At 47.6% G+C, this 72,089-nt stretch overlaps 1 protein-coding gene across 1 annotated transcript; it reads right to left on the bottom strand.

Moving 5' to 3' along the window:
* Positions 1-871: 871 nt before the first annotated feature.
* On the bottom strand, positions 872-58,773 carry LOC147727799 (uncharacterized). The gene is made up of 5 exons (XM_086963688.1): positions 58,525-58,773; positions 58,042-58,264; positions 4,034-4,135; positions 3,155-3,292; positions 872-1,356 (listed from the first exon to the last, which is right to left on the bottom strand). The coding sequence occupies exons 1-5, from the start codon at positions 58,771-58,773 to the stop codon at positions 956-958; spliced, it is 1,113 nt and encodes a 370-aa protein (XP_086819814.1). The 3' UTR covers positions 872-955.
* Positions 58,774-72,089: the final 13,316 nt, after the last annotated feature.

A 72,089-nucleotide genomic window follows, 5' to 3' on the forward strand; every position in this document is an offset into this window, starting at 1 on the left:
TCTGGGTGTTGGTGACATTTGGAGGTGGAACCATATTTGCATCGACTGGATCACGGGGAGTAAACCGGACACCTTCCAGACCAACCCCATTGAGTGTTGTTGTGAATGGATTTATAGTGACCAGCAAGGCTCTCGGGTATCTGGCTACAGAGACCTTATGTTGAATATCGTTATCAATAATTCCACACAGGCCCTGTACTGTCGCATTCTTTCTTTCCACAGTTGTCGATGATATATTCTTACTCAGCTTGACAAAGAACCATTGCTAATGTGAAAGAACTTCAACCGAATTAGTAGTTATACTTTACCATTTGTTAGGCTACAATGTGGCACTGCTCTACTGTACTTCTGTCACATGCTATATTCTCAGTTGTACCGTTGAATTGCTCAGGAGGACAAACCAGATTTCATTTTCTTTTTTTTCATAGGCATGCAACTGCCACTGTGTCACAACAATAGTACCACCGCTATGAGGAAATTTTATCCGACAAAGATTGCCAACGTTATTCGGTGTTTCCCATGGAGCCAGCCCTGGGTCTTGCCCTACTTTCAAACACAAATTACAGGTAAGATAAGCGTTTGGTGGTTTGGGGGTATAATGGAGTATTAGTACGAGAGACTGAAGGTAGTACTACTAAAGTCCTAGGACTCTTGGATTCACTTCACTGAGTCTGTGAGAGGCACTTAGTGTTGAAAACATTTGGGCATTTACACTTAAAGGAAGAAAATGGAACTAAACTTTCAGGAAAACAGTCAACGTTAAACCCCCACCCACCAGGCAAGCAGTAAAAAACAGGTATGCTCAGATAAAGTTTGAAAAAGTATATTTATATCCCTAACAAAATAATCTCCCGCAAGACCCTCCCTAACCCCAACGATTGTCCTTCAAAAGTCCCCAAAAACCCAACTCCCAATTCCCACCCCCCAAAAGTCTCTAAAAAAGGGGCAAGGGACACTATGGGTGGATGCTGTTCACTTTTTGGGCCAGGGCATCATGCTCCTCGCGGAGCAAGGCGAGCTCCTGCTGAAGGCGGGACACCATCAGGGTGGTGCGGCGCAGGCGTGCCTTCACTGCCTTGCAGGTGCAATGCCTGTGAGAGGCAGCTGTTGGCCTTGCTGCTCGGTGGTGGCGTTTGCCTTTGGCAGCCCGGCTCTGTCTGGGTGGACCACTGTGCTGGGTGGCAGCCCGTGGGGCCACGGAGGCCGATGCAGACGACGTTGTTGTAGTTGTCGACTGCACACTTTCCACGTCCTCCAGGGCCACCAGCCGCCGATATTCCGCAACAGTGGCCTCGATCCTCCGTTGCCGGGCCGCTCTAGCCAGCTCCTTCCTCCTTGTCCGTTTGGAAGGAGAACCTATATGAAGAAAGAAAGACATAGTCTGTAACCAATGCTCTTTTAGATTAACTCAATCATTCAGCAGAAATTTGTGTTGCAGTACAACTAGCAACTTGCAAGCGCATTACATAACTATTGAGGCCAGTATCTATCTAACCTCACACTTCTTCATCCTTGCTCTAACATTAGTGGGAGTTTAAGGAACAAATTCTACGAGCACTGTGGACTTCCATTGGAGTCGACTATGAAAGTACACCAGTCTTATTCTTCTTCTTATCTCTTGTTTTGGAAAATTGGTACGTTATTTTCTGCAAGCCAGCATAATGCCAGCGCGGTAAACTTGCACCCGAGAAAAAGAGACGCACGCCATGAGGAGTGACCTAGACTTGCGTTGCCGTTGCGTTACTGTACCCGTCCAGTACATGCAGGTGGTGAATCTCTTACTTTTCTAGTACGGGTGGCACTGAGAATACTCTGTTACAACTCAAGGGCTACTGCTTAATTAATTTAACTTTCACCCTACAGTGGAAATGAGTACTAGAAATGGAAAATTGAAGAAGATAAATAATCTGATTATCTATCACTTCACATGGGATGTTTTTGCTTATATATGGGATGACTTTAGGTGCTTTGCTTTTTATTCAGTGACCAGTGATACATCCACACATGAATGACTGAGTACTACTAAACTTATTAAGAGAGGTAGGGAGTGGCCACCATAATAACCGGATCTATGCAGTGCTTGCAATACAAACTACTGCTACTATTTATGGTAGTATTTGGACAAAATTAAAAGTTCTTTTCCTTGCCTTTCCTACACTGGAACGGACGTGCGGGTGCAGTGTTAGTGTTACATGCTCTTCAAAGTTACACTTAGTTCATCCACTGACCGTCTACTCTCTCTAGATCATGGGTACTCACAAACTTTCTCTCAGGGGCTACATTTACAGTGTAGTTTGGGGCCGAGGGCCGCACTGGTGGGGGCGGAGTCAGAGGGGGCGGGGCTAAAGCAAAACGATAACTTGTGACCATGAGGTTGCACACAGGTCCCTGCAGCAGATGCCCTCATCCACTGAGCCACCAGACCCAGCATTTACATACATCTCTCTCCCTCCTGCTCTCCCTCCTGCCCTCCCTCCATCTCTCTCTCCCTCCTGCCCTCCCTCTCCCTCCCCCTCTGTCATCTCACTGTGTGTGTGTCTATCTGTGTCAGCCTTCAGCCCGGGTTGAGACCGCTTCCTCAACGCGCACACACAGACAACAACACCAAAGTACTTAACAGGTCTTTAAAAGACCATTAACATATTATTGAGGCTTTGTTTGTTTTAGCGCCCCTGCTTCTCCACCCTGACAATCACTGCTTGCCCGGCCCCACAGAGCAGAGGCTTAGTTCTATTTCACCTCTTTGTGGCCTTGCATCTCCACTCTGCTCTGTGGGGGCCGGGGGAGCAGTGATTGTCAGAGTGGAGATGCAGGGGCGCTAACAGGTGAAATACAAAAAAGCCTCTGCTCTGTGGGGGCCGGGGGAGCAGTGATTGTCTGAAAGGTCAGCGCACCGCCAACGAAGGCTTGCCGGGCCACCACCGGCCCGCGGGCCGTACTAGGAGTACCCCTGCTCTAGATACACATATGCTATCTAAGAGTCAGATAGTAGCATGATCCAGGTATATGGACACATACAGTTTCTGTGTCACCCACCCAGGCTGTTGTCCTTCCACCCATCATTGCTTCATCATTCACCCAGCCATGCATCTCATATTCTTGCCTTCCCAGCTAGTCTTCAATCTCAATAAGTAAGGAATATATAAGAGCTTACCTCTGGCCGCCACCACCACCGTCTCAACTCTCACAGCTGCCGCCGCCGCCTCCTCCCCTGAAGCATCGCCCGATTCGCCCTCCGCCTCGGTGTCGAGCACCACCACCTCCACACTGGCCCCGCCACCAGATGTTCCACCTACAAAGTACATTTAAGAATGTTAGAATAAAGCAGTCACTAGTATTTGGTCTAGGAATGAAGACATGTGAAAACAATGTAATTTGTGACTGTCGTTAAAGTTAAAAAAAATGTCCCTTTTTCCAGGGAAGGTTGTCTTGCTGCACTTTTTGGCACAACTGATGAAGGCTGTTTTTTTAACACGCACCATTTTTCTCCACACAGACAGAAGATGGACTTCTAACAACAAGATCAAGTTGAAACCAGGTGAGAGCTCGGCTCGACCACAAGAAATGTCTTCAATTAATCGTCAGCACTAACCACTTTTCCATTATCAGTTAAACGTTTAGTTTTATTATGACTTCATTTTAATAAATGTGTTTACTTTTAATAAAGCTTTTAAACTTAAATACAATCTGTGTTTTTTGGTCCAGACTAGAGTGACTGAGCGAAAGGTTTTGCAATTTTTGCAAGCATGAGTCCAGATAGAACACTTCAAAAGACATTATGGACAATCCCAGAGGACTGCACTAAGTTGATAGAGCTATTGCTGACTAGAATCATGGGAGTTTCGCCAACCGTGCAATCTTAGTTAGCTACACAGACAGACTAATAAGAATAATCTAGTAATACCACAGGGAGTCATAGTAGAGGCAGGATAAGAATTTAGATACAGTCTACAAGAAGAGCAAAGACAATTTTGAAAAAAGTCAAATGAGGAACGCTAGGAAAAATAGGTACTAGTCTAAAATGAAAACTTACTGGGGCCAGCAGAGGAGCCCTCGCCTGCCCGATCCTGGCCCTGTTGATGAACAGCATCCGCCGCCTGCTGCTCCTGTGTCCTCCTCTCGCCCCTGGGGGGAGCTGACGTACAACATGAAAGAAAGAACAGAAAACATGGATGATTGTTGCTTGTCAATGTCAACCAAATCAAACATTTCAAAAGAACAATAACAAAATATTTCTGCGAAATTATATTGATTATGGTTACTTTTCATTTATATGCGGACCTGTGACTTCGAAAGTCACGTAACTCACTAAACAAAGTACTGAAACGTTCACCTAGGACTGGCAGGCAGCAGTCCGCAGGCAAGACGCAAAGTGACAGACAAACTCCATTGTGATTTCAGTCAGATCAGTGACAACACTAACAGTTGCCTGCTACATTACCAGTCATTTAAATAGTCAAACTATCAATCCACCGCCACTATTTTTCTTATTGTCAGGGTTACAAAGGAAGGGGCAGATTTAAGCCCTTGCGGCTCTTTTGCGCCGTTCTTGCGTGACTTTTGTGACGCAGCAGCTAAACAAAAAAGGGCGCCATGGTGCGGCGTATAATATTATAACAACGTGACGCATTTGGGAGATGCATCCCGTTATAAAGCCCTGCGCCATCAGGGGGCGTTCCGGCGCAAGGGAGGGCATTCCTGCGCTGGAACACATCCTAATAGTGGCTGAGGGAAATCTACAAAATATCAATCAGTCACCTTTAGGACAATGATGCGTCACACAAACCCTGCACCTGCTTGAAGCAGACGTACGGCTTGACCCAGCATTGGGGAGATAGGGTACCCCAGAGCATTGATGGAGCTGCGCCATCGTTGCGACGCAACTCCAGCAGTAAAGCTTCGGTGACGTTTTGGGCCCATTGCAAATACGGCGCACCATGTTTGGTGGTGGTAGCGGGCCGCACAATTAATGGCGCATCCCTGCTACTTTGCAGGGATGCGACGGTAATTGCAATTCTGCCCCTTAGGGGCATACTTACTTACGCGTTCTGGCGCATCTCCAGAGATGCGCCAGATCAAATGCGTCACGCAAAACTACCCTTGCGACACGGCAGATGTGCCTCATTTACAATGCGGCGCGCCCTGGCGCAAGGGTAGGCACTTGCGTGAGGCATCTCGTCACGTAAGAGCGGCGCATCGCTGGAGTCACGTCGCCAACGCAATGCAACTCCAGTAATGCTCAGGGCCACCCAATACTTAACATGCTGTGTCAGTCCTTTCGCCTGCTTCGAGCAGACATAAGGAATTGAATTGACGTAGCAGCGTCGCAGAAGTGCCTGCGTTAAATCTTGTACATTTCACGCAGGCAATTTTGCGAGGCGCACAGCCGCTGGACCGCGGCGCCCACCCTGCGTACTAGGAACGCACCCATTGTGGTGCAGGCCCATGGCTTTATAACATGACGCATCTCCTAGATGCGTCATGCTGTAAATGACTCGCAGGGATGCAGCACGTTTACGCCGCTGTTGCGTCACGCAAGGCAACGTAAACGTGGCGCAAGGGGCTTGTAAATGTAATCTGCCCCCTAGTGTCTAGCATTACGCAGTTCTGTAAAGTACACTCATACATAATAGTTACTCAGGCCAATGAGACCACGAAATAGAAAACAAATAAGCATAGTAGCAACGCCACTGAGAAGGAGAGCAGTGCACCTGAAATGCACAGAAGATTTTGAAATATAATTTAACTACAATGTAATCGTCATCAGCGGCATTATTGGCTTGCTCCATGTAAAAAACAAATATTTCCAATACAACAACACAGAGCAGGAGAAAACATCATAGTAGTGAGTGATTAAATGGCTACTACTACTCACCAAGCCCGGGGATCTCCAAGCCGAGCTGGTCCAGCAGGTCGCGCTCGCGGTCCAGGAGGTCCGTCCAGCGATGGGTGACCTGGCTGTAGGTGCGCTGGACCCCGTAGAGGTGGGATATGGCCCAGCACACCTTCTCCCACCGCTTCCGGCGCTCCCGCATGTTGTACCCGCCGGCCGCGATCCTGCCGCCTCCCGCGATGGTCCTGGGCAGGCGGCGCTGGACGAAGTAGACCAGCGCGCCCACTTCCTCCGGGCTGAAGATCTCCCGTCGCGTCACCTGCTCCCCCCTCAATCTCCCGCATGCTGTCCTGCCACTGGGTCCAGCACTACTCCCCGCCGCCGCTGCGGCCCTCAAGTGCCTGGGCAGCTTCACGGCGCCTGGCTTGACCATGGTCTGGGCAGGTAAGGTAGGAAGAAGTAGAAAATTAAGAAAGAATAGGATAGGGAAGAAGAAAAGAAAAGAGTTTAAAAATGTAGTTTAAAAGTAAAGAAAAATAGCAGAAAAGACAAAAATATACAGCTAGGAAAAGAGAGGGATAGATAAGAAGCAAAATCGTAAAAAAAAACTGAAAACAAGCAAAGGATGGCAAAGATACCAAGAGGATTAAACACCATGCCCAGACACAGGAAATGAATGAAAAACAAGATGGCCGGCGCCCGTTCACGAGCGCAAAAGTAAGTTCGCGCGAGATTTTCCTCGCGATCTCGTGCGAACCTCTAGATTTCCCGCGCGATCTCGTGCGACCCTCTACTCGCAATGCGCTTACTGCGCGAGATTATACATAGCGGGCGGAAACGGAAATACGTCACGCAAACAAAATGGCCGCGCCCGTACTCGACCTTGGGGTAAATTCGCGTGTTGCGCTGCAAGCGGCTCGCGAATACTGCAAAAAAACTCGCGAAACAACAAGCCGCAAAAAAATAAAATGCTCATTCGCACGAATTGGCGGCTTCCGCGGTCGGTTTCGCACGACGCCGCGCCCCGCGAATAGCGCGAAAAAAAACGAAAAACGATTTCAGCAAAAGCAAAAGCAATGAGCAGGTGCAAAAGGTCAACCTCATGATTTGTAACGATTCTTTGTAGTGCTTCCTGAGGGGGCCCTCCAGAATTCGGTTGCCTGCTTGCAACTATTGTGTGACCCTGCTCTGACCTTAACTGTATGCCACAAAGGTCCTGATTTACAGCTAAAGGAGCAGACAAGCAGGTGCCAGGCTGGAACTTTAAATTCTTTCAGTGACACATTAATTAGCCCCTAATTCATTATTGTCAGTTGGGGCAGGGCAGGTGTTGTAACTAATTTTGCAACAATGAAAGCACTTAGCAAGTGCAAAAGATCACTAATCAGGGCGCACTAAGGAAGCAGGTGCCAGCTAAAAAAATATTCTGTGACACATTAATCAGCCCCAAATTAATTCAAGTCACTTGAGGCAGGGAAGGTGTGCTTTGCTTTGCCGAAAATAATGTACACTGGACAACCAGAGGGTGTGGTGATGAAACAGAGGGTGGCATGGGTGGGCCAGAGGGTGGCATGAGTAGTCAGAGAGTGGCAGTGGTGACAGAGAGTGGCAGTGGTGAAGAAGAGTGTCCCAAACAGGCTGGACATGTAGAAACAACAAGTTCGCAAAACTTGCGACCCGACAGGTAAGTTCGCAAATTGCGAAATTGTAAAAACCCTCGCGAACTGGCAGAAACACGGGCGAACACAAAAAAAAAAAAAATCCGCAAATTCGCGGGAATTCGCGGATTTTGCGGATTGCGAATCCGCAAATCCGCAAAATTCGCGAACGCGAGATCCGCAAAATTCGCCCATGCTTAGTTCCGTAGCTCCAAGTTCTGAGGTGTTTTTTGGAATCAAAGTTTGCAGCGAATCAGTTAAACCTTCGTGTGGTTTAGTGGGAAAAAAAAGAAGTAGAAGCTTTCAGGAGGTATCTTACGTCGGGATCGGAGTCGCTTGAGTATCTTCATTTTCGGGAGCGGTCCTGTCAAGTTTAGCTTCTCTCGTCATCTTCGCCATTGTTTCCTGGAATCTAGAAGCAATAAGCAAGAAGAAAAGAACGCATAGAGCTAAGTTACTATTGTTATTTACTAAAAAAAAAGTCTGTGAAATTAAACAGCTGTTCAATGATAAATGTTCAAATAGACTTACCTTAAAAGGAGCATTCCTCAGTGATATTGTTGATGCATAAACTGTACCTGTGGGAAGAAAAGAAATCTAATTTAAATCCAAAAGCGACAGTAATATGGAAAAGCAGGATAGTCTGAAGAAAGACAGAAGTCAGTTCAAAAACTAAAATCAGAAAGGAAAAAACTCTTAATGGAATAAAAAGAAGGCAACATTAAAACTTAAGACTGGTATGTTAACTGTGAATTAGTAAACAAAGTAAATAGGTAAAAGAATATAGAGAATTAAAACCTGTTCAATGTCTTACAGATGTAGCATTTCCAGAATAAGGGAAATATCGAGAGATACATCAGAAGACAGAAGAGGGGCAGGTTAACAAGAGGACTAGGGGTAGGTTATCAATAAAAAGAAAAACAATATTTAGATTAGAGTGGAGTCGGAAGGGTACTAAAAATAATTGTTCTGTGCTAGTTTCCTTAGGTCTCTTCAGCAAGTTGGTCATTGAATGATTGACGGAAGAGCCAGATAGAAAATCCGAAGGTCCAGAACCAGTCTCTTCTATTGTTCTTTATTATTTTATCCATTCCCCTTTTCCCCTTTGGGGTTAATTAGAGCCATGATTAAATTCTGACTCTGAGAAATCCTGGAGAGGGAGTTGGGAGCTAGCATCTTCTGTTCCTGTGCAAGTAATCGAAGACAGCTACTGGTAGGTTAACTTGGGTTCTGACACTCACCCACCTGACTATAGGTGAGGGTCAGCCTCAGGGAACTGACCCTACCCCTTGTGAAGGAACTGCCTCAGAGGTAGTCAGGCCTGGCCTGGCAGAACCGCTGATTGCAGTGAACCCTTCCAAGGTGGTACCCAGTCTGGAGCAAGTGCCCTGCCCCTCTCTATCCTGCCTCAGTCAGCCCAAGGCTATAAAGGTCAGGGAGGTCAGTGGACCCCACAGGGCTCCCTGTCCAGAGGGCCCCCCATCAGCAGATATGGGGCACCCAGTCTAGCAGCCCTAGCCAGGTCATAATTCCTTAACCCTCTGAGGGAACCCTTTTGACTTGAATAGAGACCACCCTAAGATGGGCTCTGTTGGGCAAAGGCAAACCTGGCACCCAGTGGTCCCAAACCTACCATGTCCCTCCAGGGTCCCAAACCTACCATGTCCCTCCAGGGTCCCAACCAAAGGGACCCAACCCCAAGCTGATGGCAGGCAAAGGTTGACCCTTAGAGCCATGCATAACTCAGTCATGGAAAGCAAGGCATCCATGGTGATCAGTGATCTGAGGAAGCTGAGACCAACCCTATTAGGGCCTCACTCCCACACTCAGACGCCTCACCAGCCTTTTACTTTACCAAAACACACCTCAGGTAGTAATGCCCCATGGTGGAGACCTTCTCATACCCTTAGGGTGAGTGATTGTTTAGTGGACCATAAGACAGGGGGTAATCATGCTACTGCAGGTACTTCCTTATATGGCCACTTGGTCAATAAAGGCACACCTGGACAAGGTTATCCTCATCTCCTTGTGTCGGGGGTGGGGTTATGTAGTAAGGTGGAATCTGACTGCCTGGTTTCCCCCACTATTTTCCAGGTGTTTTGATGGTTTTGACTTAGTTTGGCTGGGATCCCTGCTAATCAGGGCCCCAGCCTACCTGCTTCCTCTCTAAATTGATTGCATGTACTTTAGGTACACTCCAGATTGGTTACTTGGATACCCTTGTTAGTCCCTAGTATATGGTACCTTAGGTACCAAGGGCATAGGTACCCCAGAGGCCTACCAGGGGCTGAAGCATATATTATGCCACCCCTGGGAAGCCTTTCAAAATGGCACCACAGGTGTGCTACTGCAGCCTGCGTAAGGTGGTACATGCACCCCTTACTACGAATTAGGCTACCTATATCGACCTTTAATAACAGATACATATAAACCTATAAGTCATTCCGATGGCAGGCCTTAACAATCCTGAAGGCAGAGTGTTTGGTTTTGTGTGAGAGGGTGCCCATGCATGAGCAGGACCCCTTTGAGTCTGCAGCTTTCGGAATCTATTCTCTGAGGCTGTTCTGTGATACAGCCATACCATATATTCTTAAGTGCATTATAACTTTGCGTTTAATGCTAACTTTGCAATAGCTGCATCGAAACATGTCGTGTTTGGTTTAAAAAACTTTTGAATCCTACCCCTCCCCCTCCCGGCCAGTCCTTGCAGCGGGGGTAGAATTCCACCCTTCGAGTTGGAAAAGACATGTACACACTCACCTGACAGGTAATAGTTTAAAAGACCCCAGCATCACAAAATGGATGCTGCAGGAACAGACACAAGTCTGACCTTCTGCTACTGGACGAAACTCCGGCAGGGGAGGCCTGAACAATAGGTTTCCTGTCACAGGGAGGTGTGACCACCTCCCCAGACAGGCTTTAGTGAATTGGGGCTGGGTGGGTGCATTCAGTGAATGCTTTTCATACAGTGCTGGGGACACACCTGGTGTCCCTGTGCATATCCCAGTTCAAACTAGTTGCAGGGGCACTCAGCCCCTGCTCTGGTGCGAAACTGGACAAAGTGGAAGGGGTGTAACCACCCCCTCCCCAGGTCCTCCCATAGGTGGGACCTTAGAGTAAGTCTAACCCCTAAACTTAGTGTAAGTATAGAAAACCAGTCCTTAGGACTTTAGATTACCCTTAACGAAACTCTGCAACATATATCCTTGAACATCGATATTCTATTTCGACTATAAGGCAGAAGGATCTCCCTTGGGGTCAAGGAGTGACTCCCCTGTTCACACAGGCACCAACAAAGCATCTTGCTGGTCTGCACTTCCAAGGCTCCTGCCGGAACCTGAAGGTTTTGTGACACAGGACACAGACTCCCAGAAATCTCAGAGGCAGACACGAGATCCCAGCAAAGCTGAGACCTGTAGCCATCATGAGAGACGTGGGACCTGAACTCCTGGACACCATGCACATTTGCAAAGTGCATCCAATTCCTGAGATTTCCTGAAGTTGTGCATTGGTCTACTCGTAGCCCAAGCCCTGAGCACCATCTGCACCAAAGATTGTGGGCCTACACTCTATGAGTGTTCCATGGGCCGGCTTCTAGCATTCCTGCTTGAGGACCCTTTACAATCCCTGGTCTGTCAACTGGTGGGTCCCCCAAAGGTAAATTTTTTGTTTTTTGAGCTTTTCTGGTTGCTCCAGACGTGCCCTGACTGCCCTCCAAAGGGTGAGTCCCTCAGACCTTGCTGGTCTGCTGCGAAGCCAATTTTTGCATTCAGTGTGGGTTGCTGTTGCCAAGGCTTGTTGGGTCCAATCCGGATACCAACACTGCAGCACTCGACATCTGATGTGGGATAGCTGGAATCCAGCTCCTGGTTGTCGTCGATGCCTCCTGTTCCTCGTGGCTGAAGAGTCAGGCTTCACCTTCTGCACCTGAAATCACCCGACATCGGTGGGCATCTTCTTATCGCCTCCCTGGTCACTGGCAAGTGACCCAGACTCTGTCCCCTCTGCTTTCAGGTTCTTCAGATCTCTGATCTACCCTAGGATCCATCCTGACACTTTTTACCTGGTCGCCTGCAGCACTTCTTTTCAGCTCGCCATAGGAAACGACGATGAAACCCGACACGAAAAGACACCTATGCACCCGACTTCCCTGGGTGAGGTAACACGATTGCTTTGGTGCTCCCGTGGGTCTTGACTCTTGAATTGTTCTGAAGGGGTTTGCTCCTAGTCCACTCCTAAGTGTCCCTAATCTTTAAAATTCTAATCGCAACTTTCTCCATAGAAGTCAATGGTGATTCGCGGCTGTGTTTAGACACTGCACGCGTCCCCCGTGGGTCTCCTGCATCCCTATCTTGGGTGGTTCCTGGTTGTCCCAGTGGTTCTACAGTATACTGTGCTAATTTACTGTATGCTAAATAAGTTTACTGTATGTACTTGTGCCTCTAGCCTCATAAAGAGGGATGTGTTTAGATTAAATACATATATTTTAGACATTTACCTGGTGTGGTTCTCCTTTCATTTGGTCATTACATGAGATTACAGACTGGTAAAACTAGCTGCTTTACATTCCTTCAAGATTAACCTGAAGACTGCTCTCCACAGCTACCACTAGGATAGTTTTCTATATAGGTTGTCTTTAAACCTACCATCAATAAGGATTATTTGGACTGGTGCAAGGTGCCCACTAGAATAGTGGACAGCATACGCCAGGCCAACTTCTCACAACTGTCATCCCGGAAAAGGAACTGCTCCTCTTCACAAGGTCCCCTTACGAGATCACCTTAATATCCATGGCTATGCAAAAAACCTTCATGGCCCTGATGAGTTTCCTCTGAGCTTTATCAATCGCAGCATGCTTCAAAGCCCCCTCCTGACTCTGCGTGGCACAAATTCCGTTCAGACTATACTTGTCCCAGTAAAATTTACCTTGATCACCTTCAAGTCTTTCTGCATATGCTGAATCAAGGTCAAACCAGATAATTGAACCAGGTCAATCTCACCCAGATGAATCAGGAGCAGAATCAGCTTCGTCAACCAGGGCAAAAGGTTACCCCAATGCATCCCACCTTTTTCCCACCATAGCACCTCATGTTGGCTGCTGTGCAAATTTCATCTGTATATCTGCTGGACCACGTTGTTTGCTCCCCAATGCACAACGGAAGAGCCCATAATCCAGGCCACCATCTTGGACACTAGACTTCTCACTCAGCCGGCAGTGGAAAAAAGGTAATTGGTACAGGGAACACACCTCCACCCCAGAGAAAAAGCCCCATTACTTTCTCAGATAGCGCTCACAGCACCTCAATCTCCACCTGCTAATCTGATGGGTCTTCTCCCAATCTCACCCCAATCGCGCAGCAGCAGTTGCCACCCCAATCCAAAAGGAATACGTTCCAAACCCTGCTGGGTCCCTCCCAAGCCTGCACAAAGCCATGAGCAAAACTGCCAGCAATTGGAAAGCAGCCACCCGACTGCCATATTCATGATAAATAAAACACATCCTGCAGCCGACCAGGCCATGTGAAAAAAAAAGTTATTCCCTCTTCTGGCAGTCCTCCACACCCCCCATTTCTTGTAACCACACCAACCTGTCTCTACCTTGCTGATCCTTCATTGATCGCCACTGCGAAATACCCAAGTGCCCGCATCCAAATGCACCTCCTCATTCAGCATTCCCCTTCCTTGCAGACCCCAATAGCTCAGACATACGAAAAGCACCAAAAACATCCAAATGATGCATAAACGAAACATAGACACCTCAAAATGATCATAACAACAAAGAGTCAACACTTCCAACAACTCTTGCAACAACTCAAATGTAATTGCCACACACAGACTAGATGGCCAGTGCCTGATTCCTTGCCCAACTCTTTCAGAACCTGACCCAGGATCTCATACCTGGCGGGCTCGAACCCCCAGTACAGCTTGCTAATGAATGAAACCCCCACCAGTATGCCTGCAATGGTTGTGGGCAATAAACCTTTCTCAATACAAAACAAAACAATAAACAATACTCTCCCTTCAGCTTCATGTTAATCCAGTGTAAAAAAAAATCATTTTTCAGCTCTCAAATGTCCAAACTTGTACCAAACCAGCCAATAGCTCCTCTTAGTGGACTAACCCAAAGTTCCCTCAACCCGACCAGCTACTCTCACTCCCTCAGCATCCAAATGTCTGTGGACAACAGTGTCTTGTCCCTCTCTGCTCCTGGTGCTAATCTGTGAAAACACTGCTACTGCGAACGAGATAAGGACTCTGCCATATTGTTGTTAAATCCAGGAACATGCTTGGCTCTGAAAACAATGTTCAAACATAAACAACTGAGCATGAATCTCTGTAGTCCTGTGTCTTTTGACTGTTCACCAAGTCAATCACCATCCTTTTGTCCACATTAAACATCACCGTTCTGTTCACCAATTCACCTCACCACACTGACAACGCCACAAACAATGGGAAAAAACTCCAGAAAGGCAATGCTTCATCCCTGTCTCAACCAGTGCACTGGCCACTGCTCCGTGCTCCAAATCCCATCCCTAAACAGACCAAAACCTTGAGCACCTGCAGCACTAGTGAAGTTGTTTAAAAATGTCTTCCAGACACAAAGGTCAGACCTGACGGAAAACAAAATCTGTACCCTATGATGAGGCAACACCCCCAGCCATAGCTATGCCTAGTCATCTACAAAAAATATGGTCCGCCTTCACTACTCTACAGGAAAATTCATGAAACTGAGCAACCTTTGCACCACCCTCAACTCAATTTTCCTTTCCCCAATCACTGCAGCTAGAAACTCCTGAATTTTAAGGACCTTTGCCTGTGGCAACTGTGGGACGTTTGCCTGTGCCCAACTCAATGCCCAGGAACATCAGACCTGCCAAGTATCAGGCATCAGGTGTGACTCTAACGCATTTCAGTGTGGTGATCCGCATCACCGCACTGAAATGCGTTATCACACATTTTTAATGTCGCCTCTGTGCACCTGTTCGCCGGCTCTGCTGCTCCCCCGCAGACTTGTGCTCTGTGGAGAAGTGTGGCTCAGGGGTTAGAGGCGGCAGACCCGGAAGCTGAGATCGGCCCTGGACCAGGGTTCAATTCCCCGCCTCGGCGGGTCTTGGGCTCAAATATTCCACGGACTCGATAATTCTCGCTCCGGTGCCTTCTCAACTCACGGGTTCACACTCTGCGACTCTGGGCAATAGCTTGCTTAATCTCCACAATGGCCCCTCGCGGCGGGATGCCTGGCTTTCACCTTGTGGATACCCTCCCGGGGTTATCTCACAGGGGAATACCAGGACGGGTTCCCTAAGCAAGCGCCGGGAAACCCTTTGTGGGTAGCTGTGCGCTATATAAGCTCAAATACATTTACATTTACATTTTACATTTGACAGCAGCTCTGGCTCAGTTTAGTTAATAACAGTTAAGTAGATCTTCGTCTGCTCAGCTCTGGCTGAGAGACTGTCTGTGCTACAATGTTACAAATCTGCCGTCCTGCTGCTGCTGCATATTGAATCCTGCTCTCAGCGCGGCTATCAGTCACTGACTGACACTGTTGAATCAGACCCAATGGTGGGGCCTGCCCTCAGCAGCAGTTGCCACTACTGGGGCTGTGTGTCACTGTGCAATAGAATATTGTGAGTTTTAACATCATTGCAGGGGCGTAACACAGGCCCCCACAGCCCCCGTGGTGCAGGGGGGCCTCCAAGCTCCAGGGGGCTCCCTCAGCACAGTACTCCGGCCCAGAGAGCTCCCTATTGAGGCCGGAGGGGGCCCCTCTACATACCTGGCACAGGGGCCCTCTCAAGTTTTGTTGCACGACTGCATCATTGGGCTTCTTCTCCCTGGGTGCAGCACCATGACCAATCTTAGATGGTTGTTTCACCTGATGGCATCTGAAATAGAAGCAGATCAACCACCGGCAGTTTCATCTTTAGAAATAGAAAAAGCACCTAACTCTCTGAGATAAGATTTGGTTTTTGCTGCTCTGAGAATATGTACAAAAGTTGAAAAACTACTGTTTGCCAGAGCAACGGACTAAAAATTGAACAAACTAGTATGAAAAGTGGTAAATAAAGAGAACTTGTTCTATGTGTAGATGAGGCTCTTTGAGTTGTCGTGGCTATACAGCTCTGTGGGTTAAGTACCCACTGCACTGCAGAGATTTGCAGAGTATTTCATCTGTCTGATATTGACAAAATGAATAACATTCACTCGACTACTAACACACCAGAAGTTAAAATGCCGAAACCCGATTCATTCTGTTTGTATGTGTGACAGAAAGGCACATTTCCCATATTTTATTGCAATTGCGGACACAAGGCGATTCCAATGAATATTCTGATGAATTTCTGAATATATAGATTAAAATAAGATGTACCGGTATATTTTGTAACAAAGTGTAGTATCTGTCTGGATACATTCTGGTGGTCTACCCGTGATGTAACACATTTTACACCCACCCACCACAGGCGTCACCAGTCAGGTGACCCTGTTAATAAAAGGGGCCGGGCGCACGTGCCCTGGGCCGGTGATCCACCTTCAATCTGGTGTCCATGTACTCCTTCACAAAGTATGTGGGCCTAGTGCCCAGTTACTTTACAATGGCAGCAAGTGTGTCTTATCCCACATGTGCGGAGGCTTCGCTTCCCCTGGTCCTGGTGGGGGAAGTGTGAGCCGATGGAGGTGTTGATCGGGAGCCTGCCCCGCACCTGGTGTGCCTGTCAGCACGCGGCGACACATGAAGAGCCCTAGCATGAGATGAGGTGACCGGGGGCCTCCCCCAAACCTCAAGGCCCCACTGTGAGCCCCCCCTCTGCGTGGATGCTGGTGGAGTGCAGTGCAAGCCGAGCGGAGCCCACCCACATTGGCCGTGAGAGAGTGCCCCCACAAAGTGGAGAACCGCATGGAGCGCACCCGCGTGGAAGAAAAGGCCCGCCGGGCGGAGGTGAGAAACAAGTGAAGAGCTACATGACCCAAGTGCGATGGGGCCCACAACGGCCAAAAGTGAACACTGACCGGTGAGGGGCCCGGAAGGTACCGCAGCAGCCCTCACCCCCACGGCACAGCGTAGAGACTGGGCAAGGCTGCAGCAGGTAGGAGGGTGAGAGGCCAGAAGAGTGCGTCCTGCCCGCTGCTCGTGAAATGAAGATGGCACTGGACAGAGCACTCAGGCTCTGATAACAGCACTGACCGTCCCCCACCCCGCGCAGCATGTAAGAAAGGTGAGGCTGCTGCGGGCGGGGAAAGTAGGAGAACTAAGCAAGCGGCCGCTCAAAGGGCAAGTAAAGTGAAAGCGACTAACCGGAGAAAGCGAAGCCCTCCGGCGGTGACTAACTGCCTGCCCATGCCCCAGCACTGTGGGTGAAATAAGCGGCTGCTACTTGTGTCTGCGGCCGAAGGCAGCGAGCAGCCCGGGGAACAGCACCGACACCCCTCCCCCGCCGCTTCGGCGGCGGGGTGCAAGAGCGCGAAAACAGCATCCGGTCTGTAGACAGAGAGTGAGCCCCCCTGCCAAACTCGAGCGCGAGGTAGACGCTCAGCACACAAGATCCACCGCATGTAGGATGGACAATAGAAGGCTTACCGGGAGACGGAAAGCCGCTTCGCAGTCCAGTGAGAGGGCTTCCAGTGTGTGCAGCCAGAGCGGTGTCCCGTGTCCATCGAGGGAGGCCCTAAACCCAGCTCCAAAGCTGCACCGAATCCCAGCACCAGCAGTAATGAGGGAAGGCCCACAGTGACGTGAAGAGTGCCAGTACCTGAAAAGGTGCTCCACCTGCCACCTAGTGGACACCTCTTGGTACTGCAGTCAAAAGAGAAAAACAAGCCTGAGACAAGCCAAAGAAGCGTAGCAGCAACATAGGGCTGGATGGGAGCTGCATGTACTGAAGGGCCAAGAGCATCCGCAAGTAGGATGAAACCTACTGTGGTCCCAGTGCCTGATAGCAGGAGAACGTCAGCAGCAGAGGCGGGCAGCTAATGGACACCAAGGAAAGAGGCAGCAAGGTAGCCCAGGAGAATACCTGCACTGCGGACGAAGGCAATGTCGTCCCTCAAGCACGAGGTCACACTGTACGAAAGTGCAGCAGAGACTGAAAGGCACAGCTCAAGCAACACTTCCACCCAGTGGCCACATGCAGAACTAAACCCGCTGATCGCATAAATTGCGACTGAACAATGACAGTGACTGGAGAGCTCTTAGAGTCCTCAGGGACAGTTCCAGGCTGCCACAACTCTTTGTGAAAAGTCAGAATAGGAAAAGCTGACGTGAGGCATAGGGGGGTGCACTGAACAACATACACAAGTGCCACAGGAGAGCCACAAGCGGTGACAAAGAAGAACGCACTAAAGGCACGATGGGAAAACAGCACAAACTATGGAAAGAGACAGATAGCCACACCACGCGGTTGGGCTATCGCAAGAGTGCAGCAAGCAAGTGCCCCGAGGAGAAGGTGACACCGCGAGCAGAACCCCAAGGAGCCGTCCCTACCAACAGGCCCACAGAGACAAAGGACTGCTCTGTCTCTGCAGGGGGTGAGCAACCACACAAGAGCCACCTATCCTAAGGATGGGAAAAGGGACTACTCACTGTTAAACCCCAAAGGAAGGTCACAGCCGCCTAACTGCAGAAGCTGCCAGGGATTCAAATATATCAACACAGCACAGGAAGGGATGGCCAGTCCCACTGCGCAGCCAGTACACCACCAGCACCCCAGAACACGACACACACCAAAGCCCCAGGGACTGTCCACAGACTGAGACGGCGAGAAGTGTGCCCCGCCCAGACCAGTAGTGAATGGCCACCACCACAAGCGAGGAGAGAATGCCCAAGAACAGGGCGAGAGGCACGCAGACAGACATGCTCTGACTGTCCAATCAGGCACCCGGGAGATGGCAGACATCTCCAGGAAGAAGCCCTGCTGAAAGGAGATCTACATCTCCACTGCCTCAGCAAAGCCCCGCAGTGGGCCGAAGGAAACACAGAGTGTCCACCCTTACACTGCCTCAAGACTGAGTCGGCAAAAACCCAAGACAGCAAGAGAGGAGTTGCACACCACACGTGCACGCAAGTCCTACAAACAGGACAGGCCTGCAGTGGGCCGCAACAGAAAAGGAAGACCGTCACAAGAGAGACGTGACCAGTGAAATGTCCATGTGGAACAACATGAGACAGGTGGCAAGACGCCACATCCAAAGAAGAGCCTGGTCAGAAGAAGGAGAAGAGCATGGCACAATGCCATTCCGAAAAGGAGGAAAGAACAGAGGAATGACGCTACAGGACAGACAACCAACACAGGTGCATAAGATGGAACAGAGAAGAGCAACAGGACCAAGGACTCGCATCAGCACTGAGGAAGTTGTTCATCCACACAAGCCAGCCACCAGGGTGGAGAGACGTCATTGGAGACAGCTCCGCGGGAGGACCTACTGTAAGGCTCTAGCAGCGCAGTCTGCGTCCCAGCACACGCTTCGCAGTTCAACCGTCCTCTCACCTGTCAAAGGCTGCATGGTATCGATAGCATCACACTTCGCAGTGTACCTGCCTGCAGACAATGGAGCAGTGCCACGAAGGCCCTCAAGTCCTTCTCACTCCCTCAAGCCACCCCGACAGAAGATCGCCGCCTGTCTGCCCACTTAAGAAGACTACCCTCTTGTTACCACCGTCCAGGTGCATCACCACCAAGGAGCATCACACCAATCGAGTAAATCCACACACCTAGAACAACCAGAGCTCAGAGAGGCGAATCACCCAGGAACAGTCTGTCCACCCCAGTTCACCCAAAGCCTGCCCAAGTCGAGCACATCCGGCCATTGGGAGATCCGCCCATGGGGATAACACAAGACTTGACTGTGGCCCTGTCGGGAGTTCCGCAGAAACCCAAAGCGTGGCCTGCGCAACATCCCGCACAGCCCATGAAGTCATGTGGTAGTCCATGTACAATTGGCTCGACGGAGTTCCGGTGCAAAAGGGGTCCGAGTGGGAGAGATGAGTCGGTCGCCGCTCCACGTCAGATGCAGGAAGCACGAAGGTTACGGCTGAAGACTGGCCACCCACAAGATCGGCAGAGGAAGACGCAGCACCCGAGTCCAGACGGCGAGGACGTCCAGACCATGACACCACCCTCGGAGGCTACATGATTGACTTGGCTGTGAGTTTGTTGGCAGTTCCCCAGTGGCACCTTCGCACAGTTCACATGAAGCCCCACACGGTCCACACAGTCCCATGGCAGTCAGTCGGAAAAGCCCTCCAAGAGACTCCTGTGGCAGAGGAGTCCAGGCGAGAGATGCAGTCGAACATCCCTCAGCCGTCAGGAGCAGGAGAGTCACCAAGCGCGACACCCCACAGGAAGGCCTCACTCACAGAGTTCGTCTCCGACACCGAAGTGGATTTCACCACAGCTCCAGATGCATCAACACCAAGTTTGTACATATGAACTTCACCACTGCGAGACCAAACCGGTCTACAAAACATCGCCTAGTTGAAGAAGGCTTCCTGACCATTCTGTCGACAACTCTAACTCTGCCCAGCAGACAGCCTGAAGAGACTCAGTCAGTGGTGATTTTTGCTTAGTTGTTTTCTTACAGGTTGGACTTTTGTTTGTTTTGTTTCATTAAAATTCGGGAGGGATATAGTATCCGGCTGGATACATTCTAGTGGTCTGCCTGTAACACATTTTACACCCACCCACCACAGGTGTCACCAGTCAGGGCCTAGTGCCCAGCTACTTTGCAATGGTGACAAGCGGGTCTTATCCCACGTGTGCGGAGGCTTCGCTTGTACATTGTACTCTCTCTGCGAGTACTAGGCATGATTTAAAAAAAAAAATTATTCCGTGAGCGAGAGTGGAACTGCAGGAGTAAGTGACGCCTCAGATGCAAGACTCAACTAATCGCTCGTGCGCACATGCCGGATCAGCAGATTCAGTTTCTGGCAATGAGCAGGAGTGGGGAGTGGCGGCGTGTCATCAGTGCAGAAAAATAATATTTTTCTAGAGAAAGTGGAATAACCAGGATTCACTCTAACCATTAAGTAGCCCAGAGGGTTAATATGCCTACTGCAAAGAAAGTCTACTAGCATATTGAATTGTATTAAACTGTATTATATGTGGATAGCTCAGTGGGTTGTAGCTTTTGTCTGAGAGATCTCTTTGTTACATGTGGTTCAACCTCACCTGAAGCTGAGTTTGTGGTGGAGGTAGCTGATTTTTTAAAAAAAAATTAAAAAAGCTTTAAAAGCACCTGCTGCAGAGTTCGAATTTCTTGTTGCTCAAATGAATGTTATTTCTGATATTTGTCTATTTCCACTTCATTGCATGATTTTGGTAGCAAGAAAGTGCCACACATTTAGTCATTGAATACCTCTCATAAATCCACTGAATGTATGAAAATGTCAAACATGCTATCTACATGATTCCCTCATCTTCATTGCTTGATTTTGCTCACGAGAAAGTGTCACTCATAGTCCTTGAAAAGTCACTCATAATTACACTGAAGTTATGAAAATGTCACACAGCACTCTGAAATCTTGGCAGCTATGGAACATCAGGACCTCAATAGGACCCTTTGTCTTCTCAGAAGTCATAGACACCCTGAAAACCTGCGCCATGGGCTGAATTTGCTGAAATAGTCCCCCAAATCCTTCCTGCCAACAAACAGAAAATCATACAAGTAATGGGACACCTCCCATTGACCACTACACCTGTTGAACACCCATTTCAAAAATGTACTAAAGGCTTCAAACAATGCACTTGAAATGGCACAACCCATCGGCAAAACTTTGTCCACGTAGATAGCAGCCCCAAACTGCATACCCAAGAAGGAGAAATCAGAGCAGTGAATCTGCAGCAGCCGAAAGGCATATTTGATATCACATTTTGCCAGTTCAGCTCCTTGAGCACATTGCTATATCAGGCATCTGGCATCATCCGCGGATGCATACAGCACCCTTGTGTTGCATTCAACAATGAAAATGTTTGCTGAAGCACCTTCTGGCCAGTACAATTGTTGAATAAACCTAAATGCCCCCACCGCTTTCTTGGGAACCAATCCCAGCATGGAAATGATCAAGTCTGGGAGAAGCCAATCAAAGTATGGGCCCACAATCCTCCCCTCCAACACCTCCTTCTCCAAATTTGCTGTTACCACCACCAGAAAGTACCTGATAGCCAATCGAAAAACGTTTGTGAAACCCCATTCCCTCAGCAAAGCTGCCTCCCTGTCTGAGTAAGCAGTATGCCATGGTACCATGGCCTCCACCCTAACAGGCGTGGATGTCCTTTGGCCCAGACTGTCCCTGCTGACCACGACACCTAGATCCTTTCCACTGCTCTGTAGGCTGGCCAGAGGGATTGCTTCCCCAAACACTTGGAATCCTCATGCTTACATTTGCGGGGGTGTTGAGAGCAAAATCACCTGTTAAAGTTCCAACATACCCCCACATTGAGTGCCATTGGCTTCGGTGCATACCCGTCTCCTTGCGGAGTGGGGCAGGGCTAAAGGGGCTGAAAAGTGATGGGTAGGCCACTCGCAGTGCGTGTAGAGGTTGTGAATTGAGTAAAAGACATCCACTGCTTCAACAGTTCCAAGTCCACCTCCCACAAGGCTTGTTGGGATTCAGACTCGCCATCACGCGGAACTCCTTGTCATAGCTAAACTAGGCATAACCCTGAAAATGCATCTGGGCCTTCCTTATAATGTCCATATATTTAAAAAAAAGCGATCCCTCTGTCTGCATGAGTTTCACCATAAATACTGCCATATATCAAGAATGTCGAAATCCAGTTCTCCATGTCAATCAGGACCCTGGGCCGCCTAGTCAAATCTCATCTTCCTTCTTGGACCCTTCCTTAGCCTGTATGTCCCTATGTAACAATTTCAACACATCTACATATACATGTTTCCAGAAACTGTTCTTTGTCTTATCTGGAAATACATTAAAGGGCCCCTTGAGGCTTGTTGTGTACCTGAAACCCAAACAGGTGCTAAGCCATCTGACCCTCTGAGCCCACTTGGGAGAGCAGGTTCAATCTTCAGGACTTCTCAGGTACTAACCAGCAAGTCCATCCTCTTCTGTTCTTCCACAAGTACAGAACTGATTTGAGTGGTCTGAGAATGATATGGTGGGTGCTACATTTCTGCCCAGTGTCAATCTGTGGGTGGGGTAAAATCCTGGCTACCCCCAACCAATGGGGTTAAAGTTTCCTACGGTGACCCTACCAACTTTAAAAAACTTCCTGCATGTTTTTTTATAATCAATCCCACAGTGCCCCTCTATGTCTAAACCTAACATGGTAGAAACTTTCTAACTTTCTTCCCCTTTGCAAAGCTCCTGTGCCCACCCTAAAGTCAGCAAAATGAGCAAACCCTACTCTGTGGTCACTCAAAACTAGTTCCGGAGGCAACTCCCCTCCCACTGGGTCTCGTGCCTGTAACAGTGTAGGCTTCTTTGAAGTTAATTAAGTTCATTAAGAGGTCAGCCTGCTAGTATACAGAATACCTCCCCACAGTCAGGGCCTTTGTTTTCAGCTTTAGGAGCAAGTTCATACTTCAGTATGGGAGTATTCCAGCTCCTGTGTGATTGTTGGTATTTCATTAAACTGGGCTTCTAATGGCATCAGGCAGGCAGCAGGTAACTTTTGTAAAAGTACTTATTTTAAAATATGTGTTACAAATCCAAGTTTACTATTGAATTGGATCTGTCCTAAACATGTTTTTAAAGTACAAATAAGAACTGTGTAGTTTTTAAAGTTGCATTAGCAAATATTACATTTAGGATTGCATCTCAAAGCGTTTTAATGCAGCAACTACCCCTGCCACTGTGAAATAGCGCTAAGGGCTTTGTTACCATATGCTAGGGACTTATAGGTAAGTTGAATATGCCAAGCAAGGGGATGCCAATTCCATTATGTTGAAAGGGGGGCACAGGCACTTTATTTCTGGTTCTCATGGGTAAAGTGCACAGAGTTCTAGAACCAGCAAAAACATTCAAGGCAAATATTCAGAGTGGTGCCACTCAAAAGATGGTTATTTTTAGCAGGCTCTCTACATTACATCGGAATGTGGTGGGATAAATGTGGTAACCCGGACTGTTGCAGGTATATCAACAATCATAAAACAGGCCTGTTTCAGAAAAACTGGCATTTATTTATTTATTTATTTATTTTATCGATTTTTAGAGCGCGCAAATACCCGAAGGTGTCTCGGCGCTATTGTTGCAGAACTCTCTGGCGGAAATGGGAAGAGTTAGGCTGGGAACAACCAGGTTTTCAGTTTCTTTCTGAAGTTAAGCAGGGTTGGTGCACATTTGATGTGGAGAGGGAGTGTGTTCCACAGTTTGGCCGTGGCAACAGTAAAACGTTTGTCTCCCCAGTTGGCCCTTCTTGTGCGTGGGACTCTTAGCAGGTGAGCCGAGGATGAACGTAGTGTCCTTGGGTGTTCAAGCGGGCGGAAGGCTTGTCTTTTGAATAGTGGGCCGTGGTTGTGGATAGCTTTGTAAGCTATGCATAGAGCTTTAAATTTGATGCGGCTCCTCACCGGCAGCCAATGAAGCTGTCGGATGTAGGGGGAGACAGAAGCAAATTTTGGAATGGATAGCAGGGTCCTGGCTGCTGCGTTCTGTACTGTCTGTAATTTGTGAAGGACCTTTTGTTGTGCGTTTAGAAGCAAGGCATTGCAATAGTCAGTTTTGGAGAAAACTAGTGTACTGACTAAAGTTTTGCCTGCAGAAGATGGTAAATAAGGGATGAGTTTTTTGATCCTTTTCAGAATGTGGAAGGAGGATGAAACCACCGAATTTGCATGCTGCTGGAAGGACATTTTGTTATCAAAGATAACCCCTAGGTTTCGTACCTTAGTTACTGGTTCTGGAGGTTGTCCCATCTGTTGGGGCAACCTTTGTGGAGACCAGGTTGGTTGCAGTCTCCCGAATGTCATCACTTCTGTTTTATCAGAATTGAGCTTAAGACAGTTTGATGACATCCAGGAGCTTATTGCCTTCATTCTGGTTTGGAAATTCGCGGCAACAGCTGTGCCGTCGTCGTATACGGACAACACCAGTTGTGTGTCATCTGCGTATATGGTGAGGGAGATTCCGTGGGATTTGATGACCCTCGCTAAGTCGGACACGTATATATTAAACAGTGTCGGGCTTAGCGAGGATCCCTGTGGTACACCGCAAGGCAAGGAGAAGGTCTGGGAGGTGTATTGGCCTAGTTTCACCGTTTGTGGGCGCTTGGACAGAAATGAAGCGATAAGCTCCTTAGCTTTGTCTTTTATTCCTATGGCCGCGGCACGGTCGATCAGGGTGGCATGATCGACCGTGTCGAAGGCCGCGGACAGATCTAAAAGTATTAGGATTGCGGCTCCTCCATTATCCATTGTGGATCGTATCTCGTCCGCAGCTTTTATGAGCGCAGTCTCCGTGCCGTGTCCCTGACGGAATCCGAACTGGGTGTCGTCCAGAAGGTTGTTGTTGTGAATATAGGTTGACAACTGCTGGTTCATGATTTTTTCAAAAATCTTGGCCGGGAATGGGAGGCATGCAATGGGCCTGTAACTGGCCGGCAAGGAAGGGTCTAGACTGGGCTTTTTTAGTAAAGGTTTGATGATGGCTTCCTTCCATACCGAAGGGTAAGTGCCGGATGTAAACATTGCGTTACAGATGGTGGTTAGCGACGGAGCAATAGCCTCTGGGATGAGATTGAGAACGCCTGGAGGGCACGGGTCTAAAGGTGAACCAGATCTGGTTCGGGCGATCAAGGGCTGGATGATTTCTTCCCTGGTGTTTTCGAAGGCTGCAAATTTTGGGGCGTTATCGGCAGCGGATTGTCCGATAGCGGTTGAAGAAGGGTCAGGCGAGAAAGTGGTAAAAATGGCTCTGACCTTGTCTTCGAAAAATTTGGCCAGTGCATCTGAAAGGGCCTGGGATCCTTCTGAACGGGGTGGCAGAGGATTGGACAGATATTTTACCACCTGGAATAGTTTCCCTGATGAGTTTTTGGCCTTATTGATTTGGTTGGTATAATAGGTGTTTTTTTCTGATATTATGAGTTTTTTGTAGTTAGGAAGGGCATTTTTGTATGTGCTCTTGTCTGCGTTATTGAAGTGGCGACGCCACTGCCTTTCTAGGTTTCTGCAGTATTGACGCTGTAATCTGAGTGATTCAGAGAACCAAGGGGCTGATGGAAGTTTTCTGTTCCGGTAAGAGGTTTTTATGGGTGCTAGCTTGTTACATGCTTCATTCAGGTTTTCCAGGTAAGTGGCCGAAGCTGCTGTGGGGTCCTGTTTATATAGCAACGGGCAGTCCTGTATTATCTGGGTGAGCTGGTCGAGGTTAATGTTCTTCCAGTCTCTGAAGTTCGTAGACCTAGAATTTGTCTGGGAGGGGGAACCGGAATTAATGGGAACGGAGAAGCATATTGCAGAGTGATCTGTCCAGATTAAAGGAATAACCTTAGTGATAGAGATCTCACTATTGTTAGTGAAGAGACCGTCTAAAGTATGTCCTGCTGAATGGGTGGGTAATTTAACGATTTGTAGAAGGCCAACTGCCTCTAGGTCACCGAGTATAGTTGCAGTGTCAGGGTCATCAAGAGTTTCTAGATGAAAATTTAGATCACCCAAGATGGTAAAGTGTGGGGATCCAATTGACATCTCAATGATTTTATCTAGAAGTGAAAGAAATTTCGATCTGGAACCTGGGGGGCGGTAGATTAATATGCCTTTAAAAGTTGTTTTACTAGAGAGGGATATAGCAAAAAGGAGGGCTTCGCACTCGGAGAAATTTGTCTCTTTTGTGGTTAGTTTAAGGTGGTCTTTATGGATAATCGCTATTCCTCCACCTTTTCTTAATGGTCTGTCTAACTTATTTACACAATAGTTATTAGGCATAGCGTCTCTAAAGTCTGGGCCTGAGGATTCGTCTCCCCATGTCTCGGTAATGAATAGTATGTCTAATTTATGTGAATCAATGAAATCAGCAATTTCAAATTTGTGTTTTGGGAGGGAACGTACGTTTATGAGTGCTGCTGACACTGAACAAGAGGGGATAATGGGATGTGCAGGCAGTGTCTCTGTGCAAGTGGGACATTTGAGAGGTCCTATGCAAGGGTTGTTATATTTAAAGAGGGGTATAGCGTGGGCTTTCACAGCATTAGCTTTAATACAAAGGAGTTCAGCGCTAGAATAGGATAGAGGCAATGAGTTGGTGATGGGCCGGGAGCGAGGTGGAGCATAGGGGGTGGCCCTAGGCCCGGCCTCGGCGCGGACGAGCACAGACGAGCTTGCCTTATGCGCGCCGAAGGCGCGCATTCGTCGCGCCCGCTGCGCTCGTCCGCTGCGCTTCCTGTAGGGGCACATCTTACATAGGGATGAGATGGGGAGTGGAGTGGGGCGTGGCTACGGGTGGAGGCGTGCCGTTCTGTTCTGGCCAATTGTGCCTTAGCAACAAACAAACCCCCGCCCTCGTCAGCGTTTTCTTCGCTGTGCGAGGAGATGGGTACAATAATAGCTTTTAAAATCAGCAAGTTACACACTAAACTTAAAATGTGGAAAGTGGTCCCTTCTCCCGGCTGTGCCTCAGTAGATCTGCAACAAAGACGCGGCGCTCGTGTTCAGCGCGCGCTAAATAGAAAAAGGGGCGTGGCTACGGGTGGAGGCGTGCCGTTCTGTTCCGGCCAATTGTGCCTTAGCAAAACAAACAAACCCCCGCCCTCGTTAGCGTTTTCTTCGCTGTGTGAGGAGATGGGTACAATAATAGCTTTTAAAATCAGCAAGTTACACACTGAACTTAAAATGTGGAAAGTGGTCCCTTCTCCCGGCTGTGCCTCAGGAGATCTGCAACAAAGACGCGGCGCTCGTGTTCAGCGCGCGCTAAATAGAAAAAGGGGCGTGGCTACGGGTGGAGGCGTGCCGTTCTGTTCCGGCCAATTGTGCCTTAGCAAAACAAACAAACCCCCGCCCTCGTCAGCGTTTTCTTCGCTGTGCGAGGAGATTGGTACAATAATAGCTTTTAAAATCAGCAAGTTACACACTAAACTTAAAATGTGGAAAGTGGTCCCTTCTCCCGGCTGTGCCTCAGGAGATCTGCAACAAAGACGCGGCGCTCGTGTTCAGCGCGCGCTAAATAGGAAAAGGGGCGTGGCTACGGGTGGAGGCGTGCCGTTCTGTTCCGGCCAATTGTGCCTTAGCAAAACAAACAAACCCCCGCCCTCGTCAGCATTTTCTTCGCTGTGTGAGGAGATGGGTACAATAATAGCTTTTAAAATCAGCAAGTTACACACTAAACTTAAAATGTGGAAAGTGGTCCCTTCTCCCGGCTGTGCCTCAGGAGATCTGCAACAAAGACGCGGCGCTCGTGTTCAGCGCGCTAAATAGAAAAAGGGGCGTGGCTACGGGTGGAGGCGTGCCGTTCTGTTCCGGCCAATTGTGCCTTAGCAACAAACAAACCCCCGCCCTCGTCAGCGTTTTCTTCGCTGTGCGAGGAGATGGGTACAATAATCGCTTTTAAAATCAGCAAGTTACACACTAAACTTAAAATGTGGAAAGTGGTCCCTTCTCCCGGCTGTGTCTCAGGAGATCTGCACTAAAGACCCGGCGCTCGTGTTCAGCGCGCGCTAAATAGAAAAAGGGGCGTGGCTACGGGTGGAGGCGTGCCGTTCTGTTCCGGCCAATTGTGCCTTAGCAAAACATCAGAAGCCTCTACAAATGCAGCAATATTTGTACATAAACATTCCAGAAGTCCCCTCACCAATGACCCCAGCACCGCCAAAACTAACCTACATGAAGGAATGAAAGAAGTTGCCGAATGGATGAAACACAGCCGTCTGAAACTGAACTCAGATAAAACAGAAGTCCTCATCTTAGGTACATCCCCCTCTGCATGGGACGACTCTTGGTGGCCGGAAGCCCTTGGAAAAGCACCCATCCCAACAGACCACGCACGGAACCTAGGCGTCATCCTGGATTCTTCACTCTCAATGAACAGACAAGTCAGCGCCGTATCCTCATCCTGCTTCAACATTCTTCGCATGCTCAAAAAAACATTTCGCTGGATCCCCACCGAAACCAGGAAAACAGTCACCCATGCTCTGGTCACGAGCCGACTGGACTACGGAAACACCCTCTACGCAGGTACTACCGCTAAACTTCAGAAGAAACTCCAACGAATCCAAAACGCCTCAGCCAGGATCATATTAGACATCCCGCGCAACGAACACATCTCTGGTCACCTGAAAGACCTCCACTGGCTACCCGTCAATAAGAGAATCACTTTCCGACTGCTAACCCACGCACACAAATCACTCTACGACATCGGACCAGAATGCCTCAACTCACGACTGTCCTTCTACACCCCCTCCCGCCAACTACGTTCTTCCAGCCAAGCCCTCGCCACTGTACCTCGCATCAACAAGACCACCATGGGAGGCAGATCCTTCTCATACCTGGCTGCTAAAACATGGAACTCACTCCCCACTTACCTTCGCCTTACCCAGAACCACCTAGCATTCAGAAAGCAACTTAAAACGTGGATATTTGACAAGTAATCCTCCTCCCCTTCCTAAGCGCCTTGAGACCCTCTCGGTATGTAGTGCGCTATATAAATTCTCTGACTTGACTTGACTTGACAATGTTAGGATAATTCAATTGACTCAAGGGATGTACAATATATTGAATTGACTCTGCCCTGGAGAGATTTAATAGTTATTTTAAATATTTACAGTCAACCTTGCACCCATGTTGGTACAGTGGACAGGTCACAACTTTGAGATATTATGGACTCTGCACTCCTGCTCAGGCTCTGCTGCCTTTTGCCTAGGTTTGTGTCATAGAACTACAAACACGCACTGATAATATGCTCATGATGTGTGAGGCCAGTAACGGCTCTCACCATATACTCATATTGTCAGGTGACTTTAATGTACATTTTGAGCCCATACTTTGATCTTAAAAGTCAGAACCTGCGATTGTAGCTCCTTGCCTTATCTTGGCAAATAAACACCTTATCCTGGCAAATAATCTTGCTCAAAGAAACCTAGCCCCTGTAACATAAGTAGGACGTGAAATAGTCCCAGTTTTAAAGATGAGGTCTTGGATCAAACCCTTGAATTATAGGCCAGCAAGTCTAATAGGTAAATGACAGGAGATCTTTGGCCACATGGCATTACAAAAAATAGCGTGTAATGTCATTTCCAAGCAGGATTCTACAAAGACATTAGCATAGTAGACAATGGGCTTGATTCATAAAGGCAATTCTAACATTCAAGTAACTTTATACTTTTGAGTAAGTTTACTATTTTTTGGATTCACAAGCTCTGAGTGTAACTTACTGCTAAAAAAAAAAACGGTAGTAAGTTCAACACTTCACATAGCGAACATCTGGTACTGTTACACACTCGCACAGAAAATAATGGAGGTAGAGACTTAAAAGAAAATCCCAGAGGAAGTAATGTTAAATTATTTTGAATTACTTAAAATGCTAAACATGTAAATCGATATCAATTAGTGTTAGAAATATATAAAATGAGTACAAATGTGTTATATAATTATGAAATATTTAAAGAACTTATTTTGAATGTAAACGATAATGTAAAATGGACTTTATTAAAATGTTAATAATATTTATTTAAAAAATAATGTTTCTTAAATTTATACATCACTTTTAAGAATTAGTAATGCATATTAAAAATATTTCTTTCTTGAGGCGAGAGTTTGTTTTTTAATTTAAAGATTAGAAAAATAATGTTATGTTAATATATTTACATTAATTAAGGTTTAATTCAAACTACGTTTAAATTAGATATATAAAACCAATTTACATTAGTATTTAACATACAAATATTTTTAATTTGAGTAACCTCTGGGACAGCAAAGCTAGTGTAGCATGTGTATGACATGCAGGAAATTTAGTATTCTGCATTCCTCAAGCATGGACAGGGTTAACTGAGCAGTATCGCTAATTCAAGGAGGATCCAGGTTGTGACGATGTCTGGCTTATGTGCAACTTCGGTATACAAAAAGTTATTCCTTCAGTTTCCTATGACCACTGTTCCATTTCCCGCACTAACCAAGTCATGAAGAGTACAATTGAATGCATCTGGCATTTTTCTTTTTTTTCTTTGAGCATCTGAATTGGTAGGCCATTTTTCTTCTGTCTATCCTCTCTATAAAAGATTTACAAAAAGTATATTCAATCCCTGTGATACATAGAGGGGTTAGAAGGTATTAGATTGCACTACAGTTTTCTTAAACAGCTGTCACCCAAAGTTATGTTTTTGCATTTTTTTAAGTACTTGTATTTTGGCTGGAATTTATGTAAGAAATTAATAACTGCCTACCAACAAAGCAGGGAAGAATTATGCCACACAATTTTCTTTTCATGAAGGTGAATATTTTAAGTCATGGTTATATTTTGATAGACAGTGATTCAAAAAAACAAAAATGTTGATATCAGTAAATATATTTTCCAGTAAAGCTATATTGTGAAAATATTAAAACTATGGGGCTGATTATGATGATGGTTGGATGAGCATTTTACAGCCATCGTTGCAGGAATGGGACTGACCAACAGGTAGGCGGTAGTCCTGCCTGCCAAATTAGGATGTGACTGCCATGTATGCAATCGTAAACAGGCCTATTTGTATTTAGGTTTGTGCCGCTGCCTATGAAAAAGGCTGCAGCACAAGCCCCAATGCAAAGAGGTATGTTTTCAAACATCCCTACACCCCGTGAAAGGCGCCATGTCTTAAATGCATTGAACAATGGATTTAACCTAGATCTTTTGACTGGGGGAGAATGTTTGCATTGTCAGCATTCCGTCGATCATTTGTTTGCTGTAACACATCTTATGAAAGCAACATACATTAAAATAGATATCAGGGCTGTTTACCAGTTAAAGATAAGTTAGTGCTGCCCCACATTGCTGAAAAGCTAACTCAATCAATAAAGGTTTAAGACCTAGGGCCTGATTATGAGTTTGGTGGTGCAGTGCCAGGACCACCCCACCGCCAAACCACTGCTATACCCCTACAAGTGTGGTGTCCGTGGGCAGCTAGACTCATAATCAAGCCTTCAGTATTGAGAAAGACAGCCAAAGTGGCCCTATGTATGCAGATCATGACTACTGGCACTGGACTGCATGGCACCTCTTTCTAAAATACAGCTCCTGCAAAGCAGTGGGACGAACAGAGAAGGAATTTATTTTGGAGGAATGCCGAGGGGAAATCTAGTGTTGAGAATGGGTGCGGTATTACATGCTGTGATAATGCTGTTATTGAAATAGGAGTCTGATAATAACACCCAATATTTTCACTAAGCATCCTGTTGTCCCATCTCCTGTGTTCAGTTTTATAAGTATAGTAAGGTGTATTAAGTAGTGCTATTGCTCCAAGTTGAAGAAAATGTATTTTGAAGTTGCCTTCTGGGATTACCACAAGGCAAATCCCATCATGTTTGCCATGAGGACTTGGGTCTATGTTACTTGGAGGATTTAATTCATGTGGCTTACTTTCTTTTGTGGATCTAACAACACAGCTAACTAAATTTAAGCAAGAGATTAGTTGCCCCATTTACATTTCGGCACTATTGATGAACGTCCATGGCTTAGGTATGTAAGCAAATAGCAACTATGAAATAGGATGCCCAGAACTTTGACTATCCTCCTAATTTCTGTAAAGTGAAGAAGCACATATTGGAAAAATACTGTTCTTACTTAGATCCTTGAGAAGAGAAGAAAATAAACTTAGCAAATGATCTGTGAGACCAAATGTTCAGTTAGTAGCATAGGATTATAGCTTTAGCTTAATCTTGTTTTAACCATAAATGAGGGTAACCTTTTATCGAGGAACAGAGTGGAATTATGTATAATTACAATCCAATCCTAATGCAATTTGCTTGTTTCTCTGTGACAACCATTCTTCACAAATGTGATTCTCTGTATATTCTGTTATGATTTATTCAAGCTTTCAAGAATCAGATATCTTAAACCAGTGTTACAAGCATGACATTTCTCCAATTGCTGTTTTGACTTTTTACATCTTCCTATGTTATTGTCAATTGTTACCTACAATTCAGTGGTCATGTTTAGGATCTAATTCATAAATTGTAACTTAGTAGTTTCTTAACATGCTCATTAGATGAACCAGTATTATTAATCAGTGCTTTGATCACTAATCAACATTCCAGCCAGTGTAATAGGAGGTAAGACTTTGGTTAGGCTGATTTCAATATCTATTTTCTTCAACAGAACTTCTCAACCCCAAGTCCTGGGAGAAATATGCGGTCCCCAGACTCTCCGGTAAAACCTTAACTTCCATACTGTTTCAAATAATAATGCAGTTTGTATATATGTATGTATGTATATATGGATATGACTATAGTATGCTTATAGTGCGGAAGCTGTCAAAAGGTAGTGGAATGCGGTAGAGGGTCAAAGTCAAGCATACAGTCAACAGCTGATAGCAGAGTTTGCAGGGTTTTTGGAGCAAAAGTGTATTGTTACTGCATTGTGATGTAGTTTCTGTAAAGAGGTGCATCTCCATCACTTTCCTAAACTGGAGCTGCATGGGGCTGTCTTGGTGGATATGGGGATGTTATTTCTGATTCTGGGTTCTTAGATGGAAAAGGCCTGCTGCCTAGTTATGACTTTCTTACACTTCTTGGTCTCTATTGTGGTGGTGTACTGACTTCTCATGTGCCAAGAGCCACCAGAGTTGCTATTAGGCTGATAAGTGGAGGTGCTTTCTATGATGGCTTTGTAAAGAAGGCAATTGATGTTGAAGATAGTACGTGCTAAGAACAGGAGCCAACGGAGTTCAATTAAGATGTTGTGATGTTATCATATTTCTTCATGGCCTTCATAAGCCATGCAGTGGTGTGCAGGATTCCTTTAAGGGGGGCAAAGTGGAGTGTGGGAGGCAATAGAGCACAGTGTTTCCACCATCCACATGTAAGAGTATAAGGGCGTCAACAACAGTTCTGAAATCACTTTCTGGAAGAACCAGTTCCACTTTCAATTGAATTTGGATTCTGTGAAAATTAAGACTCAAAGCTGTCAAGGGTTGTGACACTGAGCCAGGTTTCTACTATGTCTAGCTTATTGTTCTTGGCAAACATCAAGAATTTGGTCTTGGTTGGGGATTGGGCTTCTGGTAGATGCTGGACACCAGATCTGTATAAGGTGCAAGCAGTGTCTAAGACATTGACTATCTAGAGTGGAGGAGATTTTCAAGTAAAGTTGTTTATCATTCACACATTGGTGATTTTTCAAGCAATCTGTATATTGGAGATTTCAATGCAATAATAACATACTCCTAAGAACATACCAGTGACATTTATCGTTAATTCATGTTTGGTGATATGTATTCCATCCCATAAATAAGCTTATTTAAAATACCCAATATTATCCTAAATACAATTCTTGTCTGGGGAAAATCAGAGATATATGTCTCAGACTGTGCTTTGTCAATATGATACCTCTTCTGTCTCCCTGTTCTCTTGCTATATTGCAACCATATTTCTCCAATCTTTCTTTCTTCCTGGGGAAACTGCCTAACTTCATAAATAGACATGTTGTATGTTATAAAATGTGTCAAGATTTAACTTTCATTTTGATACATTAGGGGCAGCACATTTCCTCCAATGTTGGTTTGTGTGTCTCATTTTCCAAGGATCAGACCTTGCTACTGTAGTGTTTTTTTGTTGAGTGTAAAGTCCTCATACTTCACAATATTTAGTAGGGACTCTAGGAAAGTAGGATCTGCTTCTTATGGTTACCCCCACTTTTTGCTTGATGTCTCACTGTTTTTGACTAGTCTGAATGGGATCCTGCTAATCAGGATCCTCCTATCTGCTTTCTCCCTTAAAATGACAAATCTGTACTTTGGCACACTCCAGATCAATCAATCAATCAAACATTTATAGAGCACGCTACTCACCCGTGAGGGTCTCAAGGCGCTGAAAAGGGTGGGGGGGGGCTGCTACTGCTCAAAAAGCCAGGTCTTGAGGTGTTTCCTGAAGGTGAGATGGTCCTGGGAGGGAGTTCCATGTTTTGGCTGCCAGGTAGGAGAACGATCTTCCTCTGGCGGTGGTTCTGCAAATCCGTGGGACGGTGGCGAGGGCGAGGCTGGCCGAGCGGAGCTGGCGGGTGGGAGTGTGGAATGAGAGCGGTTGTTGAGGTATTCGGGGCCCATGTGTGGAGCGCTTTGTGTGTGTGGGTGAAGAGCCTGAATGTGATTCTCTTGTTGACGGGGAGCCAGTGCAGGTTTCTCAGGTGGGCGAATATTTGGCTGTGGCGAGGACTGTCGAGGATGAGTTGTGCGGAGGTGTTCTGTATGCGTTGTAGTCTTTTCTGAAGCTGGGCGATGGTTCCAGCATATAGGGCATTTCTGTAGTCCAGTCGGCTGGTGACAAGGGCCTGGGTGACCGTCTTTCTGGTTTCGGTGGGGATCCACCGGAAGAGCGCAGGGTGTTGAAACATGATGACGAGACAGCGTTGACTTGCTTGGTCATCTAGGCGAGGAGTCCAGGATGAATCCCAGGTTGCGTATATGGTCCGAGGGTGTCAGTGCGGAGCCCATTGCTGATGGCCACAAGGAGTCGTCCCAGGCGGATGGGGATTGTCCGAGGATGAGGACCTCCGTCTTGTCTGAGTTCAGCTTCAGGCGGCTGAGCTTCATCCATTCTGTGACGTCTTTCATTCCTTCCTGTAGGTTGGTTTTGGCGGTGGCTGGGTCTTTGGTGAGGAAGAGCAGCAGCTGGGTGTCGTCGGCGTAGGAGATGATGTTGATGTTGTGTTTGCGTGCGATGGCGGCGAGGGGGCTCATGTAGATATTGAAGAGGGTTGGGCTTAGCGAGGAGACTTGGGGTTCGCCGCAGATGATTTCGGTGGTTTCTGAGCGGAAGGGAGGGAGGCGGACTCTCTGGGTTCTGTCAGAGAGGAACAAGGTGATCCAGTCTAGGGCCATTCCTTGGATCCAGTGTTGAAGAGGCGGGTTATTAGGGTGTGATGGCATACGGTATCGAAGGCTGCCGAGAGGTCCAGGAGGATGAGGGCGGTTGTTTCTTCGTTGTCCATCAGGGTCCTGATGTCGTCGGTGGCTGCGATGAGGGCGATCTCGGTGCTGTGGTTGGCTCGAAATCCAGGCTGGGATGGGTCGAGCGAGTTGTTTGCCTTGAGGAAAGCAATCAGCTGTTTATTGACGGTCTTCTTGATGACTTTGGCCGGGAAGGGAAGAAGAGAGATGGGGGCGGAAGTTCTTGAGGTCTTTGGGGTTCAGCTGTGGGTTTCTTCCGAAGGGTGTTGATCTCTGCGTGCTTCCAGCTCTCGGCAAAGGCGGCTGACGTGAACGAGATGTTTATGACGTTCCGGAGGTGGGTTGCGATGATGGTGTCGGCTTTGTTGAAGATATGATGGGGCATGGGTCAGAGTGGGAGCCGGAGTGGATGGAGTTCATGACGTTGGTGGTGTCTTCCGTGCTGATGGGGGTTCAGATGCTGAGGGTGGTGGTGGGGGTCGCTGGTTCAGTGGCTGGAGGTGGAGTCTGGGGTCCGAAGCTGTTGTGTATATCTGCGATCTTTCGGTGGAAGAACGTGGTGAGGGAGTTGCAGAGTTCTTGTGATGGTGTGATGTCATTGTTGCTGGCGCTGGGGTTGGAGAGCTCTTTGACGATGTTGAAGAGTTCCTTGCTGTTGCGGGTGTTGTTGTCTAGTCGCTCTTTGAAAGATGTCCTTTTGGTGGTGAGGATCAGTTGGTGGTGTTCACGGGTGGCGATCTTGAGGGCAGTCATGTTTTCTGTTGTTCGTTCGTGGCGCCAGGTTTTTTCAAGGGTTCGGCAAGAATTCTTTGATTCTTTGAGGGCGTCTGTGAACCATGGAGTTTTCCTGTTGCCGGTCATAACTGGGGGGTTCTTCAGTGGTGCGAGGTCGTCGGCGCAGTTGGTGATCCACTGTGCGAGGTTGTTGGCTGCGTTGTTGGTGTCAGTGGTGTTGGCTGGCAAGTTCTGGCTCAGCGATGAGAGGAGCTGGTCGGTGGTGATTTTGTTCCAGCATCTACAGGGGATTTGTTGCGTGAGGTGGTGGGATGTATTCTTTTTGAAGGTGAAGTGGATGCATCTGTGGTCGGTCCAGTGTAGTCCGGTGGAGTGGCTGAAGGAGATGTGGTTGCTGGCGGAGAAGACGGGATTGAGCATGTGGCCAGCGATGTGGGTGGGGGTGTTCACCAGTCGCTTGAGTCCGAGGTTGTCAAGGTTGTCGAGCAGGGTAGTGGTGTTGTTGTCGCTGTTTTCCTCCAGGTGGAAGTTCAGGTCCCCAAGGAGGATGTATTCTGGTGAGGCTAGAGCGTGCGGGCTGATGAGGTCGGCGATGGTTTCGCTGAATAGTGTGCGTGGGCCCGGGGGTCTGTAGATGAGTGTTCCTCTAAGGGTGGTCTTGGGATCAGTGTGAATCTGGAAGTGTAGGTGTTCGGTGGTGGAGAGTGTGTCTTTGGTGATGGTCGTGATGTTGATGGTGTTTCTGTAGACAATGGTGATTCCTCCTCCGGTTTGGTTGACGCGGTACTTCCGGGTGATCTTGTAGCCGTCCAGGATGGCTATGGCGATGTAAGGGGCCGAGGAAGCGTTCATCCAGGTTTCCGTGAGAAAGGCGACGTCTGGTGCTGATGTGTCGAGGAGGTCCCACAGTTCGACGGCGTGCTTGTGGATGGAGCGTGTGTTGAGGAGAATGCACTTGAGGTGGTTGTTGTTGTTGCGTGGTCTGGCTGGGGGTGGGCAGGTTCGGAGGCAGGTGAATTTGCAAGCTTGGCAGGTGAAAGGTCCGTGGGTGCGCTTCGGGGTGGCTCGGTAGCAGGCGGGTAGTCAGGTGTTGAGTGCGTGGAGGGCATCGGAGACATATCTCAGTCGAGTTCCCTGGTTTCCGCGGGGCGCGGACCAGGCACGGACGGGCGCAGACGGGCTTGCCTTAGGCGCGCCTTCGGTGCGCCAGCGGCCCGGCCGCTTCGTAGCCTCCATATGAGGGGCTGTGGGAGGGAGGAGCAGCTGGGAGGCAGGAGCGGGGTGGCGAATGGGAGCAGCAGGGGTGGGCCACAGGGCGCAGCGGCGGGAGAGACTGGCACGGAGGGAGAGCGGGAAGGGGGAGGGCACAGGCGGCAAAAACGGTGACAATAGCAGAGACATTGAAAAGCAAAAAGACAAAAAAGAAGCAGGCAGCAAACGGGCACAGTGATCAAAACGGGGGAGAGGGGGCACAGGGGCACAACAGGGGGGAGGAAATGGCACAGATGGGCACAAAAGTCAAAACGGGGGAGAGGGGGCCCAGGGGGACAGCAGGGAGGAAAACAGCACAAGTGGTCACAGAGAAGGAAAAACAGGGAAGAGGGGCACAGGGCAACAGGTCAATCAATCAATCAATCAATCACAGCATTTATATAGCGCACTACTCACCTGGAGGGTCTCAAGGCGCTAGGGGAGGGGGGGTCTGCTAATGCTCGAACAGCCAGGTCTTGAGCTGCTTCCTGAAGGCGAGGTGGTCCTGGGTCAGGCGGAGGTGGGTCGGGAGAGAGTTCCAAGTCTTGGCGGCCAGGTAGGAGAAGGACCTTCCTCCTGTGGTGGCTCTTCGGATCCGGGGGACGGCGGCGAGGGCGTGGCCGGTCGATCGAAGATGGCGCGTGGGAGCGTAGAAGTTGAGGCGGCTGTTGAGGTATCCTGGGCCTTGGTTGTGTGGGGCCTTGTGTGCGTGGGTGAGGAGACGGAAAGTGATTCTCTTGTTGACCGGGAGCCAGTGCAGATCTCTCAGGTGTTCGGAGATGTGGCTGCGACGGGGGATGTTGCAGGGCTCGGATGTCATCGGTAGCTGGGATCAGGGTGGTCTTGGTGCTGTGGTTGGCCCGGAAGCCAGACTGCGAGAGGTCGAGGGATCCGTTCATCTCGAGGAAGGCGGCCAGCTGCTTGTTGACGGTCTTCTCGATGACTTTTGCAGGAAACGGGAGCAGCGAGATGGGGTGGTAGTTCTTGAGGTCGGTGGGGTCGGCTGATGGCTTCTTTAGTAGAGCACTGAGTTCGGCGTGCTTCCAGCTCTCCGGGAAGGTAGCGGTGTCGAAGGAGGTGTTGATGATGTCCCGCAGGTGGGGTGCGATGACAGCGTCGGCCTTGTTGAAGACGTGGTGAGGGCAGGGGTCGGTCGGAGATCCGGAGTGGAGGAAGTTCATCGTGCGGATGGTGTCTTCGGTGCTGATCGGGGTCCAGGCGCGGAGGGCGGTGGTGGGGGGCAGTGGTTCAGTCATGGCGTTTGTCGGTTGAGAGCTGAAGCTGTTGTGTATGTCCGCGATCTTGTTGTGGAAGTAGGAGGCGAGGGAGTTGCAGAGGTCTTGCGAAGGGGTGATGTCGTTGTTTCCGGCGTTGGGGTTGGAGAGCTCTTTAACAATGTTGAAGAGTTCCTTGCTGTTTTGGGCGTTGTTGTCCAGTCGTTCCTTGAATGCAGTTTTCTTGGTGGCGTGGATCACTTGGTGGTGTTTTCGGGTGGCGAGCTTGAGGGCAATCATGTTGTTCGTGTTGGGTCTCTGCGCCAGGCTTTCTCGAGGGCTCGGCAGTTCTTCTTGGAGCTCTTGAGTTCTTCGGTGAACCATGGGGCTTTCTTGCTGCCGGGTCTGCTAGGCGGGGTCTCCAGAGGGGCGAGGTCGTCTGCGCAGTTGTTGATCCACTTCCCTGGCTTGGGTTTGTTGCGCTGGTGGGAGGTTTCATGCTCAGGGAAGTCGCGAGCTGGTCGGCTGTGATCTTGTTCCAGCTTCTGCGTGCAACCTGTTGCTGGTGGTGGCGGATCGTGGTCCTTCTGAAGCTGAAGTGGACGCAGCTGTGGTCCGTCCAGTGGAGTCCGGTGGCGTGGCTGAAGGCGATGTTCTTGCTGGATGAGAAGACGGGGTCGAGTGTGTGTCCGGCGTAGTGGGTGGGGGTGGTCACCAGTTGCTTGAGACCGAGGTTGGCGAGGTTGTCCAGCAGGGTGGTGGTGTTGCTGTCGTTGTTGTTCTCCAGGTGAGACCTAGGAGGAGGGCTCACGGAGCAGTAGGCAGGTGGCAGGAGCCCGGCGACCGGGGTACAGCGTCACAGGAGGACCGTGTGGCGACTGGGGGGGTGACCTACCTGCAGGCAGGGTCAGATTGGATACTGGGGTACCCTTATCAGTCCCTATTATATTGTACACATGTACCCAGGGCATAAGTACCCCAGAGGCTTCCCCTTGGCTGAAACATGTATTATGCCACCCATGAGAGGCCATGCAAAATGGAACTCTAGGTCTGCTACTGCTGCCTGTGTAAGATGGTACTTGCACCACTTACTTTAGATATAGGTTCACTATATCTATTGGTCATTACACTTAAAACATATGTGTGACCCCTACAGCAGGCCTTAACAATCCTGAAGGCAGGATGCTGGGGGGTTTTATGTGAGAGGGTGCCCCTGCATGAGCAGAGCCTCTCTGCAGCCTTCGGGGTCCATTCTCCCTGGTTGTCTGTGACTCAGCTGGACATATAGGTAGAGGTGCATTATAACCTCACAGTAAATGCTATCTCAAAAACGGCTGCATATCAAATAACCTGGAATCATACCTCCTCACCCTTAACTGGTGTGGGATGTATGATTCCACCCTTCAGAAGCGAACTTCATGGGCCACTGGTCTCACCGGTGCCAGCCTTCTCGACCCAGACAGCACAAAATGGATGCTGCCAACCAGAGACACATTTCTGCCCTCCTGCTGCTGAGCCAAGCTCGAGCAGAGGAAGGCAGCATGATAGGCATCCTATCACAGGGAGTTGTGATCACCTCCCAGACAGGATTTAGTGTATTGGGGCTGGGTGGGTGCACTCTGAGAGTGCCTGAAAGTTGGCAATGGCGCCATATTTGGTGTCCCTGTGCATAGTTGAGCTCTGGCACCAAACTGGACAAAGGACATGGGTGTCCTGCCCCTACCCTTGGAGGGTCCCCTGAATCTGTCCAACCCTCTCCGGTGGGTACAAAGGGGTCTACCTGGCTGTTAGACTTTAGATTTTACATGGACAAGATTCTACAAGAAGAAACCACTGACCTTCGACCGTCTGGACACGCTGGACGTTGCTGAACCTCGCATGTGCTCGACTTCATCCCCTTTCTGTCTGAAGCTTAGTTTGTGCTTCTGCTCCATACAGGCTCTGTGCAGAACCTGTGTTGCACTTAAGACAACTGAAGAATCTCCCTTGGAGTGAAGGAGTCACCCCTCTGCATTCGCAGGCACTGAATCACAACTAACCAGTCTGCTGCTCCTGAGCTTCTCTGGATTCCAGCAACACAGGAGGTGGGTTTCCGAAGGTCCCTGAGGTCAATCTGCCTTCCCACTGAGTTCGAAGCCAGTATTTCTCATGGGGACTGCATAATCCGAATCCCTGTGCACCCTGCCCATTTGCAGTTGCATATGCTTGTTGGCATTTCCCGATCTTGTGCATTAGACTCCGTATAGCCTGGACCTTGAGCAGTATTTTCAACAAAGAACTCCAGCCTCCTTGCACCGAGTGCTCCGTGGGCTGGTGCTTTGCAATATCGCTCGAGGTCCCCTCAAGACTCCTGGTCATTCAGCCTGTGGGTCCTCCTGAGTGTCATCTTGATTTCCTGCAGGCTTTCCCAGTTGCTCCAGACATGCCCTGACTCCCCATTGCTTGGTGAGTCCCCTGGACCTTGCTGGTCTACACCGTAACCTGTCTGACCTTCCTGCATGGGTTGCTTTTGCCAAGGCTTGTTGGTGCTCCAGCCAGACACCGCCCCTCAGCACTCGACATTTTTTGGGGGCATCTCGCATCTGGCACCTGGTCATCCTCAACATCTCCTGGTCCTCGTGGCAGCAGAGTCCAGCATTCCTTCTTCACACCTGAAGCCCCCAACATTGGTGGCCATTCGTCTCCCGAGCGAACCCCATGTCACTCTGAAGTGACCCAGACTCTGTCCCCTCTGATTTCAGGTACTTTCCTTCCAGAATCCAAGCTTTGCTTCCACCGGACCCATTTAACCTTCACGGCAGCAGTACTTCTTCACAGCTCTCCAGTGAGAACGATGGAAGTTTCCGACGCCAATTGGACCTATGCACCCAGCTCACCTGGGATAGGTAACTCGGGTACTACTCTATCAATGGGTGGGGTGGCTCTTCAAACTCTTAAATTCCAAAGGGTTTGCTCAAAGTCCTCCTGGAAGGGTCCTTAAACTTTAACTTTCCGACCGCGACTTTCCCATAGAGTTGTACGGAGCACGCAGTCGTGTTTCCTGACTTCACCCGCCCTCCGTGGGCTCCCTGTGTCATCACCTTGGGGGGCTGCTTGGGCCGTAGCTATTCTACGTGTACTAGAGACTGTGTCTAGTCAAGTCATGGTTGTTATACCACCATTTTAGTATATGGTTTGGTCTCCCCCGGGAGCCCACTTTGTATTGTGTTACTTACAACTGTTCTATTGATCTCAGATTGTGTGCTTTGTGTTTTATTCTTGTGTAAAGGATAGTAGAGAGAGTTATATTAATAAAAACATATTTTTTATATATCTACTATGTGGTTGTCCTTCATTTAGTATTTCAGGAGGTGATATTCTAGTAAAACAAGCTGCTTTACATTCCATCAAAATTTATCCGGGAGGCAGCTCTCCAGACGTACCACCAGGATAGTTTTCTAAAGGTTATCTCTGACCTCATACATCATAAGGGTTGTTTGGACTGGTGCAAGGTGCCCACTTTAATTAGTGGACAGCATATACCAGGCCAATCCCTCAGATGAATGTTTTCTGTTTTAGGTCAGTTTAGAGTCCCAGGACTATTTCTAATGTGTTGGCCATTCTTCATTTTCTTGTCGGTTTTAGCAACTCTATTTAACCATTTTGCATAGCCAGAACATGTAATTGTTACAGTTCATAAGGTACAATTGCAGGCATTTGAAAGAGAGTCAAATCAATACAATATACAGCATTGTACTTCAGAATCCAGCTGTATATTATATTCTCTTGCATATGATAAAATGATGAGATGGGGCCTGGTGGAATCGTACTGTTATTCTCATGTGTAAAATACTGGACTTTTTCAAATACCAGAATGTTGATTTGGGTCTTCTAAATCATCGGAGCCTGGTCTCTGATTCGCCCCTCCTATCCTTTTGATAGAGGTATGGAAGGGGACCGTATCTTAACATTTTGGGACAATGTATCTCTATGTATTGCTATAAGATGCTCCATTGCAGGGTTATTCCCATTGGTGAATTTTGATGCTGTTATCTGTGAGTAGAGCCCTAAAACCCACAATATAGAAGTTGACAATGAGAAGAGACTACATGGAACCAGATTGATAGGTATCTTTTGGGGCCTGTGAGTGGCCAAGTGAGAACAAAGGTATAAGTTAGATATATCATAAGGAAGGGGGCCAGCTTCATATATTGTTGGGAGAGCATTGTCTATCATGTGTTAGGTAGCTGTCTGCATGCTGCAGCATGATTTGAAAGTAGTTTGATAGCTAAGCAGGTGACAGTTAGCACTGATGTGATCTTGGAGTTGAATGTAGATTGCTTCTTCAAGGATCTTGTGAATGAAGAGTAAGTGAGTGATGGGCAGCTAGTTGGTGATGTTGTGAGTGTCTAGAGCAGGTTTCTTAACACGTAGGAGGATCTGCCCTGTCTCATGAGCTTTCGAGAAGATGCCTGGTGAGTATAGGTAAGAGAGCTTTCCCAGAGTGAGTTTTGATGAAGGTTGAGGGTAATACTTCATCTTCATAGGACATGGCTTTGAGAGATGTGATCATGTTTGTCAAATCCGCAAAACATAGAGCTGTAGAGAACATGTGCAATTTCATCTATTAGTTCTATGGGCATCTTCAAGGTACTGGTAGAAATTTCATTCGGGAAACCTCCTGTTCACATATTACCCCCAACCTAGGAGTTTTTGTTTCCTTTAAAATCGTTAAGAATGTATATGAGTTTTGAGTGGGACTAGAATGCTACCTAGAATAATTTTCAGATTGTTTGCAAGAGATAACACAGATGTATTAGGAAAGCTAGAGAACAAATAATCAACACAGATTACTTTAAATCAAACATTCTAATGCACTGCTCATATCAAGTAATGTAGTTTTTCTTGACTTTTTGTCCATGAAAAAATCCAGAATGATGTGGCTAGGACCTCCATATTCATACTCACACAAACACATACTACATTGCTCTTGATCACGTTGTTAGAATATTGAGTGATGACATTTTCCTGAATGTGGCTATGCTCAACAAACCTGTGAGCGCATTTAAGCTGTGGTACCTAACTTCTAAATTTCATGCTTTTATTATCTTCTTTCCTTGACTTTCTCACCTTTTCCTTTCCTCTCAAATACCTCCTTTCTTCCAAGGGATCCTTCCGTCTTTCCTAACTTATCCTTTCTTATTGATCCATCATTTCTTTTAGAACCCGCTTTCATGATCAGTCTTTTCTGATGCATCCTTCCTTTCTTCCAGACTATCTATCCACTTATCCATCTAGAAGTACACCCAACCCATCCTTCCACCAATAAACACATACAAACATGCGTTTGTCCATCCATCCATACAGCCTTGACCTCGGTCACAGGCCTGCACTCTCCCTGACAGCTCCTGGGATAAGCTGCTGCCTCTGTGCCCCAGACTCATGTTTTTGAGTCTCTTGCTGCCTAAGTACTGCTCTCTGTTTTATTTTTTAATTTAATTGTGCTGTTATTCCTGTGTCAACATTGTTACAATGTTGAGCCCTTTCATTCTGTTATTTTCCTGCTTCACCTGCTGTGTATCGTGACTCCTTCTTATTTTCTGCCTATACTCGCCGTCCCCGTCCCATGCTTCCGTCTCTGCTATACGGCCCCACCCCTCTCCTCTCTCCCGTTTTCCCGCCTCCCAGCTGAGCGCCCCTCCCCTCCCCTACATAATGCAGACAGCTGCGCAGTCGCGCCGCTGGTGTGCCAAAGGCAAGCCCGTCTGCGCCCGTCCGTGCCCCAGACGGGACCAGCACCAGGAACCCCGGCCCTCCCATGACCCACCACTACGATTCTACCACCCTCAACGTACTCAACCCGGAAGACACATCGGCTGCGTAAGAACCACCCCAAACACCACCCAGGGAGAGTTCTCGTGCAGAGCCTGCCACAGATCCTTCGCCAGCGACAAGGCCACCACCACCGCCGAAGGCCCGCCCGATGCACACACCACCAACACCCTGACCTGCGTCCTCCTCAATGTGCGCCCCCTACACCGACATGCCATAGAGATCTGGGACCTGATCGATATCCTCTCGCCCGACGTGGCCTTCTTCACAGAAACCTGGACCAGCCCCACCTCTGGCTCAACATCACCACTGCCATCCCAGATGGCTACAAGTTCCAGAGAAAAGACCGCCTCCACCACCCAGAAAGAGGACTCGCCATCGCACACAAGACACCCCTCCGACTATCCACCTCCAGCACGAGCGACCCCCACTCTAACACAGAACACCTCCACTTCCAGATCCAGGCCAGTCCCAGGACCAAGCTATGCGGCACCCTCATCTACATCCCACCGGGCCCTCGCACCCAGTCCGCAACCACTATCGCCGAGCTCGTCGCACCTCACGCCATTGCCTCACTTGACTACATCCTCCTCGGGGACCTCAACTTCCAACTTGACATCACAGTGACCCCCACTCCACCACTCTCCTCGACAGCCTTGCCGACCTCGGACTGAAGCAGCTGGTCGACAAACCCACGCACAGAGCTGGACACACCCTGGACCCTATGTTCATGGGAGGAACAAGCATCCGGTTCAGCCACACAACCCAGCCGCCCTGGACAGACCACCACTGCTTCCATTTCACTTTCAACATCAGCGCCACACCCAAACCTGCCCCGCGACCCCCGCAAGAAACTGGAGCAAGATCACTGAAGAACTCCTCAACACCACCCTGTGCCAAGACCCCTGGATCGCTACCACTGACCCAACTCCGCAGCCACAGGACGCCGCTGAATTGCCCGCTGCGCTGTCACAGTCGCACCCCTCTGACACCACGCCAAGAAACACCTGCCAAATGCTGCATGGTTCACCACAGAACTACAGGAATCCAGACACTCGTGCAGACGCCTAAAAAAAACCTGGTGCAGCCAGAAAACCACACAAGCACAAAACAACCACAGGAACACCTGAAGGAATCCCACTAATGCATAAGAGACACCAAATGAACCTTCATAAAGGACAAGATCCAGGCCAACTCGACCAACGCCAAGGAACTGTTCAGCATCATTCAACAGCTCACAAAGCCACCCAGTGAAGCCACGGACATCATACCCTCCCAGCAACTCTGCGACAAACTCAGCACATACTTCTACTGTAAGATCAAGGACCTCCACAACAACTTCAGCGAGCCAACGAGGGACAGCACCCTCCCCCTTATTGTGGCCGATCAGCCAAGGATGTCGACCTGGAAGCCGGCAACCATCGAACACATCACCGCGACCATGTATAAGACTCACACCGGAGCCCCCACGGACCCCTCCCCACCTCACATATTCCACAGTTCTACAGCCACCATCGCACCCGAACTAGGAAGGACCATCAACACCTTCCTCACATCCGGCATCTTCCCTGATGACTGGAAGAGGGTGGAAGTTAAACCCCTCCTCAAGAAGCCCACGGCCGACTCAAGGGACCTGAAGAACTGTTGGCCTATCTCTCTCCTCCTGTTCGCAGCCAAAGACACTGAAAGACTTGTGAAGGCCCAACTGACCATCTTCATCGAAGCAAAATCCATATTAGACCCTTCCCAGTCCAGATTCCGCAGTAACCACAGAACTGAGACCACTCTCCTTGCTGCCACAGATGACATCCGCATGCTACTCAACCAGAGACACACTCTGACCCGCAGCATTCGACACTGTCTCTCTCCACACCCTCGCAGCCATACTTCACGATGCTGGGATGCAAGGAACCGCCCTCGACTGGATCCGATCCTTTCTCTCTGGCAGAATCCAGAGGATCAGACTCCCTCCCTTCCTCTCCAAACTCACAGACATCAACTGCGGAGTGCCCCCGGGCTCATCACTCAGCCCTTTGCTTTTCAACATCTACATGCCCCCCCTCGCCGCCATCATTAGACAGCATGGGCTCAGCATTGTTTCCTACGCAGACAGCAAGGTCAAAACTGAGCTAACTGGATGGTAGTCAGTGAGAGAAATACTGATATAAGGGGACAGCGAGAGGGATTCAGGAGGTACTGCAGTGGGCGTTATCAACAATCATACTGTAACATTTTATGTAAAAAAAAATAGGAGGCGTCTCAGTGAGGAGTTAGAACTCAACCTTTGCCCCTTTCGTATTCCACTGTCATTTTTTTGCTCTACATATCAGCCTTTGATAAGGTTGGCTACATACCTAAACTTTGAAGAACATATGCATGGTGTATACAGGACAGCTCAGTGGGCTTACCACCTGTTTCACAGACCACTGTGCTGCACATTGCCACAAAGTAATTAAAATAATTACCCAAAGAATGTTTTTTTGCAGTCTCAAAGATGGTGTTCTACTGAAGTATTAACTCTAAAATATTGCCCACCCATAATATTGAGGTCAAAGTGTTGTAACAAACATATTGTGGAGCAAAATATTGAAGATAAGTATACTATTTTTTGCACTGTTTCCCTTTTGTAGGGAAATACCTCTTTTTGTATGGTCACCCCCATTTCTTGGGACTCATGCTGATGATATTTTGATTCTGAGGAATGACACACTGCTAGGCCCCACTCCATGTGTTTTGAACACTAAAAAGCATGTTGAAATTGATTACACTCCTGATTAGTATATGTAGCTTACCTATGAGTTCCTAGTACACAAGTATACCCAGGGCCTATAAACAAAATGCCACTGGTAAACTGCAGCACATTTGTGCCACTACTAAAGTAACAATGCAAAGCATGTCTCTTGGCCAGCCCCTGCAGTTTTTAAACTGTCAATTCAACCTGGTAAAATCAACCTCTTGTCAGACCTAAACCACCTTTTAGAATATTTATAGATCACACCTAATGTAGGCCCTAAATATCCATAGGGCAGTGTGCATGGTATTGAAATAGTAGGACATGTATATATCATGTTTTACATGTGCTAGCAGTGAAAAATCTCCAATGTTGTTTTGCATTGTGGCAATGCTGGCATAGGGAAGCACTTGGTTTACATTATAGCCCCTTCTAATGCTTACATTCAGTTTTGGGAGTAGCTGGATAATGCTTCAAGAACTCATCTATTAGTAATATAAGATCTATATAGGCGGATTTTATTTACTATTTACAAAATATATTCATTTTAGAAAAATATAATTTTACTGCCTGAGCCCAATGTGCTTTTCTGCTAGTGGTGACTGTCATCCAGGAGCTGAATGGCTCCTTGATTAGGTGTGAAGTACCCCCCAGAGCTGAAACAAATGGAGAGTGATTGACTTTACCCTGACAGGATGGCCAGCTGGGCTGTGCCCAGGAGGAAGTTATTTAACTTCAAAGGATGACTGCCTTGTCACAGGTTGATGTAGCTCACACCTGGGCCTACCCTCTCTATTGCTGCCCCTCAAACTGGTTGTGGTGCCCATAAGTGAGGGGTTACCCTAATCATAGACACACCTCTGGCTGGGCACAGAGAGCTCTGCACAGGGGAAGAAAGGATTTGCCATGATGAGTTTAGGTAGAGAGGGACACTATGGGATAATTTACAGTAAAACCCACAAAACATTCTGCAGTGTGTATGGTGACCTCTGGGAACTTTAACCACATGGGTGAGTGGGTGCCAGGAGTTTACCTGACCCACTGACTGGCACTGGATATAAACGTAGCACCTTCAGTACCCTCTTTAGAAAAAGTGCTGGACCTGTGGAAGACAGAAGGACTGCACCTGCTGTTGTGATCTGTGAGGTTCCCTAACAGCTGGACCTGCTCCCACTTGTACCCAAGTCCATGAACTCGACTCCAAGGGTCAGGTGGCTCGCCTCCTGTTGAGTTACAGGGACAAAAAACCTGCAAAAGCCCATTTTCCAGAAGAACAATTTCCAACTGTCCCTGGACCCACAAGGTGTCCTCTACTATTTTGAATCCTTACCCCTGAATGGTGTCCCTAAGGTACTGGGGCCTGTAGAGAAGTGCCACTATCTACTCATCATGCCCAAATTGCAAAAGCTGGGATGCAAACATTTTTTCAACTTCTTCTCTTGAAAACCAGAGGAAAACTTGGCTCACTATTAAGCTGAAGCTGTCATTGTCGAATCGCCAATTCAGGACAAACTTTCTGGTTCGTCCCTCTGACATTGACTTTCAGAAAGGTTTTTAAGTCCAAATGTAAGGGGCTTCACCAAGAGTGACACCAAGCTGAAGCCAATCAGCGTCAAACTTTCCTGGGCACAGATTCCAGACTTCACCCACTTGGAGCTTTTCTGACTTCACTGACAATCGCACCGAGATCCTGAGCAGCCTGCCATTGTTGAGCCTTCACTTGGATTCAGCTTGCCCCACAGGTGACTCATCAACTAACACCTTTTTTTCAGTAAAAATCATATATCAGGTTCCCCTTATTGGATTGTTGGTATTTTGGTTTCTTTTTGTTATTAAAATATATATATTTTTTAACTCTTTATTTATTGGGTTTTTTTAACATGGTACAATCTTTTCTCGACGGGTAAGTACGTACATACATTCATCATACAGTATTGGATATTGCTCAATACATTCCATGATATTGTGCATAATAAAGCAATGTGCAGGATTAATTTTAAAAAATGGGTCAGTTGTTCTCGTCATGATTCCATACCAGGCCTCCGCATTGGTACCCTCTCAGTCCCTGTACTAAACAGTTCTTCTGCAATGCAAGGATATTTAAGTAGGGAGGTGTTAACATAAACATAGGCATTGTTAATCCATACTGTGGTGGGTGTGCTTTCCTAGCCATCATGTCTCATATCCCCCTTCATCTTCCCATCTACCCTTGCCCCTCATATTACCTCCCCTGCCATTAGGCCCACTGGGGCTAACTCACATGCTCAGGTCATGTCCAGATGACTATGTTGGTGTTGCTATAGCATTGTCCTCAGTGGAGTCTGGAATCGCAGCCGCTAAATAAGCCTTCAGGGGCTCCCAGTTGTTTCGTAGGCGGGAAGTCGCCGGTAATAGCTCAGCATATATACATAGTTTATCCTGGCAGTAGGTAAGATCAGGGATCCAGTCCTTAAAATTGAGCAACCTGCCCCTTCCCCACCTACAAGCAACACAGCTTTTAGGTAGTAATAGGGCAAGTGAAACAAAGCACCTCTGGGGTCTCGCTACCAGCGCTGTATGTCCTAGGATTGCCATCAAGGGGTCTTCCTCTAGTGGAAGGGCTTTCATCTGGGTCAGGGCCTCAAATACCTGTTTCCAGTAGTCGTACACCTCAGGACATTCCCAGGCCAAATGAAAAAAATCCACACTTGCGGCTCTACATATATGACAGCGGTCTGATTCTTTCAATTGATGTTTAAACATTCTAACTGGGGTGTAATAAAGTCTATGTAAAAATTTGAAGTGTATAATACGAAGTCTACTGCTAGCTGAGACTTGATTCATTTGTAGGCAACAATAATCCTACTGTTCATCCGTAATGTCAAAGCCCAGCTCCGCGCTCCAGCATGTGCCGGACAGGCAAGGGACAGTATCTCGTTGAGCTTGGATAGAATGGTAAAGTCTAGAGACTACAAGTCCCAGTGAATCAGCTTGTAATACCATATGTAGTGGGCTTGAGCTGAGCAAGAGCTCTGCAAAGTAGCTCCGGGGCTAGGAATCACTTTTTTGTGAAAATCTCCGTTAATGCCTGCACGTCCACCCACATGGCAACACCACTGTAGAGATGACAGTCTATGCTTTGCTGCAACCTGCTTCACTTTCCGGCAAGGAAGAGTTAGCCGTGGTGGCAGCCAATTTTTCCTGGCACTCCGCCCAGCAGCTGACTACGATGACGAAGACGATGCTCTACAAAAATGGTGATGATCCCCGGGACCCCCTCTGAGCAACCGAGCCGCCTACCGAGCATCGACTTGGTTAGGATGAGGGAAGGGAAAAAAAATGAAGTTAAAAAACTAACGGTCCTCAATTTGACCCTGCCCTGATTTTGAAGACTCCTGTGCAAGGCTTGGCTGCAATTACACAACACTCTGCACTTGCCTGACCCTAAAATAGCGTATGGGCGGAATGCGCGTGGGACAATAGATCCTCGAATTGCGATGTATGGCCTTGAGCTCGCTCATCGCCAGTGCTTTTCCTGATCCAGCTTGATGCTGCTCTAACTCCGGGAGAGTCTATTCTAACTCCAGGAGAGTCTATGCGAGTCAGGGCTGCAATCTATCAGCACTTCGATGCCATTCTGCTTCTGCTCATGCCTGACCCTAAAATGGCACGGATACTGGATGTGCATGGAAAAAAGACTGAAGTCTGCCTATAGACCTCCAGTGGTACACCAAGGATAGGTGGTTACTGGACTGTCCCAACCACCTACTTTATTTTGTCTCCCTCCCCCACCGTTTGCCTTTATCTCCCACTGTGTTTGGCTAATTATTAATTTTGTGCTAATATATGTTTTGCTTCCTTGGATCATGCTATGTAATGTAACCTTTTTCTCCTGTGTATATGTAAAGAGCTCTGAATCCCATTGGTCAAGCTAGCCCTATATAAAACTTTAAAAATAAATAAATAAAATGCTTGCGTGGGGCTTTCTTGTGGGATATCTGGGTCGACGTGTCTAACCCCTTGTCTGAGCCTCAAATAAAGGAAGACGTCTAAGGGTGATGGTTGCATACCCATAAATATTTGTTCCTGCGTTTTAAACTCACCACTAAAATAGAGGTCTCCCCACGTTCAAATGTTGAGTCTTGTAAGTAAGTGGTGGAATCCCTTCTCTTGCAGTAGTGGTAGGAGCGGGTGATATACCAGGGGGAGAAGGGGGTAATAGAGCATCATTCCCCCAAGCATCACCAGAATTTGGCAACAGGCTGTCACTGTACCCGTGAGATTTGTAGGTGTTCTGTCTCTAGGTCGTTGTGTAAAATATATAATTTCCTCAAGGGGAACATGGTCCACCTGTCAGGATTGTTAGATCTCATGCAAAGAGGCTCTTAGTTAATGTCACTGACCACAGGAGGAGGAGGTTTAAAAAGGAAAAGACAGTGCGCAGACAGAATAGACTTACCACAATTGCAGTTGCTAAGATGGCCACCGGAGATCCAGAGTTAGAGCAGCAGGTTTGTGCTCTAGTTGTTGAAGGCAATCATCCAGGTCCAGGTGTTGTGCCCGTGCTGTGGCGCACTTCACCGGACTACACAGGGAAGAAGGACGTACCAGTGGAAGCGTCGCGAAGTTAGAATAGGGAAAACTTTGTCGCGCCGGCATTATACTACTTTAGTTGCCGAGAAAAAGCATTCGGAGAGCCAGAGTTCATAAAAGTAAGACTGATCTGAAAATACTTGTATTTGAGCATGCGCAACCCCCGAGGAGAGAGAGAGTGTTTTTAGAGCATGCGCATGAATGAATTCAGAGTTGTTTGTTGTGCTGCTCCTGAGCGAGACCCTACCGTAACATTTTGAGGTCTAGAGTCAGCACAAGTTCATTTCCTTTTTTGAGTATCAACAAGTGGCTTAAATAAAGGAACGTAGTGGGTTTATCGTGGAGACACTGCGATATTATGAAGTGAAGTAACTTTGTGTGTATATAACTTGAGTTGAATCCCACTCATTTTGTTTGAGAGGTAACAAGGAAGATTAAAACAAAGCGAAGGATAAAATATAGGCAAAGAAAGACAGTAGAGTTAAAGATAAAACTTACCACAACATAATTGAGTTATGCCTTCAGCTGTGCATCTTTTAGGTGAGCAATCTGTAAAAGAAAAGGCAGAGAGAAATTACTAAGATTAACCACTTGGCTGCTAAGGGCACTGAGGCTATATAATGAGATTTCCATTGAAATGAATGGGAGGGGCATGACGAGTTACCCTTGTCATTAGCAGCCAAGAGGTTAAGTAGAGGACAGAACGATAAATGTATTTTATTCACAGCACACAAAAGCAAAAGACAAATCAACCACAGAAGAGAAGCATAGGTCACACCAAGGCAGGGTAGGTAGGAGGAAGAGAGGTCACATTAGAATTGCATTAGTATACAGTCATTTAATGTGTGCATTTCTTTTGCAGTAGTTACTTACCTTTCAAGCAAAGAAGTAGCAGAAGAATATAAGAAGTCTGAAGCTGAGTGAACGAATCAGACGAGGTGTGGCTGTCTCTTCTCTGTCCCATCCCCTTTCCCCTGTGGGGTTTCATTGGTCTTCACGTTTCCAAATACGTGGGGCTGAGGAATCTTAGTGGGGCATTGGGAACCTGCGACATTCTGCTCCTGTGTATTCAGAGAAAAGCACGACCTGACACCACCATCCAATGTTCTGCTGCAATCTGCGGCATATACGGAGGGGGATGAAACCAATAATAAGCATAATGTGCTTAAGCGCAAGTGTGGTATAGGGCAAAATCTGGGACATCGAATCCCCCCGATGAGTATGGCCTAATAAGTACATTCCATTGCAACCTTGGCTGTTTCCAACCCATACCAGTCTGATCATTTCCAACTTTAACGCTTTAAAAAAGTATCTACCTTGGTGATATGGAATATTGAGGAATAAATATAGTAATTGCGGGAGTACTACCATCTTTATCAGGGAGGCACGCCCCACCATAGAGAGGAGCAGTGCATTCCACCTGGTCACCTTATCAGTAATACAATCAAGGGCTGTGCCATAATTGAGTCTTATTAACTCCTCGCGATCCCTAGAGATGTGGATCCCTAAGTATCTCAGGTCTGAGTCACACTACTGCAACAGAAAGTCCAAGGGGAATCTTGCAGCCACAGATTTGAGAGGAAATATTTCCAACATTTCCCAAATGATCTTTATCCTTGACAATTTACCAAATTTTTATAGATACTCTTAGAAGCGGATTGAGGTTGGATTGGGGATCTCGGACATAGAGAGTGACATCCTCGGCATATAGGGATATCAATATTTAGCTTAGATTATATTTTAGCGCCTTGTCCTGGTGTTGTTGCCAGAGCTTTGCAGCTAGAGGTTCAATCGCAAGCGCAAAAAGGAGGGGAGAGATGGGGCAGCCTGTCTGGTACCCCTTGTGAGACAGAAGGCAGTTGATACATGACCATTGATCATTATCCTAGCAGATGGGAAGCTGTAGAGCAAGCCGATCCACGATAGAAATGCATGAGGGAAGCCCATGCATCGCAGAACCCCTACTGAATAGTCCCATTCAAGTGAATCAAACGCCTTGGAGGCATCTAAGAAGACCGCCGCCAAGGACAAGTCAGGAGCCACATTATGTAGTATGGTGAAGAGTGTGCGCAAGTTACTGTGTGGTTGCCCGTCCCGGGATAAACCCTGATTGGTCAGGGAGGACCATTTTTTCCATAAGTCCATCAGGCGATTAGCAATAACTTTAACAAGAATTTGGGCATCACAGTTTATAAGGGACAAAGGTCTGTATGAGTCACACAATGTTGGTAGCTTGCCAGGCTTAAGCAATGAAATGATGAGTGCTTCTCTCATGGAGGGGGGAGTTTACCTTATTCCAAAGCATCTTCAAAGACCTCTTGGAGAATGGGACTCTTTCAATATATGCTTTGTAAAATTCGATGGGTAGTCCATCCAACCCAGGTGATTTCCCTGATCGCATTTGCATAATAGGTTCTCTAATTTTGTCTAATTCAAATGAGGCACTCAGAAATTCCCTCTGTGTGTCTCCTACCCACCCCAGTGCCACATCAGAGAGGAAATTATCTAGGCCCAATGTGTCTTTTCTCCCTGAAGTGTATAAGGCAGAATAGTGGGTCAGAAATATGGTGAGGATATCGGCAGTCTCTCTGTACACCACTTCCCCTGGCCCCTCATTCTCCAGTACATATTTAGAGAAGTTAGGTTTGCGTATGGTCTCTGCTAGGGCCTTGCCTGGTCTCTTTCTTTCATCTTATTGTCTAGCTACCCAATATTTTCCCCTATATTTAGTCTCCCTGTCAGCTGTCTCAACATATTCCTAGAGTTTGTCCCGTAGTTAGCTCTGTAGAGCACATCCATGCCCCTAGAAAGTTTATTCTCTATTTCCCTAATTTCCCTTTCCAGTGTCTGTAGGGTGCGTTGGATGTCTCGTAGGATGCCACCACTCTTCGAAATGCAGAACCCCGCATTGTAACCTTAAAAGCCTCCCACACAGATTCAACACTATCCACTGAAGTTCTCAATTTCCTGGCCCAACTCTCTCTGAAATACCTCATCTAGTAGCGTAAGGGGCGACAATCTCCAATTTGGGCGTGGGATGGCGTCTCCCATGGGCGATATCTCCATCCTAACAGGGGAGTGATCAGAGAAGGTGCGGGCCAACTGCCTGACTGAATGAATGTAATGCCGGCACCAGTCCTCTGGAAATAAGACATTAATCTAGTCGTGCCCAGGAGGCAGGGTGTGCCATGAAGTGTGTGCCTTCCAGAACCTGGGGATGTAAGTGACGCCATGTGTCTAGCAGTTCTCCATCTTCCATTGTGTCTTGCAATGTTTTCTGTGCTTTAGTATGGTGGTGTGGTGCGGGGTTAGACCTGTCCTTACCAGAATTTAGAACCACATTGAAATCTCCAGCCCATATGATGTGAGTGGATCCAATTTCGAGTATCTTCCCACATAGTTCCATAAAAAACTCCGGGGCATCAGTATTAGGGCCATAGCAGCATGCCAAAGTGACAGATTCGTGACCTAGCCTACCCCACACCACGCAATAGCGTCCCTGCCTGTCAGTGGCCGTTCCCGTGACTACAAAGGGAGTGTTCTTTTTAATGAGTATGGCCATCCCCCTAGAGCAGAGGTCTTCAAACTTTTTGATGCCGAGACCCCCTTGTAAAACCTTTTTAGGGGTAAGGACCCCCTTCCGACAGAAGTTTCTAGAAACTGGTACTCCTCATCATCATCTTTTGACAACCATAAATGCGCCTATTAGACCTCATCACATCCATCCACCATTCATCCACCCACACTTTCACACATCCATCCATCCTTTCATCCTTCCATCCATTCATCCATCCATCCTTCATCCATCCACCCTTTCATCTTTACATCCATACATCCATCCTTTACCCATCCACCCTTCCATCCATTCACCCATCATTCATCCACCCACCTTTTCACACATCCATACATCGTTCATCCATGCAACCTTGTATCCATCCATACATCACCCACCCTTTCATCCTCCCATCCATCCTTCATCCATCTACCCATTCATCCATACATTTATCCACCCACCCTTTCATCCATCCATCCACCCATCATTCATCCCCCCACCTTTTCACACATCCACCCATGCATCATTCATCCATGCAACCTTTTATCCATCCATACATCCATTCATCCTTTATCTGTCCACCCTTTCATCCTTCCATCCATCCACCCTTTCATCCATCCATCCATCCTTCATCCGTCCACCCTTTCATCCTTACATCCATACATCTATCCTTCATCCATCTATCCTTCACCCATCCACCCTTTCATCCTTACATCCATACATCCATCCTTCATCCATTTACCCTTTCATCCTTCCATCCATCCATCCTTTATCCGTCAACCCTTGCATCCATCCATCCACCCACCATTCATCCCCCCACCTTTTCACGCATCCATCATTCATCCATGCAATTTTTATCCATCCATGCATCCATCCACCCTTCCATCCATCCATACTTCATCAGTCCAACCTTTCATCCTTCCATCCATCCACCCTTCCATCCATTCATCCACCCTTTCATCCATCCATTCATCCTTCATCCGTCCACCCTTTCATCCTTACATCCATACATCTATCCTTCATCCATCTATCCTTCACCCATCCACCCTTTCATCCTTACATCCATCATTCATCCACCCACCCTTTTATCCATCCATTCACCCATCATTCATCCACCCATCTTTTTACACATCCATCCATCCATCCATCCATCCATCCATCCATCCATCCATCCATCCATCCATCCATCATTCATCCATGCAACCTTTTATCCATCCATACATCCTTCATCCATCTACCCTTTCATCCTTCCATCCATCCACCCTTTCATCCAGCCATCCATCCATCCATCCATCCATCCATCCATCCATCCATCCATCCATCCATCCATCCACCCTTTCATCCATCCATTCATCATTCATCCACCCACTTTTTCACACATCCATCCATCCTTCATCCTCACATCCATCCATTCACCCATCATTCATCCACCCACCTTTTCTGTGCCTCTCTCATGGGGGGGAGGGGGTCAGTATCTCTCTGCGTCTTCTTCCTTCTTTCCCGATCATGGGAGGACATCTCTGTGCCTCCCTGCGGACCCACAGCTCCAGGCGCGCAATATCCATTGACCTCAAAGGGCTACACTACAGCCAACTCCCCCAGCCCCCCTCCAACCCCCCACTTCCCCTCCTCCCCAGCTCGAAACGGCTTCAGAGACACACACACACAGCCACACCTGAGTACTTGACAGGTCTTTAAAAGACCTTTTACTTGTTAATGAGGCTTTGATGTTTTTCACACCTCGGTGCGAATTAGGCCTCTACTGTGAGCACCCTCGATCAGCCCAAGCCAGGAACTGCACTCTGACAGAATCTGCGACCCCCTTCCAAAGACTCTACGACCCCCCTGGGGGTCGCGCCCCACAGATTGAAGACCTCTGCCCTAGAGTATGAGGAGTAGGATGAAAAGGTACGATGGGCCACGCATTTAGATGCAAAGGTGTGTGCCTGATTAGGGTTGATATGGGTTTCTTGAAGCATCACTATGTGAGTCTATTGGCGATGTAGATATGACAAGACCCTTTGGCGTTTTCTAGGGTCACCCAGCCCCCTTATGTTCCAGGTGAGAACATTTAGCCCATGGGATTGCGCTGTGTTAGCCATTCGAGAACCACACAAATAATAACAGTAAAAGTGACCATGGAAATCAATGAATGTCGCATGAGGATTTGAAACCACCTTTGTCTGCCCCGCCGTGTCTTATTAGTTAATCTAACTGTCATGAACCAAACAATCCCTCTCTCCTCCCACTGAAGCATCCCAAACATGCCAGAACATTCTTTCCCTCCTCTCTCCCCACACCCCAAAACGCACAAGTTACTTCGGCGGTATAAACTTCCCCTAGAGCCTAGGATATACACCCTTTGGAGGGAACATCCAGGGGCAAGCACGTTACCTCCTCACCCTCCAAGATGTAGGTTGTTGATATGAACTTTACTCTCGGGGGGAGGGTGCTCAGTGTAATATAGATTATGCTTTTGTACCCCATCAAACATATCAAGTCCATCAATCATTTCAGGACCTTCCTCTTAAGTGGCTCAAGGCCCGGTATACTATAGTGCATGTCCCCAAAGGGGGTTTAGGTGTCTTCAGCACTTTTATTCCGAGTCTTCAGGACGTCCATCATGTGTCATCGCCGGTCTAGAAGCGTTATTGTTCTGACATTTTAATTTTTTCAGGAAGTCATCCACCTGTTGTGGGTTGAAAAAGAAGGACTGCTTTCCCTGGTGCGTGATCCGTACTTTTGTGGGGTAAAGCAGATCGTATTCGATTTGGGCCTTGTGCAACTTCTGCTTGGCCGGGTTAAACTTGCGTTTTTGCTCTTGTACTGCACTTGTGAAGTCTGGATAAATTGTGAATTTGTTTCCATCATATTCCAGCAATCTCTATAGTTCAAGAGGCAAGCTATTATGGGGCAGGGAGTGCTACCTGGTGGTGGTCTAGGCCCAAGGGACCGATGCGCCCTTTCGACAATGAAGTGGGGAGATAGTGAGCCAGCACCTATTGTATCCGTCAGCAGTCGCTTAATGTAGTCCTCCATTCTGCCGTGTTGATACTCTCTGGTATACCAAGGACGCGGATATTGTTTCTGCGACTTCTCACCTCCAAATCTTCCTTTTTTTTATAGCTTATCCATTTGCATCACCTGGGTATTCATCCCGGAGGTGGTGTCTTCCACATCAGAGATGCGATGCTCAGTATCCTTGATGCGGTCTTCGTGCCCATCCAGTTTGTGAACAATAGCATCCATCCTGTTATTCATGGCATCCATTGTGTCTGCAATGGTGGTGAGGCTTTGGCGTATATCTATCTTTAAGGCCTTCATGTTGTCTTTGGGAGAGGAGGGGGTGCGTCGTGCAGCAGAATCTCCACTCCCTCCTGCTTCGTCCTGCATTGTCCGTCCCCCCTTATTAGCCTCAAACGGGAAGCAGGCCTGCCTTGCGTCCACCCTCCCCATTTCTTTTGACAAGCAGTGAGCCATTTTGTGAATGAGATCACAGAATTCCAGAGTGGAGGTAGCGTGTGGATGGGGTGGTCGAGTCTCAGTCGTGAGGTACAGTTGGTTAGACACGTTGCGCTCTCTTTATGCTTTATTTTGTTTGTCGTCCCCCAAGTCACAGTGTACCATAAGTATTTTCCTGAGAAGCAAGAGCTCACAGCACCAACAGTCCCAGCCCTCAATCCGGCCTCACGTGTCTCTATCGGCCAGGTTCGTGTCAGCCTTAACTGAGCTATCTCCAGCCACTCCGGTTTCAAAATGTAACGGGGAGGCCTGGAAAGGATGACGCAGCAATGTTCCGTAGTGTGCAGCGCTGGTATCTGTAGGTCCGCGAGGGTTCAAAAAGTGGGAGGCAGAGACATGAAAGGGGTGGTGCGGCACGGTCCAGAGGTGTTTAGCTCTACTATCAGTGGGGCCGTGAGGGTTTCTATGTTTGGCGTCTTTTATGGTAGTGCGCGGTATCAGGACACGTCTGTTATCCTACCCCCACTGATCAGCCACAGTGTCCCGTGCTCCTCCCGTGTCCCTTGCCCTGCTCTGCTGTCTCGCGTTATGGCAGACTTCAACAGTCGCAGCCAAACTTAAGGATAATGAGGGACAAAATGTAGGGGGGAGGCCTGGGAAGGATAACACAGCAACGTCCAGTATTTTGCAGCGCTGGTATCTATAGGTCCGTGAGAATTCAAAAACAAAATGGAAGGTGGAGGCATGAAAGGGGTGGCACTGCACTGTCCAGAGGCATGTAGTGCTACTATCAGTGGGTACTGTGAAAGTTCATATGGTTGGCGCCTTTTATGGTGGGGTGCAGTATCAGGACACATCCGTTATCCTGCCCCCACTGATCAGCCACAGTGTCCCGCACTCCTCCAGTGTCCCGCTTTGCTGTCTCGCATTATGGCAGAATTCAACAATCATAGCCAAACTTAAGGATAATGAGGCCTGTTATCTGTCCCCCTTCTGCGCAGATCTACACAAAATCGCCTGTACTCAGTCTAGAATGTGCCCCGCGCTTTTGTGTGTCTCTTCCGTTGTTGTGGAATAGAAGCGCTCGTTTTGCATGCAGCAGGCCTTGTCAAGGGGGATAATTTTCCAGCCAGCAATCTGTTGTGTTATTTTGCTTGGTTTAGTTTTTCTTTTTCATCTCCCCCAGTATCTCCGGATATTTTGCAGGGCCGAGGTAGCAGTGCGTGTCAATTATTTCGCGCTTCACTCACCCGCGAGTTGTTGTCCTGCAGTGCAGTTTGTGTGCGGCCCAGCAGACCTCGTGGGCACCGCAGGCCTCTATTGTGCAGCCAAGCCCAGCGGCCGCTTCAGGTCACGCATGGTTGTCCGTCGGCAGCTCCGATGAGGTGACATTAGCGCAGGATGTTGTGGTCCCACACCTTTCAAAATTGGTCTAGCTGGGCACCAGAGCTCATCCCTCAGTTTCCCAAAGAATGTGTTCAATTCAGGGTACAATCAGCAGGATTAATGATAGGATAAAGGCGCTGAGCAGCAAGAGCCTCACATCGGTGCGGCCATTTTGCTTGTGCACCACTTAGCGCCCCCCGTTATTAAAATATTTTCTGTTTTATAATTAGGGTTGGATTTTTATAATGCTATGTTTGCAACTTTTTAGCTGCTTTTTACTTCTAAATGTTAAGCATGTCTTCTCTGTGCCATAGCTACCATGAGTGAGCCCGAGGTTTAAACTACTGAAACCTAGATAGCAGACGGCCGAGACATGTTTTCAAGTCTCTCCGCTCCTCGCTGCCGGGCCTAGTCGCCTAATTCAGCACTATGCAGAGGTGGAGCTCTTGGTGAAATACTGCAGCCCGACTGAGGAGCTGGAGAGGTTTAGGGGCTGCAAGGGCTGTATGGGCACGCTCTCCCCAGCCTTATACTCTGGAGCAGAGATGTGGCAGTGCACTGGGACTGGACACTCAGCCAGCCGCAGGAGAGTGCTGCTCGCGACCCACCTTTCCTGTTGGCAGACGCCGGTTTGACTTTCGCTCCCCTGGCGGGCCGGCCGGGCAGGAAGGCTGAGCCTGTACCGAGCCGGGTCCAGGCAGAGGACATTGGCTGAAGTGACAGAGGGGGCCACAACCCACAGAGATCTTCTATCCCGGATGCTTGGTGGGAGGGCTACGGACACAACCAATGGGTTCCTGAGAGGATCCTTGAGGCGCCACCACATTGTGCGAGCTCCCGGCACTGAGAACTCGGCTGATCCAGCGGAGGCCGAGACCCTTCAGGCGGCATGGAGGCAGTAACGTCAACAATACCAATGGAACCCACAAGGTATTTAAGGACCTTGGGTATCAATTTTCAAACATAAACAGTAGTACTTAAATGATCAGATTCATAGCACGATAAATATAGACTGAAATCAGAGCTATATTACACATGTCCAGCTGGACAATAATTTTTATAATATGAACAATTTGACAACCGTAGTTGAGAACATCAATCTAGAGGGACACAGTCCTATATCCTCTCTAGAACAAGACAAGTACAATACACAAACAAAGATATTTCAGGCAAGTCAAGTATAGCTTGTCAAATTACAAATGATATCAAACTTTTTAAAGACAGTCAGTGCACTTGATTTACACATTGGAGTAATGCGCAAAGCTGTCTAACAAGACTTTCGTTCTTTTAAACACGATAATAGGATCATCTTCAGGACATTAATGGGTACATGCCTGGCACGATTTAGAAATTGCCTGTGGAGGAGGAAGAGGGGTAGAGAGAAAGGAAAATTGGAATTAGGAAACCTAATGGTGAAATCTAAAAACCAAGTGTAGTGACAGCCAAGGATGATAAGAAACGTCACGTAGTTCAACCAAGGAGATTTATTGAAGTTAACATATACACTGCGACCTCAGCCACAGCCTCCGCTTTCCAGCTTTCCACACACTCGCATTCCCGGCGCTTGCCCTGGAACGCTGGTCGCGGTGACATTCCAAATCATGTCACCGCGAGCAGCTCCATTACAAGCTGAGCCGCCGGGGGGCAATTTGATGGGAGATACCACACATCCCCCTCCCCTGCGGAAGGAAAACAATGGATAAATGCATGAACAACAGAGTGGCAGTAAAAGACACAATACATGCTGATCAAAATATTTGGAGGGTCTAGTCACTGTCCTGCTAGGAAGAGTAACTCATGAAAAACAGAATAGCAAGGGTTACATCATAATATATTGATCGAAGTATCTGGGGGGTCTGGTCACTCTCCTGCTAGACCTACCACCAAGGTGGGGAAATGACAACCGCTTCTTAGTGTTGGGACCTTCGTTCTGTCTAGCATCGTCCCCTTCCCCCCTTTCAATACTAGAGTCATGCCCTGGTGGGTGGAACCTCACTACTCTCCCTAGGTTCCAGATCTTCTTCTCTTGAATTTTGACGGCATTCTTGAATAGTTTGGTGATTTTGGTAGGATTACTGTACCCTGACCAATTTGCTCTTCCAGTAGGGGTTCTGATCTTGATGCTAATCCTACATTGAATCCGGCCTCCCGTGTGGCCTTGAGCTGGTCATATCTTATTTTCCGTTTCTTCATGGCTTCCTCTTGCTTCTCTAAGCTTTCCGCTCCTTTGGAGTGGCTTGACCATCCTTTGTGCCACCCCATCCACCCTGGGGATAGCTTGGTGTTGGGTATCCTTGCACGGAGCAGCTCGAAAGGGGTGACTCCCGTCGTCTGGTGCGATGTGAACCTGTATGCTTCCAACCGCCTCCACACCTCTTCTTTCCAGCTTATGCCACTGGCTTTGTCTAGCTGGATGCTCTCTTTGAGGGTTTTGTTAAATCGCTCGACCATGCCATTGGTTTCGGGGTGATACAAGGCGCAACGCTTGTGTTTGATGCCTCTCTCCACTAGGAACACTTCCATTCCTTTCGAACACAGTTGCACCCCATTGTCCGTGAGAATGTTGCTGGGTAGCCCTTCCCTGATAAACACCTCTTCCAGGAACCCGATGACTGTCTTGGTCGTGACTTCATTTACCAATTTTATTTCAGGCCACCTAGAATACAAATTCATGAGCACCAGGATGTAAGGCGTCCGCAGTTCTCCAGACAATGGGCCCACGATGTCTAACGCCAGCTCTTGAAAAAACAAACAAGAGTTACCTGGTCCAAATAATTGCCTGTGTGTTGTGTCGCGCCCAAAGACCGCTAGACCAACATGTCATCACAATGATAATGCTGGGTTGGAAAAAATTCCCATCAGCTCACCCTTTATGGTGGAGTATCGTCACGTGGGATACATGTCATAAACCCAGATCTCTCCCAGCGCACCTGATCATGATGCGGAGATGGATTTTGAAAAATACTTTTCCAAACCACAGTATTTCAAAGGAAGGACTGATGGAGTGCAGTGCTCGTGAAAAAGAAAGGTGAAATATACTTAAAAGGGCCTCCACTCCTGCTCGGACGCTGGCCCTCGAGGTACCGACGGACAGAGCGGGGCCTCCTTCTTCCCGAGTAGGTGCCGGGTGAGGTGAGGTGTTCTCCCACAGAACGCTGGGAGAATCACGAATAGTTGGATAAATACCTGAGAACATTTGGGCTCAAAGTTCTGGTAGGATTAATCCAAATTGTTTACACACTTAGTTTTCACATAATGCAGATGCTTAACAGCAATTGGTCCTGAAGAAAGCTTGGACTCTTGGTCCATATAAGCTGAAACATGTCGACCTCTATGCACTGCGCTGTTATGTAGTCATTCTTTAAGACTATTGGGCGCTACTTTTAACCTTGACCCTGAGATAATACTTAATAAACATATTTTTTGTCTCAGGAGCCAATTTTAATTATATTTCACCTTTCTTTTTCACGAGCACTGCACTCCATCAGTCCTTCCTTTGAAATACTGTGGTTTTTATCATTGTGATGACATGTTGGTCTAGCGGTCTTTGGGCGCGACACAACACACAGGCAATTATTTGGACCAGGTAACTCTTGTTTGTTTTTTCAATTGGTATAGGGGTTTGAGTTACCGTGGTCGTTAAAAATTCCCCTTTGACCCCCCCACCTGCTTCTTTTTAGTAACGCCAGCTCTTCCCAGGGTCCTGACGGTGGCGGCCTGCATACCATTGGGGGCGTCAGTTGCTTCAAGACTTTGTCACTGTAGTTCAACCAAGGAGATTTATTGAAGTTAACATATACACTGCGACCTCAGCCACAGTCTCCGCTTTCCAGCTTTCCACACACTCGCATTCCCGGCGCTCGCCTTGGAACGCTGGTCGCGGTGACATTCCAAATGATGTCACTGCGAGCAGCTCCATTACAAGCTGAGCCGCCGGATGGCAATTTGATGGGGAATACCACACCAAGCCAACAAGATCTGATATAACGGGCACTTCCAAACATTTGTGGTGGTGAGAGTAGGGGTTTAAGACCAAGTCATGCTGTACCCAAAATGGGAACATGAACGGATTCCGTCAGAGGCGCGAAAAGTCTAACGTGGTAGGTCATACAAAAACATGCAATGCGGCACTGGGCCAAGCCGGTACTACAACATGCATCTACTATACAAGGGTCCACAGATGGCTATTAACCACGTGCTGAAAAGTGCCAAAGCCATTCAGTGTATCATGCTAATAAATAAACCAACATTGATATAATTGAGGGGTACAATTCTGTCCTATTCAGTAACATGTCTAGTTATTAATAAACTGAAACCCTGTGGTAAAATGAAAACAACCTCAGAAGGTGAGGGAACCAACTTGTGTCGTGATAACCATTCTAAATCAAAAAGCCAAAGCCACTCTGTTTGTTTATCAGGCTAGGCTGATTACAGTAAACCATCAACTCAGTAGAGTGGTCCAATTCTGACCAATTTAGAATTGCTACAGGGTATTAATAAGCATGAAACCATTTGATGCAATGAAACCCACCTCAAAGGGTGAGGCAACCAACTTGTATAGTCCGTTTGCAGAGGGCGAACCCAATGGGAATACTGTGGCATGGTGGTGCGGTTCATGTTTTTGTATGATCTACCACGTTAGACTTTTCCGCCTCTGACGGAATCAGTTCACGTCCCAATTTTGGGTACAGCATGTCTTGGTCTTAAACCCCTACTCTCACCAAAACAAATGTTTGGAAGTACTCGTTATATCAGGTCTTGTTGGCTTGGTTTTTAGATTTCACCATTAGATTTCCTAATTCCAATTTTCCTTTCTCTCTACCCCCTTCCTCCTCCACAGACAATTTCTAAATCGTGTCAGACATGTACTCAATAATGTCCTGAAGATTATCCTATTATCATGTTTAAAGGATAGAAACGTCGCTGACTCTTGTTAGACAGCTTTGGGCATTATTCCAATGTGTAAAACAAGTGCACTGACTGTCTTTAAAAAGTTTGATATCACTTGTAATTTGACAAGCTACACTTGACTTGCCTGTAATGTCTTTGTGTGTGTTTTGTACTTGTCTTGTTCTAGAGAGGATACAGGACTGTGTCCCACTACATTGATGTTCTCAACTACGGTTGTCCAATTGTTCATAATATTAAAAATATTGTCTGGCTGGACATGTGTAATATAGCTCTGATTTCAGTCTATATTTATCGTGCTATAAGTTTGATTATTTAAGGACCACTGTTCATGAAGGCAGCAGCGGCAGGAGGGGAATCAACCCGGCACTGGAGAACAGCGGCCCACCTGTGACTGAGGAGCCCGGGGGCCTACATTAAGGAACAACAAGCCCACCTCACTGGATGAAAAGGAGTAAAGGGCGGCGACCCTGAGCCTGACGCTGCTTGCCTGGTGGATGCCCCCTTCCAGCGGACTGCCAGGCTTACCTGCTGGACTGGTGCCTGAAACCAGGGGGAGTGTTGGCCTGCATCATGGCAGGAGCATTAGCGTGCAGAGAGCGGCAGTCAACCAGGGCTCCATGGCATTGAATCTGCTTGCTGTATAGTGGTGCAGAAGAAGGACTGTACGCAACACTTCTACTGAAGGATATAACATGCTTCATGTCTGAACCTAAGCTTCTTAGCACCATAAAACACAGTACAGGCAAACGACTGGGCTGGACCCCTCCTCCCAGAGCAGCACCAGACCTCTTAACAGGCTCGGATAACTAATACGGAGGAGCTTGCAATGCTGAGTGAGCACCGGGACTAGTACTGTCAGCAGAGCTAGTACTGTCACCATGAGCTAGGTGGAACAGCCGGGGGGCAGCTAATTCAGCCATCGGGGCCTAAATAGCTTCTCTGAGAAGCTGGTCTAAACATCAGGGCCTCCACTTAAGTTCGTGGCAGGCTCATCCACCACTCTTACAGCCCACCTTTTGGCACTTCACCCACCAAAATCATGGAGACAGCTCAGGGGAAGAAAGACCACACTCTCAAAGGACATGCTCTGTAAGACAACTGGAGGACCGGGAGGTGAAGCGCCCTCAACGACACTTGACGAGCCCGCCGGCTATGGGGCATTGGATGAGCCGATCACCCACCCCTATCTGGAATTTCTGTTCGTCTCCCTGCAAGAAGATCTTCAATCTTTCAGGAAGGAATTCCACGTTGGAAGACCATGAAACTGGCAGGGAAGATGAAATAGAACAACTCCAACAAGAAATACTTTGCCTCAGAGATCACCACCTGGATCTCCAAGCTCAAAGAGAAGGCAAGGACCTCAAAGCTCAAAGAGAAGATTTGGAGATCTCTGGAACAACATCCGCATACACAAGGTTCCTTGTGGAATTGAATGATCAGACATCACCTCCTTCGTACAGGACTTATTCCGATGTATCCTAGGGGTCACACCAGAGACAGACATTAGGCTCGACAGATAGCACAGAGTGGGATCTAGACGCTCGCCTAAAGCCCCGCCGCCAGATATCCTCACATGCACACACAACTTCCCCCTGAAGGAAAGCATTCTCCAGATCGCTAGAGGCAAACATCCTCTCCAATACCAAGGTCATCACTCGGTTCTATACCAAGACCCTGCGGCATCGACCCTCCAAAAAACTGAAAGACTTTCGCCCCATTACTACACACGCCCGCGTGTCAAGAGTACACTACTCGTGAGGACATCCCTTTCGTCACAATAGTAAAGTACACAAAATCCGATCACTGGAGAAAATACACCATACACCATACACTGGTCCTGAAAGGAGACCCACCCGAAACTATGAGAGGCAGTGGAGGGAAGCCGGGCAGAGCAAATGGCCTGGGGCCAGGGGGTGCTGAAAAGCAGGCAGTTATAAATACACTTTCTGGAGCATCCTCAAGATCTGCAACTCCCTAAGGATGGCCGGGTCCTCTGGGGTCTCCTTCTTCTGTTCCTCCACCCTCCTCCTATCACAATAGCCTCTATGTACTCGCCTAACAAAGGGCAGGGGATGTTTATAAGACAAGCAGTGACATAGATCATGGGGACCTTAAATCACTCAGTCCTGGTGGAGGGCAACCTGAACCTTGTCTTCGACAATGACATCGACAAATCCATGCAATGACGGGTCAGCCTGCACCTTATCCAAAGAGGGATTAGACTGGCTAAACGATATAGGCTTAGTCAATATCTGGAGGAACACTCATATACAGACCCAAGACTATACATACTACTCACCAGGTTGGACAATTTCCTGGGTTCACGTGACCTCATCCCTAGAATACAGAGAGTCACCATTGGACCCCGATCCCTGTCAGACCACGCAGCCATAGTCTGTACTATTGAAACCCCAAGTGCTATCTCCAACATGACAAGACATGGCACCTGAGAGATAGTCTCCTGCAACATCTGGAAAATGTAGATCAAAGTACCAAAGTCATCAACCACTATCTGGCCATCAATGACAACCCTGACTCTGACGTCTCCATCATATGGGACGCACTAAAGGCAGTGCTAAGGGGGGAACTGCTTTCTATATCGTAGGCTGAAAACAAAGGACACAGGGATAAAAGAGAAGCCCTCTCCCATCAAGTTGTGGAACTTGAGCGCATTCCCAAAAGGAACGGAGCCTCTAGGGTGTGGAGACAGCTGGAGGCCGCCAGATCCCAATTAGCTGTCATCAACACGGATAGCGCAGATTAGGCTACACTCTGCTTAAAGCACGGATAATATGTTGGAGGAGACAGGGCACCGGGTACAGCAGATCAGGGACTCTGAGGTACGGGCACAGACCGAGGACCCTCACATAACATAGAGATTTAGAGACTACTATCAAGAGCTATACATGGCATAAAACCTCCAGCGAGAGGGGATATCAACATATCTACAGGAAGCACACACATCTACCCCAACCTCGGAACAGAGGGAAGAATTGGATCACCCTTTTAGAATCGAGAAAGTCATCTCCTGTATATCCCACCTAAAGCTTGCTAAATCCCCAGGCCTGGAAAGCTACAAAACGTTCTGTCCGAACCTGGCACCCATCCTTGTCCGAATCTTTGGCTCCCTAAGGATCTCAACAGCACTCCCTCCATTGATTAAGATGGCCTCAATCGTGGTGATTCCCAAAACAGGGAAAGATAAAATATAATGTTCCTCGTACAGAGCGATTTCCTTTTAAGTGTTGATCTTAAAATCTTCACAGGTATCTTAGCAGCGCACCTTCCAGCCTTTTCTACTGGGCCTAATAGACCCAGACCAATCAGGCTTTGTCCCACAACGCCAATGTGGTGACAACATGTAAAGGGTCCTACCCGTCATAGACAAAGGCTCAGACAAATGGCCAAGAACTAATGCTACTATCAGTCGATGCTGAGAAAGCGTTTGACAGAGTCCACTGGCCCTACCTCAAGGCCACCTTGGAGCACTTCGATATAGATGAAAGATTCCGAAAGTGGATCTCTAGCGCCTGCAACTACCCAACCGCAGTAATTTGGGTAAATGGCCTTCCCTCCACCCAAATCAGAATCAATAGGGGCACCAGACAAGGGTGCCCTCTGTCGCCCTTACTCTTTGCTTTATACATGGAGCCTATGGCTCATAGAGTCAGATCCAACCCAGCAATACAGGGAATCACATTCGGTAGCAAACACAATACCATCAGTCTATAAGCAGACGATGTACTGGTGACTCTGGAGAACCCCACCTCCTCCCTACTGGCCTTCCTTGATGAGCTCACAGCATTTGGCCATGTAGCGGGTTTTAAAATGAACCTTCATAATTCACAAGACCTCTTCCTAACACTACAACAACAATGGCTAACTACACTTCCACAAACCTTTCCTCTCCAATAGGCCACTACACATATTCAGTATTTAGATCGCCATATTGCCCCTACGATACCCGAGACAGTAACATTCAATTAACGCGCTCCGATTTGTCAGATATGCTCCGATCTTGGCCGCTGGTGACACCGTTCTCTCTCCTGGCTTAGAAGGATAGCCACAGTGAAAATGGCAGTCCTTCCCTGGATCTTGTACCTATTCCAGGCCTGCCACTGGAACTGCCACAGGGTTCACTTTGCTCCTTCCAGGACGACTTGAACCATTTTGTATGGGCAGGCAAACGTCCCTGCCTTCGCAGAGACCTGACTTATATGTCCCCCTTGGAGGGTGTCCTAGGGGTCCCGGACCGTGTCCGGTACTATCAGGCCACCCAACTAAGTGCCTTTGTTGGGTGGTCATGCACAGAGTCCAAAAAACACTGGCTTTATATCGAGATGGCGCTTGCAGAACAACCCCTGAGGAAAATTACTTTTCTTCCCAAAAGCGCACAGCCCCCCAACTTGTATCTCTCCTTTATCACTAAACCTGCGCTAGCAATATGGGTCAGGGTGGCAACTAGAAGGACCCTCACCTCCTTCCCTTCCCCCCTGACACCCATAATAGGGAACCCTGACTTCACTCCAGATGCAGGTCGGTGGGACACATGTTTGATACTGAAGGCCCCATTCAATTGTACTCCTTCCGCCAAGAACACACAATTCCCGAAGGCGAAAGCTGACACTGCATCCAGATCTGCCACTGGGTGAAGCATCCAGCATACCTCCCAGGGACACAACAACATCTTACCTCATATGAACTCTCAATACTTTCTAGCACGGCGGATACATGACTGATTAACCACTTGTATAAGCTACTGGTCCCTGAAAAAACAACCATGAAATCCCCAGGCCAAAAGCGATGGGAATCAGAGATAGTATGGGTGTTATCTCCATAGGAATGGAAAGATATTCACTACCGCGCCCAACACACACCCCGTAACATCCCAGGCATTGAAACGGCTACCAAAATCATAACCTATTGGTATCTTACCCTGGTTAGATTACATAAATATATAAGCCATCCAATTCACCTGACTGTTTGCACCAATGCGGATTTTCAGGCACACCACTTCACATACTATGGGAATGCAAGAAGGTAGCCTCATACTGGGCACAGATTCTTAAAGACATAGACAAACAACTAGAAACAGAAATTCCTGGATTCCCGGCATATATTCTCCTTAGGCTCCCTAATGCGATTACCTTGCACTAAAATCCTGCAGGGGTAGACCGATTGGACTGGAGCTACTTGCGGTTCTCCAGAATATACTATTGCATTAGGGCACTGGACACATTCCTTACACCAAGGCTGGCTCCACAGACTGTGGTATATAATGGGGATGGAGGGAATCACCCTCACATTAACGGATTGGGGGCTCAACATTCCTCAAGCTCTGGAAGCCCTTTTTATCCCTAGTGACAACAGAATTTCGTGAACTTACATGCCCTAAGTACTTATACTTACTTAGCTTGTCGGAAGCCCACATTACACTAACCCATGGACATTAAATCGGGTTGGGAGGTGGGAGATACTGTCACTTTCTTATCGCTTTCTTTAAACAGGTTATAAGGTCGGGGTGGGTGGGGATAATTGAGGTTACTATACAATTGTATTTGCTGCAGCTGGTGGCCCTTGCCATCAGCATCACAAACGTGCCTAAGAGATAACCGTATACAGCATAGCCAGTGCACACTTTCCACCAAACCTGGTGAAAGTTAGACCACAGCCAACAGCAGGTGCAATATTCCCTCACATACACAGAAGAGGCAACACATAGATGTTGGTGGTGCAAATTCCCTTGCAAGATACAAAGGGAGATGTTAGCGGTGCAAATTCCCTTGCAAGATACGATGGGATAGATTTGGGTTTTTTTTAAAACATAATGCGGCACAACACCCAAAGTTGCTGTGCTGCACTGGGGTGAGAGAGTTGTGCATAACCATATCTACCATGATATGGCATGTTGCTCTCTTCCCCAGTGCTGGCACACCAAAAGCCTGCATAAGGCCATGCCCAAATCTTTGCATCATAGTTGGGGCTCCCGCTTTTATGTTTTTGTTTTTTTTACATTTCCATCTGCATTTATTTTTGGGTCATCCTATTGATATTGATCCATATTTAGTTTGTGTTTTGCAAATAAGTGGAGTTGTACAATGGTATATTTTCACATTAAATTAAAATGTGCACTCATACTTTGCTGCCTATAGCATTTTATAATATTAAGTAGCCAAATATAGTAAAACACTGCACCCACAGGTAAATATCAGCATTATAATACAAATATATGTTAACATATGCCTATATTTAGGGAAATCTCAAACTGTTTTTTAACTTCCGTTGCGGACTATCTGCTCAGCTATTTTCATGGAAATCACAAAAGACAACAGAGAGTGTCACCCCATTTTGGTATTTTTCTACTTAAAAAATGTATACAGACAGGAAACACATTGTTTCCTGTCTGTACTGATCTGTAAAAATCAGTAAAAACGGAACTCTGGGTGCCTTTATTATAGGACAAAGGTGGGTGCTGATGTGTAGGATAGGTTTTATACAGGAAGGGCACTCTTCTAGTACAAAATACTAGGCCTAAATAAATCTTTCAACTGTTTATGCCTAAGATGTGAGCTGTACAGGGTAGCAGTGTTTGAATATTTTGGAGAAATTAAATTATTTCTCCTACTTAGAGCCTATCTTAAGGAGGCATTTTTTGGCACAAAGGCATATCTAATAATTTTTGCAGATAGGGGTTTGCACCACAAAACATGGGTGTCAACACGGGAACACCAATGTATCACCCATTGGAGGCCCTCTGTACATAAATGAGTGCAAAGCAGCACAATTCGCTTTATGTTTAACTTTAAGAGCTACCTTCCAGTGAAAAACTTTTTTGTGCTGGAAAGTAAATACTTTACCAACACTTTGCATCACCTTATGTCAGATTATTGAGCCTTGATATATTTACCCTAAATGTGCCCGGTATGAGTGGCACTGGTTGTAGAACCATT

Source organism: Lissotriton vulgaris, chromosome 3_1, assembly GCF_964263255.1.
Source record: "Lissotriton vulgaris chromosome 3_1, aLisVul1.2, whole genome shotgun sequence".
NCBI classification, from domain to species: domain Eukaryota; kingdom Metazoa; phylum Chordata; class Amphibia; order Caudata; family Salamandridae; genus Lissotriton; species Lissotriton vulgaris.

Excerpts from the sequence above, each read along its gene's own strand:
- LOC147727799 (XM_086963688.1), bottom strand. The coding sequence starts at position 58,773 with ATGCAGGACGAAGCAGGAGGGAGTGGAGATTCTGCTGCACGACGCACC. Across the intron at positions 58,265-58,524 it reads CCTCCGGGATGAATACCCAG|AGATTGCTGGAATATGATGG; the intron begins GTGATGCAAATG and ends CTTGAACTATAG. Across the intron at positions 3,293-4,033 it reads GGGCTCCTCTGCTGGCCCCA|GTGGAACATCTGGTGGCGGG; the intron begins GTAAGTTTTCAT and ends TGTACTTTGTAG.